The following is a 60878-nucleotide window of genomic DNA, read 5'->3' on the forward strand; positions in this document are numbered from 1 at the left end:
TGCTTAGTGAAAAATTTCAGTGGGCGTTTTGTCTTTAAAACAATACATTTATGAAAGAAAGTCTTGTCCAGGCTTCATTAGCCCGGGCCTCCTGCTGTGGGGGTGAATGGAAATGACATTTAAAACAATTACTTCTGCAGAAACCAGCTGCCAATCAGTCTTACAGGGGAAGGATTCCAATTATTAACCTTCTCTTAATCCCCACGTTTAACCTCATACGCCCCCCTCAGCTTTGTCCACCTCTCCCTCTCTGTGTTTCTCCTCTTCCACTCTCCTCTCCAAGCCGGAGTGCATGACGTCTGAACTCAATTGTTGAATGCTTTCTGCACTGGGGGGCTGCTGTCGGGACTGTTTGCTACATAGAGAAATTATTCAGAGAGATGCAAGGTAGGAAAAGCCGGCTGAGTGATTGCGAGCGCTGCACATTGCAGATCTGGGAAGAGTGAAATTGGAGGGGGAGCTGCTGAGAGGAACAGGTGGAGCACTGGCTTCAGCAACTTTAACAGTTCAGCGTAATTACTTCCAAAAGGTAAGCTCTACATCACTGTCTTATTTTATGGCTGTCGTACCTTTTAGTGGCACTAACCTTAACTGTGTTACTTGTCATGCAACTGGAGATGTGTGAGATAGGGGTGTGCTCAGTAGGTGAATCTCAGGATGCACTGAACAGACACAAGCTGGTGCTGTTGACACTAAAGTCTTTTTCATGAAAACTCCACATCTTCTATGAGTGAGCACCTAAAATCTGCCATTTTCACATGTCCGATGATGTATAGATTTATTTCTATTGCACAGCAGAACTCAAATAATAGACGAATGTAGAATCAATATTGCACACAATACTCTTTATTGCAATCCAGTCAATTCACTTTACTTGACTTACTTACTGAATAATAAGTAACATCAACGTGCTGTCCTGGATGTCCCAGATTTGGCCAAAAGGCTCTTTTTCATCTTCCTTATTTTTTTTATATTTTTTCCAAAAAATGTACTTCATTTGTTTGTTTAGCAACATGCATTATTTTACCCAAACCTTATAACCCGTAAATGAATTGCTGTAGTGAAACAGTCCATATTACAGATATCACAGGTGTGATTAATGGTTTCTTGCTCTTTAAAGATCTGGATCCTTGCTACAGTTACAATCTATACTTACCAAACATGATATTGACATAAATAAGACAAATGTCTGTAGTGAGTTTACAAAGTACTGGGAGGCAATGTTATCAGTAAAGTGGCAAGATATGTGTCATTGGTATGTCTAATGAGGTTTATACCACTAGAAGCTTTGATTTACATAAACAATTATGGATGTGTTTTTTTTATGAGAAACGTTTTGTAGAAATCTTGCAACTCACATTCATAATAGACACTGTATGGCCATTAGTACTGATCGTTCATAAAAAAAAAAGTACGGATTGGGGAGTAACTTGTGTCATTAGTGTCCATGAGCGCTCTTGTGAGTACTGTCACTCTAAAGGATAGATACTTGAGCTCCGGTGTCCTCAGAGGTTAAGCGGGTTTAGATGTAGGGACAGAAGGTCATCTTATGTCACCAGGTGATCTCTGTCCCACTACTCTACCTTTAGTCCTTCACTTAAACCCCTTTCTACTGATTTTAGTGCCCAGACGCTCGAATGCATTTATCACTGGACAGCATGAGCATGGTGGACGACAGCTGCCTCTCACCCAGCAACTTCCACGAGATGGGGAAAGGTGGGGGCGTCGCTGTGGGGGGCCGCGTCCACAGCATCGATGTCATTCTGGGTTTCAGCAAAGACCAGGACCCCCTGCTCAGCCCTGCTGGGGCCCCGCGACCCCACAAAGTGGACGTAGATGGCCTGGCAGAGCCTGGGAGTCAGCAGGAACCCTCATCACACCCGACCTACAGCGGGCAACTTTCCTCTCTGAGAAATGGCAGCACAGAGCAGCAGTACCACGGTGAGTCAAGCTGCTGCTGAAGGTCTCCGTCCTGTCAAAGTTTATACAGTAAAATCTCCTTTAAGAGCATTTAGTTTTACATCACCTTTAGGTTGAGTTCCTTCAGTGCAGACGTTTCTTCAGAGTTCGTTATTGAAGATAAAGTTTATGAATCATCTGATCTTTAGTCTCAAAACATATGAGATGGTCAAGGATATTGATTGAACAGCAGGACCTCTGGTCTTGGAAGGCTGGATAAGTATGAGCTCTGGGTTCAGTGTTTCAGAGATTTTAATTGGATTTGATAGAATTGATTTGGCTGCACTGAAGTTAGGATATTGATGCCTGTGAGCAAACATAATAAATCTAACTTGACCGCTGACTACAACGTTTTCTGGACACAAACACAGATTCAGTCTTTCAGGGTTATAAAAGAGCCAGCATCAACTTCTGAGCGAATGAAAAACTTCAAAGCCTGAATTTGAGTTTATACCGTTAACATTGAAGTGTTCCATAAGATGTAAGGAAGCATATCAAACAGCATATATTACACGCAGAGCATGCACTAAAAAGACAGAAGACTAAAACTTTTAGCTTAACAAACAGTTTCTGACACAATACAGACGCTTAAAAGGAGGTATCACCACAAAACAGTTATTTTATTAAATATGCTCTGATGTTTGAATGTTGACAAATCTGCACTGTAGGCCTATATGTTTAATAACTGCAATAATAAAAAGAAGAAGAAAAAAATGATCCAAACAATGGAACATCATTTTGGGATAATATCCTATGTTTGACAGACTGGCAACTGATGATTAAAAATCTGACCTATTTAAATATGGGTAAGGTACCATTGGATCCAATGTGTTGCATCCATTTAAAACCAGTGACATGCAGATTCAGAATCACTGTGTTACACACTGTTACCATGTGGAGTGCGTTGCATGAACTGTGCGGGCTGAGATTGGGAGATAAATTGCAGGACAAGATGGTGTAGGGGGTTTATGTCCCCAAGCCCAATCCCATCCCCTTGTGGAATTCCCCTAATCTTCTCTTCTTTGCGGATTAGATTGTACAGTAGTTCATTCGGGTGTTATCGTTATCGTTTTGTCTCAGAATCAAATTCATCATGTTTAATCTAAAGCTATTTTCACATGCAGTATCTGGCAGGTGGTTGGTGATTTTGTGTCAGAAACCCGATAAAAAAGACGAAGCGATTCAAATTCAGTCACTGAATCCAGGCAGACATTTGTTTTTCTTGATTAACATACATCCACATCAATGACATCACTCTTTTGTATGTAGCTGTCCTGTGAAGTCAGCCCGTTTCCCCCTGAATGAGTAATTTTTTTTGTTTGGTGTCAGTCAGCCCCCTCCTCTCGGAGCTGAGATGTTCTGCTGGCTGATAAACAGTGGGCAGCCTTCAGACCAGTGGCTGTGATGGGCTGACAGGCCAAGAGCTGGTCACTGAACCAGACCTGACCTCTGCCTTTGTCAGAGCCTGGCCTTTGTCATAGCTGCTTAATGAGAGGTGGATAAATGAACCCCTAAAGATCCTGCTTTGCCTTCGCCTCAGCTCCCGTTTGCCAGTTGAAAGACCACAATGACCCCCGCCTCCACCCCTCCCCTCCTCTATCTCCATACACACATCTCAGTCACAGAGACATACTCATATTTACATTTGGATACTGTCGGTTGTTGTACTGCAACAGTGACGGGAGGACAGTGACGTTTTGGAAAAAATGTCTACATGTATTGAACAATGATACTGAGAAAACCTCAAAAACAAACTGAATTACTATAATCAGGGAAATGAATATTTAAATCGATAAAGTTCATTAACTTATGAAATACTTATTTTTACATTTAAAAAGTGTAAATCAAATTCCGTGAATCTGCTTCTTTGGTTCGCTCTCAGCGCTCTCATAGCATTGTTGTCAGCCACAGCATGCAACAGTTTCAGTGAAAGGGCTCAACTGTACACTACCTGCTCATCACCAAATGGCAGACAGACAGAGTTAGTGATAGCTGGTGAACATAATGGAGCAAAAAGCAGCTTAAGAGCCAAATACTTCCCTCTGAAGTTGGTAGAGACCAAAATCGGAGCAAAAAGAGAGTGAATATTGGACTTACATTTGCCAGGTGGACACGTGAAACATGACTCCAAATGAATGATAATGTTGCTCCATATCTGCTGGTTGTGTGACTATGCAACAGTTTGCTGAAAAGTTCACTGTGTCAACTTAAAAGGTGATAATATATATGGCCCCCCCAGAAAAACTAGCTTTTTTCTGAGCAAATCCAATCCACTGAAGAGGACAGTGAGAAGCTAGTACATGTTTTTGCCTGTAGGAGTTAAATTCATTTGGATTATATTGATGGACAATACAAGATTCCTCTTAGTAAAATCTGAATCATTCCACTAATATTAACAATTATCTCTCTCTGGTCAGATGCCAAAATTGCATTGCGAATACTCATACATCTACCAGGACAGTAATTAAAAGTTAATTCAACCTACTGCTCTGTACACAACCTGAATGATGTATGGCACATGTTTCAGAGTACAGCTTCACAAAAGACTGATCTTATTGCCGGATCATCATCTTTGTACTTTGTTTAATTCAATTACTTGCTGGTTAGACTAATACGGTTAAAGATTTAATTCTCCTCTGTGTCATTTTTTTCTGTATTTCCCTGGAGCTGAAAGTGATATAAAAAAATATAATGGAAGATTAGGAATGAGGGAGCGAAAGAACAATTGAGAGGAAGACTAAGGGAAATTGTTTGCCTTTAAGGATCATCAGGAGAGACAGTTGCACTTAAACCTCTGTATTGTCAGTAAACGGTAGCTTTTCAGTGGCTGGTGCTCACAAATGTTGACAGGACGTGGATATTTTTTAATGTTTTTTTTGTGACCACAAAAGTTTTGAAGATGGTTTACTGTTTGAGAATATCAACACTGGACACAACTTTTCTAAATCCGATTAGGAATGTTTTTGAGCTTCATTGAAGTTCAAGGGATTGCTTGCTTCACTGACCTACAGTAGCCTATTGTTGCAAGTGTCAAACTAATGTCTGCTCTACTGGAAAGTGGGCACTACATTCTTCATTTCCACTCACCACTCTGCTTTTGTTTTTCCTCAAAATTTTTGTTCATTATTTCTAAAACATTGCCTTGATAATCGCAATTTTCAAAACTCCTGATTCATTTTTCTCGCTGTGCTCAACAGATACCGGCTTTTTCACAAACAAGTGTGATGAGGAGCTGAGTGAACTGAGGAAGAGCGTAGAGAGCGATGAAGGCAAGTCTCCAGAGCCATGCAAGGACGAGCAGCCCAAGAAGAAGCACAGGCGCAACCGCACCACCTTCACCACCTACCAGCTGCACGAGCTGGAGCGTGCCTTTGAGAAGTCCCACTACCCGGACGTGTACAGCCGGGAGGAGCTCGCCATGAAGGTGAACCTCCCAGAAGTCCGGGTTCAGGTAGGAGGAACCCAAACATCACAGAGATCTGAAATGTGTACTTCTCTCATTAATAAAGCCAAAGATATTTTTGTTTGTTGACATGAATAAGTATTCAGGTTTGTTTTTGTTGTTCTATTCTACTCCTTTGTACTGTACATCACGGCAGTAGAATAAGCCGACATGCCAAGAGCTGACAGGTACCTAAAGACTTACAGAAAGCCCGCCAAGCTTTTGGCCTGTGGCCATTGGCTTTTAGGTATTCAGGTGAGGAGATTGCACAAGTTATGCAAGCAGTTTGTGTGTATTTCCAAGTGTTGCAACACACAATGACAACATCGCGTGTGAGGACAAGAAGGTGCACTTTTTAAACTGTACGGTGGCTTCTTCAGAGAAAAAAAGGGTAGACCTTGTGGGTATTTAACTACACTTTGTGTTTTTTTGCAGCTAGATTTGAATAACTTTAGTTTGAACAGTATTTCTGTGAGTGTGGAGCTTAAAATACTTTATTATGTTTCCAAATATTTTCAATTGCATTTACAATTAATGATTGGGTCAACACATACTTGAAGGAGCATCATTAAACACACATCCAAAGTGATGGCATATCACATGTAGTTTCATTAAATTTACATTTTTATACCAGTTGAATCTTTGTGGTAAATGTGGTTTATGTCCCGCATATTCAGACACACTTCATGAGAACTTATTGTTGTCCTCCAGGTCTGGTTCCAGAACCGCAGAGCTAAATGGCGTCGGCAGGAAAAAATGGATGCCAGCACCATGAAGCTCCACGACTCGCCAATGCTTTCCTTCAACCGCCCGCCACCGGTTCATACCAGCATGGGCGCGATGACCAACTCCCTCCCCTTGGACCCCTGGCTCTCCTCTCCCCTGTCTAGCGCCACACCGGTCCACAGCATCCCGGGCTTCATGGGTCCAGCTCAGGGCCTCCAGCCCAGCTACCCCAGCCACAGCTTCCTCAACTCCACTCCTCATCCTCATCCGTCCATGGGCCAGGGGATGCAGAGTATGGCTCCTCCTCCCTACCAGTGCACAGCACCGTACCCTGATAAATATCCTCTGGAGGACGTGGACCAGCGCAGCTCCAGTATCGCCGCTCTGAGAATGAAAGCCAAGGAACATCTCCAATCCATGGACAAGACCTGGCATCCCATGTGACTAAAAAACCTGCCAGTCCATGGGAATGACATTGCGAAAGTAAGATGTCGAAATTGTGTCTTGGGGTCCAGGGACAGTCAGTATGTTGAACAATATGACAGTGACTTGTCTGATACCCACAGAGCACAGGAAATGGACTTAGAACTGTGAAAAACGAGGATTCTTTGACTTCCTTTTTTTTTTTTCTCATCTCAAGGACATGAAGCAGACAAGTGAACTCTATAGTCTTGTTAAGTTGCAAATTTTACACCACCAATTTCCATATGTCTGTTCTCCCTCTAATGTAAAAGTGTTCAGCGTCACCTTGGGTGCTTTAAAAGAAAATGTCTTCTTGCACCCGGGAAAGCAAGAAAATGTCTTTCCTGATCAACCTTTTTTTTAATTTTTATAACAAACCATCGTATCTTTACAGCCACAATTCCTGATGGATAAATGCGTACTTCCACCCATATTCCTGAACAGCACGTCTAGTGATGGCAGGCAGCAGCTTTTCAGGGGTCACAAACACTTTGAACACATATGAAAGCAATGGCAAAATATTTCTTTATGCCTCATATTTTAAGAAGACAGCTGTCCGGAAACAGGAAATTAAGATATCTTGAAAATCACCCAAATATGGGTATTATTATTGTTCTCATTACTTTGCGGTTATTCCTGTCAACTGTTACATTCAGCTTCTTTCCTTTTTCCTATTTTTTCACCAAGTTTGTGTTTTTACTAATTAATCCAATTGTAGCATTTTTATGGTTCAGCTAATCAGAGTCTCAGCGTACTTTGTGGATGAAAGACCAGTCTCAGTTTGATGTGAGAGCAGCTTTTAAAAATCAAGGCAGCGTCTCTGACTTTGTCTGTTAAATGCAGGTCTCACTAATCTTTTGGTTTATAAAAAGATATGTTTAAGCTTAACTCCCTATTATAGTTGGTTTGTACTGGATACCCAGTTTAGATACTTGAGTGTATAGCTTAGATAACCTGGTATGACTGGAATAAGATGACAGCCAAGGACCAGTGGGGCCTACTGTCGGGGTTTTCAATATACAGGAAAAAGAGAATCTCCCAATTATGCTGTATAATAGATAATTCTTTGGTGGGAAAGTTTATTAGAGTCAGGGATGTGTTGGCACCTTTGAAGTGGACCACGGCTGAAAATATACCAAAAATAATTCTGCACAGTTTCTGATTTGTGCTAAGATGCTTTAAAGAAGGAAGGAAGTATACAAGAAAGAAATAAAGACTAGAGACCAGTGTAACTCTCTTTTTGCTTGAGTGGCTGTTGGAGAAGAAGACCTGTTGGCAGCTCAGTGTTGGGTGGCTGCGTGTACGTGCAGGGCAGCAGAAAGAGCCCTGTGTGATGCGTCACCCCACATAGTTTAGTCTTTGTTCTTCACAATTGATCCAAGTGTATCCCCTTTGTCTGAAAGAGGCAGGGGGGGGACAGTCTCAGGCTGCACTAAATAGGCCCTTGTAACCACTTTGTCATGAAAGTTTTTTTTCTTTCTCAATCAAAGGAGGAGAAATATGGATTGTAGCTGCTATGGTCATTAGTGACACAATATTGGTCTTTTCCCATCTGTTACAGAGTCAAGCTCTAATTGTCTTGATATGTGTTTCACATGAGCTGGAGAGCTGAATAGATTTGAATGAGACATTTTTGCATCTGCAGGCAGCATCTCAAATAACTGAATATGTACAGAAATACAAGTTATATGGTACATTCTTTTGACTTTGTTGTGGAACAAGAGGGAAAGAAAATCCTTCATCTTAAAGTGCAATTTCAGACTCACTTTTGTTTTTTTTATATGTATTTCTTTTGTTTTTATGTATAAAGGAGACATGTTTCCCCCCTAACTACCTATTATATGTTTGTGATATTTCATTTTGATATGATACAAAAGTATAAAAGTTGTGCTGACAGCAAGTCATACATTCACACTGACTACAGCAGCAGCAACAACAGGATGTGATTTTTTGTGTTTTCATTTAAAAACCCATTGTTGTACTACTAACAGAGGGGAAAAACCCAGGTATTCATTTTTTTTAATGCTGTTGGTTAGTGATGCTTAGACTCCTTATTGGACAATGCCAGGACCTCACATTATAGAGGGAATGAGGATTACCTTGCACATTAGCAGCTTCTTTAGGATGCTACATACAGTAAATGTGGACCAAGAATAAGCCAAAGGTTAGATAATGGACAAAAATGCACTAGAAGTTTGATAGTTTTAGTTTTTTTAATGTGGAAATGTTTAGGTTATTTTCTTGAATGGCTGTTTTGTTTCTTACATGTCCTAGTTATATCTGTCCTAGTGATCTCATTGTTTCCTTTCTTTTTGATTTTGTCTGGAGTCGTTGATGACCATATTCTGGAAAGAATGAAGATCTACTGAAAATAAATATAGTTTGATAGAATATTTATCTCTACTTTCTCACTGCAGTGCTTTCATGTTGACCTGTGCACTCATTCCCACACAGTCACAGTATTATTTTTTTTACCCCGGTAAGTCTAAAGAGCAGTCCAAGATTACTACAGTATAATCGTTATCATCTGACATACATGGGCAGAGACATTTTTCTTTCTTTTCCTCTAACACTTGTGCCCCGTCTCTCTCTGTCATATAAGAGCTCTTTCTCCCTTTTGTACCCCTCCCAATCCTCTCTGCTGTTCCATGGTTCGGTGGCAGGGTGCCAGCCTGTTAGGAAGATGAGACTCCAATCAATCAGCACTTCCCAGGGGGGCCTCTGACCGCAGGGCCCGACTCCCTAATTGCCCCCAGGCAGACCGGCAGGCTCACCCGCTGTAACACATGTTCACAGAGGGACCGGTGCCGCCATGCTAGCTGGCCTCCTCAGCGTGTGAATCACTTTCTTGGACAGATGGAGGCCTGGATAAACCTCAGTACCAGGGCCATATGGATAGGCCAGTGGATGCAACAGAGAAATGTTTTTTTTACATGCCCTGAACTGATTAGATACTGAATTACACACAGTGGTTCATCAATTACTATTAGGCTACACTCAAGTCACAGAGCTGAGCATCCGATTTTCCAAATGCCATTTAACAACACTCCTCGAAGACTTTTATAACCACCTGGATGAAAAATGATTCTGTCTGTTGCACAACAAAAATGATTTATTATTGTTTTTCTAGTATTTTATATTTTCCTACAAAAGAATGTGTATATATTTTCTGTGTGGTAAGGTCAGATGTAATTTCGAGCTATCTGGATTAGAAACAATTTTGCAATTTGGAAAACAGGTTCACAATCTTATTTATTGTGCAGCGGACAGTATATTTCTTCATCCAGATGTTTTGAGGAGTCTTTGAGTATTCTGGAAATACATCCTGAACAGCAGCGAGTTTTGTTGAATTAACTGATATTTCTTTGTCAGGAAACGGGATGGCTCTATGATTCAAATGTAATGGTAACATGTGATAGGCACAAACTGGGGCCAGTTGTAATTAGGGAGCAAAAGTAAAGGCAGTTATAAATCATGTGACTGAACTTGATCTGTAAAGAAAACTCATGTTTGAGCTAAACTTTCAGGGATCACACAAATTGCATTTTACTCTGTAAAGTGTAACAAGTTGACAGGTAAGACTAGAAAGGTTTATAGGCACTTGACTACTTTCACATGTTATTTTTTGTTGATCAGATCATAGCTTATGGTGTTCTCAAAGAGATGAACGAACATTACGCTGAATTGATGAAAATGGAAAGAAAAAATGCTTGAAAGGATAAAAGGAGAGACAGAGAATGTGAAGAAGTCAGAGTGGGAGAGAGGAAAAATTGAAACATTAAGAAAGAGATTAAGGGAGAAAAGTGTGGGAGAGAAAGAGGGCGACAGAAGGAGTAAGAGTGGAGAGGAAGAGGAGAAGGAGGGAGGGATGGCTGCTCATCAGAGTTAATGATGTAGAAAATCCCCCAATTAGAGCGTTTTCCTGTGTTGCAGGATGAGTTCAGAGCGGGGTCCTCTGACAGCCTGAGGATTAGTACCCAGGCCGAGCTGGGCTGGGCCGGGCCTGAACAGACACTAACTTGCTGGACAGCTTGGCACTGCTCAGCTGGGGCCGGGTCGGGGCTGTAGCCACAGTCAGGGGCTCGGGGTAGGCATGCGTTTAGTTGGAGTGAGTGGCTCAAAGTAAAGCATGGGAAAAAGAGCAGCGACAGATCAAAATGGAGAAAAAAAGGTTCTGGTGAAAAGGTATTCTCTACTCTGCAGAATTGCAAATGTATTCAAATGTGAGCCAAGTAAGATTTTATCTGCTGCTTTTGTAAGTTACTCTCTACTTACTAAGAGCTGAACTTCTCAAAAAATATACCTATTTTTCTGAAATTATTGAGGATTTGGAAACATAGAAAAATAGGTGAGAACATCTAAGAAAGACCACCATATAATGTTAACATTTTCTCAGCTCAATGGTTCTTGCTGATGCATCAATTTTGAAACAGCATTACATCCAAAACACAACCTAATCTGATCTGGATTGTATTGAAAATCAATCTGTCTGCATGCTGCTTGATGTCAAGTCTTGTGGTGGTAAGACAGAGGAACACAGCCTTTAATCCTCCTGACCGTACTGGACAATAAATTTGAACATCAATCACACAACGATGACACATAACCAATAAAAGCCTTATGCGGTAATCACCTGCAAGTAAAAATAAACAAATACATAGAGGCAGAGATATTGGACTTGATTCACAGAAAAATGTGGACTTGAGATTTGAGCATGCAGATTCATGCTTGACCTTAGAACTCATGTGGTAAATATTCTGAACGACTTACTTAGCTATCCCCACAGCTTTTGACTGGGTCCATTGGCTAGTCAGTGAAGACTTGAGACCTGACACATGACTTATAGATTTGACCTGACTTGAGAAAATGAATTGACTTGCATAGCTTCACAACCTGAATAATTTATTATTAGGGCTATGCAGTGAAACAACCAGCTATAAAAAAAATAATTTAAAAAACACTACAAACACAGCTTTATTCAAGAGATTTGTAGTTCAACATTCAGTGACTTGAGCAGCTGGAGGTCAACATGAAAAATGTAAAATTTCAAAGTAAATCAAATGTAAGCTAACTAAGATTTTAGTTAGTGTATTTGAAAGTTGTTTCGTTCTCTTTTACTCAAAAAAAACTTGAAATTGTCCTCCAGTTAGCTTGTAAAGACTTGTGAATTGACTTGGACTACAGTAGCACCAACAAGCTAAAAACAACTCCGCAAATAAGTGAGGATATTACAGGTAGCCAGAATATGTTTTTCAGAATTATCAGTAACAATATGACTGCATAAAGGTGATCCATTCTAGCATTTGCACACGTTCATGTCTTCCTCCACAGATATAAAGGTTGATGATTAAATTGCAAATAGGAAGACTAGTAATTTTGAGGAAGCCTTAACTCACCTCACAGTTACTGTGTTCATTAGCAACAGCTGAGTCCATAATTACTAATTGATTAATTGCACAGTCTATTATTTCGCTCCTGCACCCCAGTAGATCTGAAAGGGCCACGGCTGGAGTTAACAGTCTTATTGGAGAGACGCGTTCCTCGCAAGGGACAATAAGGGAAAATAGCGGAATTAATTGGGTTTGATTAAGAGAGCTTTTCAATGGGACACAGCTTTTTCGCATGACATAATTAGAGGTCAGGTAGGGGGGGTGGAAGCGGGGATTTGCCTGTTGGCGCCAGTGTTGTGTGGGTGTGTCTGTGAGAGAGAGACATATAGACAGACAGAGAGAGAGAGGGAGGGGTGCTTCCTTCACACTTGTAGAACTATGTTGTGTGTCTGATGTGGTACATTTCTATAGGCTCACTCACCAGAAAACACACAGTGAAGTTCACAGGGGGCCTTCTGTTGTGTGTGATTATTATCACTACACTTGTCAGCATTAAAGACACAGTGCTCAGTCTTTTGTCATAGCTACATGCTCATTAGCAGTGCACTGCAGAGACAATGTTATTGAATAGGGTGGTGACAGAAGAGGACATTCAGTCGTGTTTTTGGATGAGAGCTAAACATGTAAACAAAGTTAAAGACATAAACACACACATTGACAATTTATAATCCTGTTACAGTGTAATGTGAAATAGCAGGAAGGCACACAAGCCATCAGATCTAAAAATACAACTGACCTGTCATGAACCAAAACCAGGCTTCACGCCTGATTAGATTAACAAATATTTCATCGCAAGTCTGCATCTGCAGGTTTTTTTTCTCAGAACAGTCATGATTTCCCTGTTCTTTGTTTGACAGAGATTATGGACAAATCTGCCCAACTCTCCATCTATTCCTGTTCAGTGGAGTGAATCCCACAGACAGCAGGCATCCACCTCATTGAAGTGTCCTTGAGCAAGGCATTACACTAAGCTACATGAAAGATGTTCAGCAATACACATTATGGTCTGACAAAGTATGATATTGTATTGTAATATTAGCAGTGGTGGAAGAAGTTCTCAGATCCTTCACTTACAGTAAGTAAAAGTAGAAATACGGTGATCTAAAAATACTCCATTACAAATAAATGTCCTGAAGTCAAAATGTTACGTACGTTATGTAAGTATCAAAAGTAAATGTAGTCATGCAGAATGGAATCATTCACAGTGTTATATACCCTGACCCTAACCCTTTTCATTAAGCATTTTAATAAGATAACATAAGATAGAACTTTATTAATCCCGAAGGATATTCTTGTGCCAGAGTTCCATTAAGATTACAACAGAAGAACAGCAAAAAACAATAGAATTAAGATATAAAAGTATATGAACAATAGAATAACAATTATTAAGTGGAAAAGAATAATACTGACACCATTGCAAAATAGAACACAATAGCAATTACAGTAAGGTAAATAAATAAAGTAAAAAACATTAAACTAATGGTTATTTACAAGAGTAAAAATATAAAGTGTATAAGAAGTGATACTAACACCAGTGCCTAATGGAAACTAAAATAGAAAAGTAATATTGAGCATGATATTGAGAGAGATATTGTCAATGATCGTGAAAAAGTAGTAGAAAGTTATATTTCCCATAGATTAATGAAGACAATATTGCACATGAAATTGAAATGTAATATTACACATGTGTCAGATTGTTCAGCTTTCCTTCCTGCAGAAGGGAGAGGAGTTATACAGTTTGATGACCACAGATAGAAAAGACTTCCTGTGATGTTCTGTGGTTCACCTCTGTTGTCTTAGTCTACGGCTGAAGGTGCTCTGATGTGATTTCAGTGTGGTGTGCAGGGGATGAGAGGCATTGTCCAGAATACTTAGTATTTTCCTCAACATCCTCCTCTCTGAAACCTCCACCACAGACTCCAGTTTGACTCCAAGGACAGAACCAGCTTTCCTGATGAGCTTATCAAATCTATTAGCATGAGCTGAGTTCACCCTGCTGCCCCAGCACACTACAACGTAGAACATGACACTTGCCACCACAGAGTGATAAAACATATGCAGCATGCTTCTGCAGATGTTAAAAGATCTGAGTCTCCTCACAAATGACAGACGGCTCTGGCCTTTCTTGTACAAAGCCTCAATGTTTTTTAGTCCAGTCCATCTTATTGTCTATGTGAACGCCCAGGTATTTGTAATTCTCGACAATGTCCACCTCTGTTCCCCTGATGCTGACTGGTTTTGGAGCGGTCCTCTGCCTCCTAAAATTGACCACAAGCTCTTTAGTCTTTGTGATGTTCAGTTGCATGTGGTTCAATTCACACCACTCAACAAAACTTTCCACCACACCCCTGTACTCAGCTTCCTATCCCCAACTGATACAGTAGTTTGTCATTGTTTGTTATTATAGTAGTATAGTACAGTATCATATGATAAGCATATCATGTGCTATTAATGTAAAAACGTAACTATAATTGTCAAGTAAATGCAGTGCAGTAAAAGTTCAATATTTCCATCTGAAATGTAGTGGAAGTAAAAGTAGAAAGCATAGAATGGAATCAAATACAAGTATGTCAAAATTGTCCTTAATTACAGGAGGCTACTTGAGTAAATGTTAATTATATCTCACCACTGCATATTTGTTACTGAAGTTAGAAAATAAGTCATATTATTAATATTATCTTTGATATAATTATCTCTTCAATTAATTGATTATTTTGTGTGTGTTCTTCCTATGTCTTTTGATGTTTGTTTGTATGGAAAACAAGCATGGCCATGCCATGTTTTGTTATCTTTGAAAATGAGGCTTCACAATAAAAACATTAGAGACAACTACATATCAGTTACTACTTTTTTACAACTACACTTGTATTTCCATGTATGGGATCAATGAAGTTCAACTCTCTTGTTTAATTTATTTAATTTATATTGTTTCCATGTGATAATGTTTCCATGTCTTGAATTTGAGATTCACAATGTTTTGATTATAGAATAAGAATAATGTGTTTGTCAGACTGCTGGCGAGGATGGGGGTGTAATACAAGACCAGCCTATGTTAAAATAAGTTAGTTTAGAAAAAAAAGAAAAAGAAATCAGGCTGGTTTAGGTCTTAGAAATTACAGCACAGGTATTGCCTGACAGAATTGTCAACTCGTTAGGCTCGAACTCGTTAAGATGAGCGGTTTCAAAGTTCTAGACCCAGGCGAGCAAAGGCTGGAGAGTTTGGAAATAGAACTAGCACGCCCTCTATGTTTTGTACTTGAACATGACAAGAAACTCACCCACACAATAACCAATTTAAAAAAACACATACATGTGCAAACTCACCGATGCCTAAAGGCATGTATCGCAGCTTGAATATGTTTTTAATATTTATCAGTTTATTTTTGTATGCATGTTTCCGTTAATGCCAAGTTAAAAAACTGCAAATGTTATTAATTATATTCACTTGTATTCATTATATGTAGTGTTCTAGTTTGATCTACATCATTTCCTATATTTTACAGATCTAGTTGATGTAGGCTACTGCAAAATGTATCTATGCACTATTACTGTTAGATAAAGGTTTATACTGTACACGGGGACGTACATTTTAGGATCGATGGTACAATATTGGTTGTGAAATACTTGAAATACTTCACAAAGTGGTGAGCTCTTTAAAAACTCCCTCTAGCTACAAATGAAGCATTTCCGTGTTTTGATTTGAAAGTCCTACGTCACGGGGTTGACAAAACTCCCACAATGCAATGCGATTTTTGTAACCTGAAATAAACCGAACGAAACTCGCTGCAGATCTGAGTGAATAGCTTGAAATACAACGATTCGATTATTCATCTGATATTTCCGTGAATTGTTGGTCCTGTTTGGCGTTCGTGTGGTGCTATTCAGGGACTGGCTTGCTTTTGTATGTATGTTGTCAATTGCAGAAATATGGTGTGATTAGCCACTAGCTAAATTAGCTAATGCTAGTTATCGTTACCTAGTTTCTTTCTCCCTTTTCTGTTTAAACGTGAATATAAAGAAGCCCAATTGATGACATTTAGCTACGAACAAGGCTTTCAAAAATGTAGTTCTTTGCCTTGAACTGCCTGAAAGTTAGTCGAGCTGAAACGGAAGGTTGCTCATCTGATCTTCCATCAAATCTAGCATCAACTGTGAGTTTTAAGATTACACTGAAGAGATGACATAATCAGGATATCTTTCAAAAGTGCTGGGATCTATGTGAAATGTTGTTATTTTCTAACAACATGCCAGACAGAATTGCAATTCAAAACCTGGCTAATTATCTGGTTTTACGGGTTTAAAACAGCAGTTTCAGGATACTAGTGACTTAGCTAACTTGCATAACATTTTGGCTAACTTTCTAACCTTGCATTTGTTGTTAGAAGACGAGCAATACAAAACGCATTCCAATGTAAGTGTTTATATCATTGTTGTGCTTGTTGGACAGGTCTCCAACCTCCCAGCCTGTGGCTGTGGTATCAGGACTTCAGGCTAAGATGGATCCAGAATATGAACATCGCCTCCTCCGACAAATCAACATTCAAAGTGACAACTTGAGCCCTGTTGTGAGTCCTCCTCTGTTCTTTAATAATGTGAATGTTTTACATCAACACTGGTTTTGTGGTATTATCAAGTGATATTATAATTATAATAAGTAATGTGTCGTTTTTGCAGAAACGGACACCGAGTCAGACACCCACCGGCTCCCCGTTATCTTCACCCAGTAAGCTTGGAGACAGATTCATTCCAACCAGAGCCGGGGCAAACTGGAGTATCAACTTCCACCGGATTAATGTATGAACAGTTTGTGGGTACATTTGTGGAGGAGTGTGTCTATGCTTTTAGAGAGAGAGATAGATGGATAGATAGATGACAAAAGTCTAAAGGTGTTAAGGTAAAGTTGATTACTGTATGAATGTTCTGTCTGAGATTGAACAACCACTGTTTGAATGTCAAAATAATGTCAGTATCTTTGTGATTTTAAGGAAAATGAGAAGTCACCAAGTCAGAACAGAAAAACAAAGGATGCCTCCACTGATAACCTTAAAGGTGAATACATTTTGTAAAGCTTATTTTGTTACGTCTGTTACTTGCTCATGTGCACTCAGGATTGTAGTTTTGTGCTTTTGTTCTAAAACACATTTGTGTTCATGCAGCAGACGGGCAGGCGTACTCTGCTCTGCTGAAGAATGAGCTGCTGGGAGCAGGAATCGAAAAGATCCAGGACCCTCAGACAGAGGACAGGCGTCTACAGCCATCAACCCCAGAAGAGAGAAGTCTCTTCACTGTATGAACATTTCATCTCATACTCGTTACGTATTGAGTTACAGGATAAAGCCCATCATACAATCATCAGAACAGACACGCATACAATATGCTCTCTGAGACTTGAGTGGGGGGAAGAACGATATCAAGAGTAGTATCCCACTATTCAGTCAGTGTACAGTTTTATTTTTTACAGTGTTTTATAGAATATGGTGGTTTCTGCTTGTATTCTTTGCAGTATTCGCTCAATGCCAAGAGGCCGTCACCAGACGATGGCACCAACATCTCGCCCTACTCTCTATCACCTGTCAGCAATAAAAGGTAAAAATACTTTTTGTCGTCTGTTGTTTACACTGCAAGCAAAGAAATGGTGCATTTTGACTTCAGGGTTTCACAATGTCCAACTTTTTCTGTCACAGTCAGAAATTGCTACGTTCACCAAGAAAGCCAACTCGCAAGATCTCAAAGATCCCTTTTAAAGTCCTGGATGCTCCAGAGCTGCAGGATGACTTTTACCTCAACCTGGTGGACTGGTCATCTCTCAATGTGCTCAGTGTTGGACTGGGTACATGTGTTTACCTATGGAGTGCCTGTACCAGCCAGGTACTGTAGAGTGTTTAAACAACTGATGTTAGAACATAAATTTGAACTGTTTGCTTACCTGTGTGTGTGTGTGTGTTTATGTGTTTATATACTTGTGGAAATGTTTTTCATTCGTGGCAGTATTCATCACTATGTTACACCACAGTGACTCGCTTGTTGAATTGTCTTTTCCTCAGGTAACAAGATTGTGTGATTTATCAGTGGAGGGAGACTCAGTCACGTCAGTTGGGTGGTCCGAAAGGGTACGTACACACAGCTCACTGCCTTGAGGAAACTATCAAGGTAATGTTATGGTAGAGTTAGTTTTTCTTTAAATGAAAGGATTCTTCATGTTTTTAGGGTAACCTGGTGGCAGTGGGGACTCACAAAGGCTATGTTCAGATCTGGGACGCTGGTGCTGGGAAGAAGCTCTTTGCCCTGGAAGGACACACAGCTAGAGTTGGTAAGAACATGTTTTCTGGAATTAAACTCTGAACATGGCTTACAAAGTGCCTTAGCAGGAATGCGCAAGTCACAATCAAATCAAATTAACTGAAAACCAAAAACTAGAAAATTGAAATAATGCTTGACATTCTTGATATTTGTGTCCTTTGACATTTTAGACAAATATTGAGAGTGTGACAAAGCTGAATTAAAATGTAATCTGTTTGCAGGAGCGTTGGCGTGGAATGCAGACCAGTTGTCTTCGGGAAGCCGTGATCGTATGATTCTTCAAAGAGATGTGCGGACTCCTCCACTCCAGTCAGAGAGACGGCTGCAGGGACACAGACAGGAAGTGTGTGGCTTAAAGTGGAGCACTGACCATCAGCTGCTTGCTTCTGGTGGCAACGACAACAAGGTACAGTTGTTGTTCCTATTAAACATGTCTCCATCTTTGTGCATTTACTCATTGTGCTTACTGACGTGGTTGTTATTCGTCATCTCAGCTGCTGGTTTGGAACCACTCCTCGCTGATCCCAGTGCAAACATACATGGATCACCTGGCTGCAGTGAAAGCCATTGCCTGGTCCCCCCACCAGCACGGCCTGCTGGCCTCTGGGGGCGGCACTGCTGACCGCTGCATCCGATTTTGGAACACCCTGACCTCACAGCCGCTGCAGTGTATGGACACCGGCTCTCAGGTCTGCAACCTGGCCTGGTCCAAACATGCTAATGAGCTAGTAAGTGACTACAGATACACACTGTGCAAAAATGTTTTGCCATACAATTGTCATGAGGGTCCCACTTGCATTGACAATAAGATGATACATGGCCCATTTTAAGAGACAATACATTTAAAAAGTATTTGTACTTAATTTATATCAGTTTGCAGAGATTTGAAATCAGAATCGGATGATTTCAAGAATGATTTATTGTCATTATGCAACACAGGGTTGCACAACAAAATGCAGTTGCAGCCAATTTGTTACACATAAAAAACATGTGCATGTGCATCAGGAGGAATGTAAACGGCAGCAACAAAACAATTCGAAAAGACAACAAATTAAAACAAAAATGTAGCGAAGTTCGTGTGAGCTTCCGCCTGGGTACTGTGTCCTCAATTAACGATTTTTAAAATAAGTTATAAAGCAGAGCATAGGCTTACGCTGTTTCCATTTTTTATCGTGAGATACTTTGTAAAATGTACCTGTTTCCACTTGAAGTAGTGTTGCCTTTTTCTGTTTTGTATCTTTGGCACACAATTAAAAACATACATTGTTGAGACCAGTGCAACTGTCAAATAACAAGACCATCACTGCATAATATAACATTGCCTCTTTTTTTTTTCAGGTGAGCACCCATGGCTACTCCCAGAACCAGATCTTGGTGTGGAAATATCCAGCTCTCACTCAGGTTGCCAAACTCACAGGACACTCGTACAGAGTGCTCTACCTGGTCAGTTTCTGTGCTCTTTATGATGCGAACGTGATCTTGCTGTTGGTCATATTAATTGAAAAGCTGGCCAGAACATCTGATGAATTATTATTATTATAATTTGTTTTTTATAACTAGGCAATGTCCCCGGATGGTGAGGCCATTGTTACGGGAGCTGGAGATGAGACTCTACGCTTCTGGAACGTATTCAGTAAAACACGGTCAACTAAGGTAAGAAAGCACTTTTTGGGAACAGCATTCTGTAATCACAGTATAATTAACCAAGTTTCTTTATCTTTTGTTTCAGGAATCTGTATCAGTTTTAAATCTCTTCACCAGGATACGGTAACTTAAAGCAAATTAAAACTCTAAAACAAGCACCTTGTGACATTTTTTCACAGAGGAAAACGTCAAGGAGACCAACTGAGCACTTTTCTTTTCATGCCAACAATTGTTTGGGCAATTGTTTTTGACTTTTGTGCTCTAATTATGAATGTAGTCATTTTTATACAAAAATGTATAATGGGTTTAGTTCCATTTTTTGTATTAATTACAAGAATTTATTGGCATTACTTCAAATATTTTGTGTTGTGGAATCTGAAATGTGCATAGAGCATTTTTAGTTTTTGTTAAACTCAGGTCTTATTTATTTAAAGCTGCAATGAAAGCTATCGTAGTGAGCTACAATGGGAAAAAAAAAATGCCATTACATATAATGACAAACATACAACATAAACCCCTTAACATATTCACCTAGTATGGCCTTTACAATATGTACACCATGTTTACTGTGATCCTTGGAGTACTAAGGTTGACTGGTATAATGCAGTTTTGCCCCTGTGGACCGAAAGTCTTATGCTGCGCATCTAGACATGTACTACTTAGTTATTTCTTTTTAGTACAGGAAGAAATAAAAGATGATGGAACTGAAGAACTGGTGTATATTTCTTTTTTGCCTTTACAAATGTACCAAATAAAAAAAAAAAATTGGCCTTTATTTAGTTTAGTTGTACTTTTGTTGTTAGATTAGAGTTTGTTATGCTGCATCCTAAAATTACAATTCAAAAAGCATGATTGTTTATATATTTCATCCACATAAAAAAATATGTCTGATTAGATTTGCAAGATTTTACTTCTTAGTGTTGATTTTTGCAACATTTAACCTGCTTGCATTTTTATTTCACAATTAAAACCTATGTCATCCAGATTAATTGGCTGTTTCCTGATTATGTGGTCGACTTGCCATTTTTCATGTGCCGGTATTTATACCAATGGAACTCACACACACACACACACACACACACCTACATATCTTTACGAACACAAGTGATCATACCAGCGATATAACCAGAAAGTATGTTTAAAAAAAAAAAAAGATCAAATAATAAAGAAAGTTAAATCAACTAACTCATTATGTATTTGTGTCATGATTTTTAAATACCTCATTATTTGGATGAATTAATAAAACCGCATCGGTGTAATCATGAAAACTACCGACTACAACCAGCGGGGGCGCTGTCGCTGTCTCAACCGATATGCTGACCGGAAGTACTGTGAACGGGCGGGAAGTTAAAAGTTTGTGTATATTGGATTAAAACATATTGCCATTACTAAGTAACTTCTGCATAACGTTAATAAAGTAAAGCTGCATCTTCCACGCGAGCAGGGTAAGTTAAAGGACCCAAATGAGCTAAATGTGGTCAACTACTCGAGTTAACGACGCTAGCTGACACGAACAGTAGCCTGTTAGTGGTGCTAGCTAGCTAACTGAGCTCGCTACGAGTTGTTTACTTTCTGTTGCCTGTCAGGATGGCGGACAGAAACCTTGTGTTGGAATTAAAACGTTGGGCGACGGAGGAGTTCAATCTGCTCCCGGACAGTCTTCCGAATGACGGCTACTTTAAAACGTGGGTATCGGCTGGTCTTTACTATCAACGTTAATGCTTAACCGTGTTGTTAGAGGTCCTCACAGTTGATGCTTAATGCAGCTTTCAACAAATGAAGCATTTGTTTTATAGGCTTTGTATCGGGACAGGAAAGTCGATATGGAAATATGTCATCCAACACGTTTTTCAACAGAGGTTAGTCTGTTAGTAAGAACATCCTGGCTTCAGATAAATGGCTTCATCTCTAAAATATACTGCAATCTCACCCTCTGACCATGTTATGGTATAGATCATGTATTACAGCTGTCTGACGGTTTCTCTGTTTTTCCAGGAACGCGCGGATCATGCGTGGCAATCTCCAGTGGTATCCTTTCCTGCCCTGATAGTGGATTTTAAACACACTTTACAGTGGCCATGGCAACTTCATGTGTATATTTTGGTCCTGTAGTTGCTCTTATAAATGTCAGTGAGAGGTCACTTTGACAGAAGATAGTCTGTATCTTGCCCAATACTTATTGCTGTTTGTATGTGTATACGGTGTACACTGAACTTCCTCATCCACCATGGATGGACACTGTGTTTCTCCAGCAATTTCCTTGACATTGTGATCTTAAAGGTACAAAGTTCTACAAGACAAAGAGGTAGGCTAAGACTTATTTCCCCCTCCTTGTGGTTCACTTATATTTCCTGATATACCTGCTTGATTAATCTTGGGTGATCACACTGATGATGACAGCCAACGGTAAACTAAAATGTGTCGGGGTTCTCTTATCTGCCGGTGTTTTTGCATGCTCAGTTGAAGCAGGCTGAGGGCCAGAGTGAGGCTGCTAAGCAGAGAGAGCTTCAGAGGAAGATAGAGCAACTGAGAGCAGAGATCAGTCACTTGGACTCTCAGATCGTTGGAACGGAAGAACAGTTGGCTACACAAGGTTAGTTCGTCACATGGAGTAAGGGCTGGGTGTCTGATCAAACCACATTACTCCTACGCAAAAAGCCTGCTCATTGTTGCTGTTTGCTTAGCTTGCATAGTTTTAACAATATTCAAAGTGATCTCCTACACCAGTGTTGTCTACTGTTTACTAACAGAGCAGTCCATCAGTTGTACCTGGGCCCAGGTGGAGGACAGTCAGCGCAGAGAGCTGCTCTTGCAGGCATTCAGGCAGCGCTGCATCTTAGGCCGCAAGGTGCTCTCTGGTGACACGCAAAAGATCAATGGACACTGCCAGGCCATGGAACAAATAGCCAGGTAAGGCAGAAAGTTGAAGTCAAATGAATGAAGTGAGATCATTTACACACCCGTGCTAAGTGAGAACTGTATTGTGTTTTGCAGGAAAGCAGAGATTGAGGTGCTGTTTGATAATAAGTCCCCCAGCAGCAGTGATGGTGACAACTTCGACTCTCAAGTCGCGGCAGAGGCACAGGTCCTGGTAAGAGCTGCCTAATTCTTGTCTCTATTTTACTGGGTAGGGATGAGTTGGGTGCACTTTATCTTGCATATGCAGCATTGGTGTACTTATACTATCCATTAGTACATGTTTCAGTCAGAAAAATAAAGAGTGAATAGCAAGCTGACAAAAATGCTATGGTGGTTGTGTCATACCAGTTGACCAGCAACTATTTACATAAATATGACTGATGTAGACCAAGATGCCTGTTATTTATCAGCTGCTGACTGAAGGAAATCATCCCATTTATTTTATTTTTCCCGTTAGCGTGAAGTAAGAGAGCTGTGTGACGACAGGGTCCACTTCTATCAGTCTTTACAAGAGAGTGAACTGAAAACGGCGCACTCTGCATTCAAACAGTAAGAACAACCGTGGATACATTAGTTAAGAAATCCAGTATTAAAACTAGAATATTTTAGAATATTGTCAACTTTTTCCTTCTTGAATTAATCTCTCATCCCTTTGTTTTCTCTCAGTATGACTCGTGAACAAAGGACTGCTGTGTTTCATTATTGGCTGAGTGCTGTTGAGGTTTCTGTATTTTGATTCAATTTCACAAAATATTTTGGTACTTGTCTTCTGTAGATTTTCCCCCTGAATTAACAACTTGTTGCTTGTCCTGTCATCAGAACATGTTGGGCGGTTATCCTCCAAACCATGTCCTCTCCGCTTTGCAGTATTTAGCATCCAGAGAGCAGAAGGAACTAGAGGAGAAACTAGCCTCTCTGGATGTGACGCAGGATGTGACAGCTCTACGGTAAACCTCTACGTTGTTACAACATTCTCTTTTCCTTTATGACTATAAAACCCCCAAAGTTTTATGAAGCATTTCAATTGCAGGTTCCGCTATGAAAGCAATCACCTACTGGACATGTCAGCAGAAGAGGACAATGAGTTGCCATCGGTTAAGACCCTCCTAGAGGTGCTAAACACAAACACACATTGACACTGTCATGTGATATTCAGGGAGCTCACAGTAGCAAAGAAAACATGTTCATGTGTTTCCTGGCATTTGTGATTACAACATTTTTATTTGTGGATCTGCACGGTTGTTTTTGTTTGCAGGATGCTTGGGAAGAGGTGGAGCAGAGTTTGGTGGAACTGGCCAAGACTCGCTCCAGAGTCCAGCAGCTCCAAAACCAGCTCCAGGCCCGCAAGAAGAAGGCTGAGCAGGAGGTGTCTGGCATTACGGATGAGCTCCACGACGCCTTGGCACTGTAAGTAGACTCACTGTAGAGTTTGATGATGAGCTTCCCACACGTAGTAAAAAGAGTGTATTTTCCCCTACGAGGTTAAAAAATTCAACCCCTCATTGCGGTTTAACCTACATGTAGGGAAATTTGTAGACAGGTGTAACATATGGAGATGCACAAAAGCCTCGAGAGATATACCAACAGGAAGTCAGACATTTTGCATTAAATTAGAGACTGATTGGATCTGGTCACAATGCATTTATTGTGTTGTCTCCTTGTTTCTGTCAGGTCGGCTCTAGATGTGGAACTTCAGTGTGTGATGCAGGCAGCAGCCAGGGATCAAATCAGAGAGCGGTGTATCCAACTTGACCAGCATGCCAGAAGCCGACAGGAGGCGCTTAGGAACCTCCACAGCCAGTGGCAGAGCATCCTTGACTTCAGACAACAAGTGGTGAGAGTGAATTGACAATATGAGACCTCTCATAACCTAAATTGCCAGTGTTACTCCTGGATCAAGCACATGTACGTATTTAGGAAAATGTGGTCTATGTGAGATTTAAAACATCTTTATTTGCCAAACCTTTAGTGAATTGAATGCACAGAGGCGTCAGTGTTTCTTCTACATACATCATTAAACATGTTCTGTTGTTGTCGTCCTGTCTCTCCAGGTTCTCAGACAGGAGCATATCAGAGGTCTGATTAAGGGGAACTCAACAGCCAAGACAGCGCTTATTCGTCTGCACACAGAGGTGTGAATGTGCTCCATCTATGACACTGAAGTAGAACGATTGTTATAAGATTTGCCTAATTATGTGGTGAAAGAAATGTTTAGGCCTCTTTAAGCTAAAACAAAAAAAAAAAAAATCCCTAATCCTCTCATCTATCCCTCTGTCTTGTTGCAGTTACAGGAATTTGTCCGGGGCAAACTGGTGCCACAGTTTGAAGTGGTCACCACTGCAGCCAGCAGTCAAAGAAACTCCATTTCCAAGGAGGCCAGACAGTTGGGAACGATTTCGCTTCTTGCTTTGGACTGTAGATCTGTTGATGGGTAAGTACAAGTAGCCTGACACCTGAAGGGGTAAACCCCAGTCATTCCACATGTCTTCTGTTGTTTCAGAATGCAAAGGATCCCTGCATCGTGGTTGTCCATCCATCGCTTGCAATCCCCGACCTTTAGCAGCTTGTGTCAGAACCTGGCATTCCCACTCTACAGGGTGAGTCCGGGCAGATAATGCAACAGTGTGTTGTAACAACAATGAGAACTCCTTATACGTCTTCTTGCCCAGAGCAACACTATATATGCTTGTGAGAACTTAGCTGTTTAGTCAGTTTGATGGTTGATCGGTTAATCGGTCGGCCAATTAATGCCGTTTTGAGATAATCTTCTCCTTTGCCCCCCTTTCTCTTTGACACAAACCAAATGTTCTCCTTCTTCTTACACAGGCTCCAGAGGAGTTGTGTTCCCAGGCGCGCTCCCAGCAGCTTGAGTTACGTTTTCTCCGTCAGTCACTGCAACTCCACTCGGCTACTTTGAGGAAAATTCAGAAGGAAACAGAGTTGCTGCATGCACCCGATCAAAAAGGTAATCGGGGAAACTCAGCAAGAGTGAAGATGTTATCATGTTTAAAATACACAGTAAGAAGTGCTGTATTTGGCTGTTTGTACACATATTGTACACGATGAGGAATTTAAGTTTTCGGAATGATGATGCATTTGTCTACACTGTGGCTCTTAGCTCTGCTGTCCAGAGTCCTGGAAGAGGATCAGAAGCTTCTGGAGGCTCATGTACAGAGAGTCAGATGCCTCAACCAACATTGCTCCCAAGGCCTTTCTTACGGGGTCCAAGTCAAAACGGCCATCTCTTACTGGTGAGGCCCATTTCCAAAGTAGATAACCTATCGCAAAAACAATGGATGCAACACATTGAGCCTTTTTTTTTGTGTAGTTACCTTTAAAAATGTCTAAAAAGGAGAATTATTTTTCAATCCGAGTCTATTTTTGTAGTACACTGTTTACAAACCAGCTTAATTGCTGAGGTCACATGTGGAGTGCAAGTGAAAGTGAATGTGAAAAGTGAATCACTTGTACTGCCTTATCATTTATAATTTATTATTATCCATTCGTTTTCAAAGAACTCTGTATATGTGCACACTTTAATTGTGTGTACACATACAGTTTTCCAATGCAATGGATGATGTGTTAATTTTGCTTTCCAAAGAAGTGGTGTTGATAATTGTGTTTAATTTCAAAATTGTTATCTGATAAATACGTCATTTGTTATTTTGGATCAATACCTTCAGTCAAGAGTTAAAGGGCTGGTTTGCTGGTTAACTTCGTCTGTTTTGTTCATACATTCAGGTGGGATCGGCCAGCCCAGCATGTGCTGCCTGATGTCAGTAAAGGAGGACTGACTTTTCAACAGTGGCTACAAAGGTGGAAACTTACTGCCAAAGCCTCTTAGGGGGCGACTCATCCTTTAGAGAATCGGAAGGAGATCCTTTACCGCACCTTTCAGTGGCAACATGACGATGCTACTATAGTTGTAAAATGCACACTTCTTTTATTCCCCTCTGTTTTTCATGCTCGTTACTTCACTTGATGTTTTAACCATGTGAAAGTCCGTCACCAATAAATCATTTTAGAATCCAAGTATTTGCTCCTGTCTTTCTTGAAATGCTTTTAAAAACACAATGTAGTAGTAGTATGTAGCTATCGTGCACGGGGCAACATTGTTCCTTTGTAGCAGTGAAGGGGGTGTGGAGCAATCTGATTCTTGAGACCTCAGCTCCTCCCCATCTCTGCGGCTGCGCAGTTCAATTTTTCACTCCCTTTTTTTCAATTTTTCACTCCTACTCTGGCTTCCGGACGCCAAGACAGACCGCTGCCGCCGAATTTAAAGAGACAGGCGATAGTTATTTTAAATACGATAAACGGCAACCATTGTCCCCCTAGCTCAATTTCCGACGCTTCTTGGATCAGCTTGTTTTAAATCGATGATGATGTTTAATCAAAGTCGCAGCGAGTAGCAGCTCGTCTGTCATCACCCTTGTACTCTGCTGGATTGTCCGTCCTTTTTTGCGCTGTGCAGAGACTGTCCAGCTAGGCAAAGTAGGGTTTTGCTTGCTGGCAGGCTGGCTTCCCGACCGAGAGGAAGGTTTGTCGGCTAGCCAACAACTGGAGGTAACAGCGAAGCTTTCCCTCTCAAGTTGTGGTGGTGGCTCTCAAGCCTCCTGTCGCCGGGGATAATGGCGAAGATTCAGGCGCACAGCACCGCGAAGCAAATAAACCAAATCCAAGACAAGCCTTACGTTATAACACAAAAGCAAGTGCAGCAGCAGCACTTCCAGAAGCTGAAGGTAAGAAGACAACGGACACGACAAAAGGGAAAAGTCCCTCAGAGTCAGAACCATTTTGTTCGTCGGATCACTGGATTTGAGGCTTTTCTCTTTCTCCCCTCACGTCGAGAGTAGTGAAAGGAACGGCTGGCTAACGTCGGTTAGCTCGCTGGCCTATTAAAAAGTAACGTTAATTCATTGCTGAACAGCCAAAAAATTGGACATTTGAGATGAAATGTGGAAGCTGTATTTAAATGAGTACACGTCTGAGTTGACAGTCGAGTGACACAGTTAGTGGTAGTTTCGTATTTACGATGTCAATAACAGTCAACTGTGAGCAAACGTTAACTCAAACCTCGGTTGTGGGAAGTTCCTCCTTGTTCGTTTTTTTGTTTTTTTTTCAGCCACCCTGAACAAAGTGGAGGACGTCAGCCAGGCTAGCACTAGAACGGCTATTTCAGTTGATTAGCGGCTTCATTACACGTTTCTTTGTTATCGCAGTAACGTTAGTGGAACATTGTGATGCTGTTTTTGCCAACACGATACTGTTGGCTTAAGTCCAGCTGTGACCAAACGTATTGTGTAGATTTGTATGTGTTAAGTGTTAAGTTATTACCGTCAGTTGAGTGTCTGTTGGCTAACGTTAGCTTCAACAACCCTCTCTTTAGATGTGCACTGTTGGTCACAACGCTTTGTGTGATCACGTTTAGATTTATTTTTTTTAAAAATCGTAACCTACAATAGTTTAGATGTTGTGAATAAAGAAAGCTGAGGTCAAGTGGACAAAAAGCAGCTTGTTGTTTCTTGTATTCGCCTGATTATTTATTTATTTATTTATTTAACGGTTACAGCCTGTACAGCACTTCAGCTTGACGATAAAGAAAGCAAACATTACCTATTTATATAACTTCACGTGAATACGTTTCCACGTATAGTGTTGAGGGAATAGTTCTGTTTGTTAGTGCCACCTCCTTGTGATTTAATATATAATGTACATGTTTACGAGCTGGATTGAGACCCCTGTGAGATCTTCATCAACAGCACAAACAGGGTGTTTGTTAAGAAGCTTCTCCACAGTGATTGTAATTTATGCTGCATTCATGATTTTTTTTTTTCTTCCCTGTGTTTAGGTTGAAGATGCCTTGTCCTATCTGGACCAAGTCAAAATTCGTTTTGCAAATGATCCTGGCATATACAACAAGTTTCTTGACATCATGAAAGAGTTCAAATCACAGAGGTATTTATGCAAGACGTTACTTACTAAACTATTAGTTTTAATTATACGTTTTTAAATGACTATTCCTAAATAAAGTCTCCTGAGACACCAAATTGTGGAGCTTGTGTGCAGACTTTGATCACACTGCAGATATAAGGACAGAGGGATCAACCACACATTTGAAGGCATTTATCAATAACTTAAGGAATTGCAGATAGTATCCCAGACTAATTATCCAGCAGGTTATATTCTCTCTTACATTTAATTGTGAGTTGACAGAAATTGTTTCTTGTTTCTTCTTAAACTAAAAGCTGCAACTCTTTTTGATCAGGAAGTAGTTGTCGTCATGCTGCATATGAGAGGGCAAGCTAATTTTTATTTTTCTCCGTCATCCACACCACTAATATGTCTGTGTCTGCCTGTTCTCTTAAATAGCATCGATACTCCGGGGGTGATAAACCGCGTGTCGCAGCTCTTCCATGGACACCCGGACCTAGTCTTGGGCTTCAATGCCTTTCTACCACCAGGGTATCGGATAGAAGTCCCCAAAAATGGGGTGGCTTTCCTCCAATCTCCGTTCTCCACACAGGTAAGATAATCTACCACTGACGTTGACAAATTTCCAAAACTAACTCTTTATTTATGCAACTTTCAGTAGGTCTGAAAGTACGGTATGATAAACTATACATTTCTGAAGAGGAACAGGGTTGCTTCTTCTGCACTGAATTTCAAATTATTTTTTTTTAATTGCAGTCTAGATCCATGCTGAATCGTACACATGCACTTAGTTTGCCAGTTTATTTATTCTAAAGTTGAATCACCAATCTCAATAAACGATGAACATTATAACTTCATGAAGCTTTATTACAGGACTGTTGTATTAGACTGCATTAGTTTTAGCGAGGTGTATTTAATAAAGTGGCAACTGATGGTATTTAATGTGTATAAAAAATGATGGTAATGGGTGGGTATTTCTCTAAGACAGTTTATATCTATTTTACTTTATTTATATTTAGATGCATTGTCGACAACACAGAGTACATTTCTAATGTTTTGATGCACTGTGGCTCAAAACTCAGCAGATGTGGTTGGCTTCAGTTCAGATTCAGTTTCAATTTAGTTCACATTTGATATGATTTCATATTTTATTTATACATTAATCTAAGTGTTTTCTTTTAGTTTTGGCAGAGACCAGTTTCAGGTGCATCAGTTTCACATGCAGTAAGTCCAGAGGACTTCAAGGTGTGTTTGAAGATGAATACATAGTTGCAGAATTGACGGTTCTCATGCCACTCTGAGGAAGACCAGCATGCCAGACTGGATTTTGATAAACATTTGCTGCCCAATAACATTCCTCAACTGAAAACAAACAAACAAACAAACAAACACAATTTTTTGCCAAAAATATATATTCTGTGAGAGATTTTGTTATTTGAACGGCTTGACCTAAAGAATTAGTTCGGGCAGCCTTAGGACCAGCAGAGGTATGTGTTGTATACACTTGCAGAGTGTTAATTGAGATTTGCATCAAAACCGTTATTGGTGGCGGTGTTGATTTAATTGGTCACTGAATATGGTTTGGATGAAAGTTTTTGTATTTTAATAAGCCGTATTGCCCATATTGATTTTCCAAAAACTGCATGTTATCTGTAAATATTTCCCTCGATATAAGTGTGATACTACTTAAGTAAACAGTAGACAAAACAAATGCATAATGTGGTCAAATAGTGTAAACAATGTAGCTTTAAAGGAAACAGTTCATGTGTCTGAAATCCCTCCATCTTTACTATATAGTGCACCAAATTTACTGTCGGCCATTTTATTTGAGTGTTCCAATTCTAGGTGTCAAATTTATGCACTGTCTCGGGCCCTAAAGAATTCTCACAACGCAATAGGAAATGTAGTGTCAGCTACTTTCTGCTAACAATCCAACGATGCACATTATATGGATGTGAACAGATACCATTCATACAAATGTTTTTGTTACTGAGGGTTTTTCTTAATTTCCATCTTTTGAGACTGGTAGGATTCAAGTGTAATGTACAGTACATTTTCTGAGCATTAACATTGGTTAAGTGCCATCTGGGCTGGTAATTACTTCCAGATATTATTCCCCAAATCTTATTTGAAGTAAAAATCTTCAGTTACCTAAATGAATGCACTTTTAACCATGCAGCTCAACTTTATAATTCTTCATCTGTCCAGGTATCCCCCAGCCAGCAGGGGAAGAGCTCTACCACCCCTGCAGTGACAGCAACCTCAGGTAGTGCCACTGCCGCCAACCTTGAAGCTGGACCTGCCCAGACCAGTGAAGTCAAGGCAGCCTCATCAGAGTCCCTAGCCTCCTCAACCCCAGCAGGACCTCCGGAGCCTTCCAGCAGGCTTTCTCTTCCCCTGACTAGCAGAGAGAGCCAGAACCAGGCGACCACGTCGTCTGTATCCCCACCTGCCTCAGAGACGAGCCCCGTAGAGTTCGACAGTGCCATCAGCTATGTAAACAAGATTAAGAACCGTTTCCTGGATCACCCAGAGATCTACAGAGCCTTCCTAGAGATTCTTCACACATATCAGGTACTGTGGAGATTTAAGTTGCTTTTAACTTGCATATTATGACAGAATATAGGCAATGTAGTTATTTCTTGTCAGTTACCAACTTTTTCTTCCTATTCCACCTCAAATATTTGACTGTTCTTGTAGGATTTTAGCAAAGAAAATGTCTCACAGCACTGTGATTCTAGTGGTAATTTCAGTCTAATTTTCTAAATTACATTTCTCACGTCTGAAAACCATTTTCCCCCATACCACCCCCTAGAAGGAGCAGCTGGAGGTGAAGGAGAGTCGAGGCAACCGTGGCAGCAGTGGGATGACAGAAGATGAGGTGTTTTCTAAAGTTGCCAGTCTTTTCAAAGGGCAAGAAGACTTGCTGGCTGAGTTCGGGCAATTCTTACCTGATGCCAAGAGATCATTGGTCAGTAGAAGCAGCAGACAGAGATGCATAATGCGATGTAAAAAATCAAAAAGGTTGCTACATAATCAGTGGCCTGTCTCGGCACAAAAAACTATATTTCTTCTTTTCAGTGTTTTAATGCACATCTCAACAGAATTGCTAATTACATTTTTTTTTTTACAGAAATGCAATTTTTGCATATTCTTAGTAGTCAATGTATTGCAAAAATAATTGCTTTTTACTCAACATTCTTTGAATTCAGTGAAAAGTCCAAAGTAAAGATGAAAGGACTCGGTATATAAGTTGATCAAAAGAACATTTATTGACAACTATTTTGATAGTTGATTAATCAAGGTAAAGTAATTTTTCAAGCAAAAACGTTTATTTAAAAGTTTTACATTAAAACACATTCAAAGGACTGTTGGCTGCACAAGAAACAAGCTATTTTGATGCGTCAGCCTGGGCTCTGGGTCATTTTGTGATGGGCATTTTACACTATCTTGTGACACCTTTCCTGTGTGCTTCATCTTCTGTAGTTCACAGGCAGCTCACTGACGGGAGGCAAAGAGCAGCTGAAAAGGCTGGAGGAAGAGGACTCACTAACCAAACAAAACAAAAAGAGGCCCAGGCCCATCCTACTGCAGCACATGTCCCCACTGCTCAAGGTAAACTCTCAATTTAGAATAACCTCAGGACACGCACCAATATATGTACATGTGTCCTTGAAAAGGATTCAGCATTTTCTATCGTTCCTAAAGCAACGATTCAGAAGCTTCAACTACAACACATTTAATTAATAATTACACATATAAAGATTATTCATTTCTTTGTTTTTTTTATTTAGAAGAAAATGAAGTATTCCTGTACCAAAGATCAGTCCTTTGCATCAGTTGGCAAACACGGAGTCTTAAGAGAATTCTCTTTCTTTGATAAGGTGAGACACCAGTTTCCATGGCACTGAATCATGTCATGGCAATTTCCTTCTTCCTTGCTTCATGCTATTCTTTTAACCCACTGCCACAGTTTTTGTCTTTTTTATTAATTGGTCAAACCCCCTCTCATCATTCAGGTTCGTCGCCTGTTTAAAAGCCAGGAGGTGTATGAGAACTTCCTGCGCTGCATTGCCTTGTTCAACCAGGAAGTGGTGTCGGGAGCAGAGCTGCTACAGCTAGTCACTCCTTTCCTGGGGTGAGTGGATGAAAAGATGGTTGAGCTGATGTGTGAATTGTTTGTTTGAAATCAGACGAATGGATACAGTAGCTGCAGGGAGTTTACAGTAAACATGTTATGTATGAAATGCTTTCAGGACCATTAAACAATTTTAAATGCATACGCAAATGGTACTTGTATGATCAGTACATATGGAACTTATATTATCTGATCACTTATGAACCAAACTATGCCAGAAGCAATAAAACTAACATGACATAATGCAGGTTTTTTCACACTACACTCATTGGTGGGATTGTTCTGATGGAGCACTTGGTTTTTTATCAGCTGTCCTTTTTTTTTTTTTTTCCTGATTTATCTCTCATTCTTGATTTCATCCATCTCCTTCCAGGAAGTTTCCTGAACTTTACACACAGTTCAAGTCATTTCTGGGGGACAAAGAGCTCTCTCATATGATGTCAGGGCTGTCGGATCGCTACATGGAGGGGGGAGGGGGCAGGGAGGTGGATTATGCCTCCTGCAAGCGCCTTGGGTCCAGCTACAGAGCGCTGCCCAAGACCTACCAGCAGCCTAAATGCAGCGGGCGCACTGCCCTGTGCAAGGAGGTACACCCCCTCTTTTTTTTTTTTTTTTTTTTTTTTTTTTTTTTTTTTTTTTTTTTTTTCAGTGCATTGCTTAATATGTGGAGTTTTCTTGTAACCAAAGCTTCTGTTTGCATTTAATTTCACTCACCGTTGTGTGTATCCTTGAGGTCTGTTGAATGGATTTCCATACTCGAATAACATTCGCAAAGCCGGTTTCACTTCAGAGTTTGAAACAGGCATTGTCTACATGCAGTCTTCTTCTTCCCTTGCTGGTGTATTTCTGTGTTTTCTAGCATAAATGTAATGAATTCCAAAAATGCTTGAATAGAATGTCATTGTGAAATGTTCTCCGATGGAAATGGGTTTTCCCATTGATGATTTTACTCCTTGTGTGTGTGTAGGTGTTGAATGACACCTGGGTGTCATTTCCCTCTTGGTCAGAGGACTCCACCTTCGTCAGCTCGAAGAAGACTCCTTATGAGGAGCAGCTGCATCGCTGCGAGGATGAAAGATTTGAGGTGCGTACATCCTAACTATTCTATTTGTACTTCTTGTGGAGCAAGGGGACATTTGTGTAAACATCACATAGAGCACCTGGCACTATACTGTAGTTGATGACTGCCTTCTTAACTCTGTGTGTCTGTAACTCTCCACATACAGTTGGATGTGGTTCTGGAGACAAACCTGGCCACCATCAGGGTGCTAGAGAGCGTACAGAAGAAGCTCTCCCGTCTTTCCCCGGAGGACCAGGACCGGTTCAGATTAGACGACTGTCTGGGTGGCACCTCTGAGGTCATCCAGCGTCGTGCTGTGTATCGTATCTATGGTGACAAAGCCCCTGAGATCATCGAGGGACTGAAGCGGAGTCCGGCTACCGCTGTGCCTGTGGTGCTCAAGAGGTCAGGACTGTATTTTTTTTATTCTTCACTGATAAAATGTTCTGTGGCAGAAATTTAGTTTATGATTTGGATGTGCATGCACTACTATTACTGTCAACTAGACATATTGATAGAATGCTAATTTTCTTGTCTATCAACATTTTGAATATGGTAAAAGGAGGTTGTTGCTTGCATTACTTTTAATTGACATCAGCAGGGAGGTTTAAGTGTTTAAGATTTAAGTGAAAGTTAGCTTGAAATGTTTATTTGTTGACGGTGTGAGTAAGATCCTTGTATCAACAGGCAGTGTTGATACAAGTGCAATCTTTGTACTTCCTGCCAACAAAGATGAACTCCTGTATATCAGCAACAGCTGTTTTTAAAAAGTGTGTATTCGTTGTTTAGGCACTTTGAAATGTGTTTTACCCGTGGCAGGCTTTCACATAAAGAATACATCCTGAAAGGCTGACATGTTCCCTCCCACAGATGCTTTAACCCTTTCTAATCTATGTGCACATGCATGTTCAGTGACAGACTCTTTTGTTAGGACACATATTTATATACGTAGCTGTGTTTTGTGAAGTCTCTGCATTAAAGGCGTGTCTTCTTCTGCAGGTTGAAAGCCAAGGAAGAGGAGTGGAGAGAGGCCCAGCAGGGTTTCAATAAGATTTGGAGGGAGCAATACGAGAAGGCTTACCTGAAGTCCCTCGATCACCAAGGAGTCAACTTCAAACAGAACGACATGAAGGCCCTGCGGTCAAAGAGTCTTCTCAATGAGATCGAGAGTGTCTACGACGAGGTAAACACTTTCCTCCTGTCTGCCATCCCAACACTAGAGCTGTCATAATATGAAAAGATAGTCGGTGGCAAATGTGTAAAATTCCACGTCAGTGTGGTGTTTGTGCGAGGTTGTAGAGACACCATGTATTTGTTTATTATATTTATGACTTTTCTTGTAAAGATGATCTTTACAGTTCAGTCTTGACCTCGTAAACAGCAGTTGACATAATTTCAACTAAAGACACAATCACAAGAAGATTGTTTTGTCATTTCCTAGTATGTTGTTTTCTTTTCAACCTTTGTGTAGTGCAGATGTTAGAGAAAAACCTTTCCCCTTAAATGTTATACAGGCCGAAATCTCTGTTGGAGATTCATTTCTCTGGATCAATGCAACTCACCATTAAAATCAATTGTCAGTGAGTGTTTTTGAAGTTGCCTGCATTCATCTCTGTGTTGTTCTGTGTCTCAGCGTCAGGAGCAGAGCACAGAAGAGGGCGGCGTTGGGCAGCAGAGTCGTAACGGCGCCGGTGCAGCCTCTACCAGCGAGCCTCACATGGTGTTTACGTACGAGGACAAACAGATCCTGGAGGACGCCGCCTCGCTCATCATCTACCATGTCAAACGTCAGCCCACCATCCACAAAGATGACAAAGACCACATCAAGCGCATCATCCAGCACTTTGTCCCCGACCTGTTCTTCTCCCGCCGCGGCGAGCTCAGTGATACTGAAGACTGGACAGACGACGAGGTTGAGCCTGAGGAGGGGTTAGAAAGAGCAATAGGAGGTGGAGTAGCAGCAGCAGCAGCAGCAGCAGCAGCAGTAGCAGCAGTGGGAGGAGGAGGAGGAAATGGTAATTCTAATAATGCATTAGGAGCACCAGCCGCCACAGGTGGTCAGTCTCAACCCCAACCTGCTCAATCACAGCCCCAGACCCAGCCCCAGACCCAGACCCAGACCCAGACCCTGTCCCAGTCCCAACCCCAGCAGCAGCTCAATGGTGAGTCCAGGCGGAGACGCTGCAGCCCATCTCAACCTGCAGACACAGAGGCCTCCACCACCTCCAGTAGCACGAGCCAGCCTGCAGGGACCGCCTCATCCACCCCTGGATCTACGCCGATGGAGACGGGTTCAGGTGTACCCGGGGAGAAGGTGGACCTGCGCGACCCTGAAGCAGAGCACCAGAAGGAGCTGGACGGTGTCTACAACCTTTTCTTCGTCAACAACAACTGGTATTTCTTCTTGCGGCTGCACCAGACCCTGTGTTCGCGGCTGCTGCGGGTTTACCGGCAGGCAGAGCAGCAGCTGCTGGAGCACCGAGCTGAGCAGAGCAGGGAGAGGCTGCTCATGGCAGAAGGAAGAAGAGAAAAGGCATGTGACCTCGCCATGGAGCTCCGCCTCAAACAGCCCAGTAAGTTAATCTACTCGTTGGTTATGCAAATCCTAAAGTGGTACGATTCAAGTATTTAATATGAGTTGGTTCAACCAGCTGCCACATCGGACACAACATGGACAAATAAACTTAGTTTAGGGGGTTGTGTTTTAGATCCGGGAGCTATGCTCAACAGCTGTAATATATGACCTGAGTTAATTATGTTTAATTAATGGGCACTGAATAAGAGAGTGCATTTAAATCTGTGTCTGATGTCAATTCACCTACATTATTCCGGTATACACGCTGTTGAGTTATAGTAACACTACACGATGAAGAGAAAGGCTTGTTTGAAAATGATTCCAGATGTGTGGAAAGACTGTGTGTGCTATACTTTTCTTTGCCTTGCCAACGTTTGAAGTGGCAATTCAGGCAGTTTGAATTAATGGCACCAACAAGGACTTCTCTTTTAAGTGCTGCTTTTGGTAGGAAACTTAATTTGAACTTAATTTATTGATGTTAGAGGCCGAAGACGGGGTGTTCAAATCCTGCCCACGCTTTTCTGTCACAACAGATCCACCTCCACACCGATGGCTTAATTACGTTGTTATTACACGCTGTTTTAACACATGGGACATCCCTTTCTCCCACAGGTGAGGTGGAGTTAGAGGAGTACTACCCAGCCTTCCTTGATATGGTGCGCAGCCTGCTGGATGGCAACCTGGACTCCACACAGTACGAAGACACGCTGAGAGAGATGTTCACTATCCACGCCTACATCGGCTTCACCATCGACAAAGTCATCCACAACATCATTCGGCAGGTAAGCGGAGTTCACGGCCACGCTGACGCTGGTGACATTTATGTGACTTTATTTACAACGTTTGACGTATTCTTTTCCCCACTTTTTCTTTGACTTTAGCTACAGCACCTAGTGAGCGACGAGGTGTGTCTGCAGGTGGTGGATCTTTACCTGGCCGAGAGGAAGAGGGGGGCAGCAGGGGGAAACCTGTCCTCGCAGTGTGTCCGAGCAGCCTGGGAGACCAGCTTCCAGTGGAAAGCTGAGAGAGTCATGGCTGAGGAGAACTGCTTCAAGGTGAGCACAGAGTCCTGGTGAATGGAGCACTGAATTACATATTTGGCCCTGACATTTTGCTGCTGTTTGAGGCAATGAAACAATTTCTATGATCAAACTCTGCCTCCGCTGCAGAGCTAATATGCGGTTTACACTTTTATAGTTACTTTAGAGGATTGTAAAAAAAAATCTCAGAACACTAGTGTATGCAGAAAAGCAAAGCACATCACTGATAGTTCAGAAAGAGCTGCTTCCTGTTTTACTAAAAGTTGAATACTTTTCCTAATTGATCTGATGTTTAATGCTACAGGCACACTTAGTTATAGTTTGACCTTCTATTTTATGACTAATCTTTAAATGTGGAGTCTGCACTTCTGGAGATAAAAGAGTATTGATATTTGAACAAATACACCCCTGCGTACAGTGTTCCTTCAGGATGTTAGCCTGTAGCAGACGACCGTCCATCTCCCCCACACTTCTATGTATACATACATGGCCTTTCCCCTGTCCTGGCTGGACTAGTGTTTGTTTCCCATTTACAGAGCCGGGGCTGTGTAGGAACACCAGATTCTTTTAGTGCACACACAGAACAGACCCTGGACCGTGAGAAGATATTTGCTGAACCGCAGACTCAACCTTTAACATGGACACGGAAGTGACGCTGCTTATTTACAGCAAGATGAACACGGCCTCTTTAGATTCACTTACATATAAATGGAGCACCTTGCTCTTGCACCAAAGCCCTCTTTAGATATTTGAAAAGCTTTAATCTCTTGGTTTTATTCAGGTGTTGTAAATTGATTTGAGGTGTTTTACAGATGTTTCTTTGTGTCATCAGGTGATGTTTCTCCAAAACAAAGGTCATGTGACGATGACTATTGAGCTGCTGGACACGGAGGAGGCCCAGGCTGATGACCCGTTGGATGTACAGGTAAACACACATTTACAGAACGACTGTTCGGATACCTAAATAAAATAATATAAATGATAATGAATGATGCACATTTTTTATCTTAATGGGTCTTGCTGTACAGTTATTGCTATTATTAATAATTGCTGTCTTTTCCCTCAGTGCCTGTCAAGCTACATGGAGCAGTTTGTAGGAACAGAGTCCAGTCTGTGTCAAGCAGACGGCTACTTCTTCAAACCTGTATTTCTGCCCAGGTAGAACAGTTTATCATATCTGGAGGTTAAGACTTCACCATACCGCTTCTGATTTGATGCTGTGCATATACTGATCTTATATTCCCTCGTCCTGTAGAAGTAATACAGTCAGACCAGCTTGTGATCACTCGCTCCATGCACTTCCAACTGATCTTTGTGGGCCTCATACTGCTTCCCCACTTGTTTTTCTAATGTATTGTTCATAGTGGACAAAGTATTTGAAACACCTTTTTAGTACAGTGCATCCAATATGTCAAATGAAATGATGTAACAAAGACCATCAAGTTAAATCAACACATTTCAGTCTCACCAACAGAAACTACTCGTACTAACCTTCAGGTTAAAATGTGCGGATGTGTGTGATTGTATTAAGATCGTATCGGTTAATTACCTGTAAGTCAATGTACACGCTATCAATGCTGAAAAAAAAAACATATCCTTCAGATGGACTTTGCACAGTAGAGATGGTTTGTTTAATACGTTTAACTTTAATAATTTACTATTGCGTACCGTTTCAATTTTAGATTTCTGAAAAAGTTACATTTCTGTTCAAACATGAATTTAAGTGATATAGTTGTCATCTCGGATTAACATTTGTAAAAAATAACGGGGACTAATTTATATGTAACTCAGCTGTCCTCAAAGATGTCACATGCATTGTAATCTGATCAGCATGTTGAGGTCTAATAAATGTGTCTCTTCTTGTAGGAACCTGCGTCGTTTCCGTCGCTGGCAGGTGAGGCAGGTGGAGGCGATGCGCTGCAGGAGAGAGTGGCACCGACAGCTGGGCGTGGAGAACGCCGGGAGTCTGGACTGCAGATTTAAACTCAATACTCATAAGATGGTGTTTGTCATGAACTCTGAGGATTACATGTACCGCAGAGGAGCGCTGGTCAAGGCCAGGAAGGTAGGCCGGGGTCTGAGTTTAAGATGTGATGTGGGGAATCCTGGTGACGATGTGTGTCGGGGAAAATCAAACCTTGCATTTCCATTTTCTGCTCGTGAAATCCTGTTTGGTGTCTGACAGTTTTTTCCTCTTCCTCCATAGTCGCAGCACAGAGTGGCAGCGAGCCAACATGAACGCTTTGACACGTGGCACCAGGGCTGGCAGGCCAATCACGTTACGGCCGCGGCTGAACGCTCCGTGCAGAACTGGCTAATGGGCGAGGAGGAAGAGGACATGATCCCCTGCAAGACTACCTGCCTGTCGACTGAGCTGAAAGGGCAAGCCGTGAACAGATACCAGGTTCATTACAGCGGTAGCAAAGCCCCGGCCTCCCCGTAGAGGCCTGCATAGAGGTGGACAGACAGTACACGAAACAGGTAAATGCATGGACGTACAAGACATTCATACACTAAACACAGGCATAAACAGCTGCAGTCCTGCTTCTCCACCTTCCTCCACAACATGTCCACTCAATCACGTTCACTGAGGGATGAAGAAACACAGTGCAGACTCTGGACTGTTTATACCCATGGACAGTGAGTGAGTGCACAGTGAGAGGAGCGATGACGTGGAGGAAAAGGACCAACACAGACAGACAGCGAAGTAATCAATGGGATTGAACTCGGCCCCGATTGATGGGACGAGTCGGACACAATGGCACAAACGGAGCTCATCATCCTCATCATCATCATTCTAGCTTCTCTGGTGGCACTAAAAGTTGATGGACACGGAGGTAGTTGAACAGGCGAGAAGTTATGAGATCATGAAATTCTTTTCAGAAATGTGAATGTCTGTTTCTTTCTTTTTTTTTTTTTTTTTTTTTTTAAAGTCAAGTGTAGTTTTTAGCTTCTAAAGCCAGAGAGCCTTCTGTTTGTTGGTTGGTTGGTTGATGCGTGTTTATATGGAGAGATAATGGTAAACGTGTGTATGTATGTGTATCCTGCTCTCTTCATTTTGTCTGTTTCTATGCCCAGTACAGGCTCTACAACTCTCGTAATTGCATTATTACTGTATGTGCATATATATATATACATAACAGGGATCCTGTATTTTTATATATGCATCTACATGAGTTGATTGATGCATCTTAAGATCATGTTGTTCTTTACAGTGTTTGCTGTCAGCCAACTCTTGATGTTTTGCATTTTGGTTTTTTTCTCCCTTTTTTGTGTTGTAGCTAAACGAGTTATCACCAAGGCAACAAGTAGACCTTAAAATGAATTGGTTTAATATGGAGGAAGCCGTCAAATTATGTATCATATTCATGATACTAAATGTTTACTTTGTATTTTTTTTTTGCATACTGACATTGAAAATAAAAGCAAAATATCAGTGTTAAAATAGAATGTATAACATTTATCCTGTATCAGTTATCATAAAATAAACAACCTAGTTGTGACCTTCTTAGATGTTGACTGGCAGGTTGTTTGTTGGCTTGAGAAAAGTTTAACATGCATTTGCAATATGTTTATAGCAAAAAAATAGAAACTAGAGCCATAGAAGACCATTATAAAGACCATAGACGACGGATCTCTGACACACTATCAAAAAAACAAAATTACAGCTGACACGATTAATAGAATACTGATCTACAGAAAGTGAATCGGCAACAATTTTGTTAATCTTATCATTTCCTTTACTTTTAAAATGGAAATGGGAGGAAGTTGCTGTTTCCGGCTAATGAAATGTTAGTTTGGACTGTTGATGAAACAAAAGAGTCAAACGTTGTCACCTTGTGCTCTGGAAGATGGAGATATTTTTCACAATTGTCCAATATTTTATAGACCAATCGAATGTGCTTAATCAAGAAATATATCTTTATTTTAAGCCCTAAACTAGAAATGAGCTCCGTTAAATAGGATTTATTGCAGGGCTGTTGTGCTGGGTTGAATTTAATTCAACAAGTAACAAGTACTTAAGTCTACATTTAAGTGGAGTTGCCCAGTTGTCATGCAGTTGTACATTTAAAAAAAAACAAAAAAAAACGGAGCACTTTTAGGTCGTCTCTGGTTTACAAATTGGGATTTAGATTATATTTAGATTTATTGAGGCAAACTTAATCTGCTGAGAGATGTGATGCCATTAAAAGTTCCAACTGTGTTCACCTTTTTAATTAAGTAAGGGCCTCCGCTCCGTTAACAACTACTGGCACACTGAACATAACGGCATCAGACTCGGTCACTGGAACAAAAGGAAAGCTACTCATCTAATCCGTAATAATGAAAGAAAATCATAGTATAGTATGTCATAGAAATGTAATTTAAAGTCATATTATATTTTTTCATAAAAGCGTCATAAAATTACTTTTTTGATTTTTTTTTTTAACATGATTGCTTTTAAAATGTTTTAAAAACATACTATACTATGACTTGTTTACACTTTTTTATGACATAGTATAGTGACTTTTTAAAATGTTTTTTTGACTTATGACATACTAAACTATGACTTGTTCATGACCTACTATAGTATGATCTTTTCGTGGCATACGATCATTTTTTATTGACTACTACGCGAAGGCAATTTTATGACTTTCTTGAGAAATACTTTACGATGACATTTTTATTGCTCTTTATGTATTTTATTGTAATGACACTTTACTGTTACTTTTTGACTAACTTTATGACAACATAGTTGTAATCTGCGTCTGTATAGTTTTTGAGTTATTTTATGACTTTTTAGATATTGCATTTTTATGACGGACTTTAGACATTTCTTTTTACTTTTTCACGCCTTTTTATGACATTCTCTGGTGTGGCATTTTTAACTTTTTCATCTCAAACTATACAATGACTTTTTTTTACTTGTTTTTAATTACTATACAATGTTTATATGACTTCTCTTTGACGAAATATACTATGACTTTTTTATAACTTTAATATAACATACTATACCGTAACTTTTTCTAACATACTCTCCTGTGACTTTCTGACATTTTCAGGTCTTACTTTACTACGGTCATCATGTCTCCAATCAGGTCAGCAAGATCATTGGACACAAACAACTCCAACTCCAGACTTTATTTTCTCATTCCACAGACAAGAAGGCGATCTCAATCTGCAATGGTCCCAGCCATCCTCTCAACCCAGCATTTCAGTTGCTGCCACCGAGCCTCAGCCAGGATGGCCCGGAAGAACAACTCCAAGAAATCCTTCATTTCATCAGCCGTGAACATTCTCACCAAGAGCCTGTTCAAATGGGTCCCCTTGGAATTCATTCACTCACTCACTCACTCCGTCTCTCTCTCTCTCTCACACACACACACACACACACACACACACCCCTTACGGTAACCCTTCCCCTAAGCCCCCTCCCAAGCATCAAGGCTGCTTCTTAGAACATTGTTACCAACACTGTCACTTATTTTAGTGTATATTTATTGTAATACTGCAGAGTATCATCTTCTGTTGTTCTGTTTTAATGCACTACATACTAGTGGGAGAACAATCCTTTTATAATAATTTCCACTTAGTCAATTTAAGACTTTATGAATAATTGTTGTGCACTGTTGTGTGTGTATGTTGAGTATTGTTGTGTATGGTGTGTGTTGTCTTATGTGCCAGTGCCAAAGACAAATTTAATTTCATGTAAATATAATGGACAATAAAGTCATCTCAACCTGAATAACACTTTATGACAAACTATACTTTGACTTTTTTAATGATGTTTTGTTGACCTTTAATGGCAGACTATACAATGACTTTTCATGTAAAAATAAACTATTACTTAAAAAAAAAAAAAAAAAACACTGACTTTTTAAACGTACTAAAATATAACTTTTAATTACTTTTTTCAACATAAGTTGTGCTACCCAGGTCAGACGCACCTGGGGTACATCCCAATTCTTAGTTGCATCCACGTTTCCCTCACTTGCATCTTCTATTCCTTGCGTCTTAGTCCCTCCCACCGGGGATGCAAGGAAACCATGCGAGAGAGGAATCGAGGAAATATGTTTTAAGAGACATGAGACGTCCTTTCCTCTGAAGCGTCAAGTGAAGCCACGTCTGTCTGATGAGGCGGCCGCTGATCACAGCTGGATCAGCTGTCAGTCGGCTTTAACAGCTGGAGAGACTTATGACAGAGTTGTGTCTGTAATACATGATCACTGTACTCAATAATAGTAACTAATAATACTAATAACTAATAAAGACAGTCATCACTGTAGAGATGTGTTCTCTCTGTAGCCTGTTACCTCTAACTGTCCCGTTTATAAGCGCAGGATCGATTTCTACCGGCGGAATAAGTTTGTCATTTATTCATTATTTGTATGTTTGTAAATTCTGATTGTGACGTCATTAATTAACCCAGAATATGATTAAGGCAGCTCATAAATACTGGAATTCATTTATTAGACTCCATGTTTCAGGTTAAACTTAAATGATAAATCTCATCAAACCCGACACTCAGGAATGATCAGCCTCACGTGACTGAATGAAATGATGATAAATAATGTAAAAAGTGTTTCGTCTCTCCAGTTCCCTCTGACTTTAATTGTATCCATAATACAAGTTATTGAGGGAAATATCAGATCATGAAAAGACAAATCTTTCTAATAAATGAAGAAAGTTGTTTGTGGTCCTTTTGTTGTTCAGACCAACAATGAACATCTATTTAAGCCAGATGGTGAATCAGAAAATTAATCAAATGTAAAACTTGAGTTTAATCTTTGATCTGTCTTCACTCTGGTATGAAACTCCAGTGATATTTAGAAAATTCTGAACAGTCCGATCAGCTGCAGCGTCCAATCACATAACTGATGAACAAAGAGGGGGTGTGTCGGCCGTTAAAACACTTCCTGGAAGGCTGTTCTCGTGCATCCTCGCTCATGGCTCCTCAGAGATCCCTCCTCGATCCTCAGATCAGAAATAAGAGCTTTGGGACGGCCGTCAATATGGCGGAGCAAGGCAAGGCAAGACAAGGCAAGTTTATTTGTATAGCACATTTCAACAACAAGGTAATTCAAAGTGCTTCACATAAAACCATAATAAGTCATTAAAAAGTCATAGGGTACCATAAAAAAGTAATTAAAAGTCGTAATTTAATATTATTAAAGTCATAGTATAGTATATCATCAGAATAATAAGTCTTTAAAATTCAATATCTTAATACACTTGGCGAAAAAACAGCGTAAAACTGTAGACCCTAAGTGTCTGTCAGGTTAGGAATGACAACTTGTAGAAAGGTACTTTAAGGGGCTGAAGGAGTAAATAATCTACACAGAAGAATTCTGACAGACATTAAGAACAATAAAGCAATTGGAAGAGGAAACAGCAACACCCCAACCGCCACAGCAAATAATTGTGAGCTAAAGGAATAAGCTGTACAAATACGTGTTAATGTACATGTACATGTATATACAAAACTGCATTAAAGGCGGAGAAACTCACTCAGCAAAGCTTCTTGTCCACCAAGGAGGCCAGAGACATCCGCGAGACCCAAAACTAGAATCTGTGAGAAACTCAACGATTAGCAGAGACTGGAGCAGCAGAAACTTAGTATATTAGTAAAAGAGGAAAGAAAGAGTCAAGAGGCAGAGCGAGTTTTAAAAATAATCGTGGTTTATAAAACCCAGATATGACAGGATCACCAAAGTGTATACAGAAATACAAACACCATCAGGAAAACCATCATAGAACGGTGTTATACAATCGACATGTACAAACTACTCTGTAAAAGGGATTCAGGGGTGGATGGGTCAGACATTTTCCTTTCTTTATGTCTCTTAAAATCACATTTAGCCACAATGTATTTATTCTATTCTATTTTTTTTTTTTTTGTATCTCATCAAACATCCATCTACCAAACTACAGGTACTATCACGTTCAGCTAGATTAGAGAAAGGGTACGAACAACATCAAGAGACGGAGAGGGTGGGGTCGACACATATCAAGCACTTTAACATCATGGGGGTGTCAGCAAGCAGTGGAAACAAAATCACCCATGAGAAGAATTGGATGGAAGGGCTGAGGATCATCTCATCAAACACAAACTGTACAAAATAACCCTGTTTTTGTTTCTGTCTCTGGGTTACACACACTGAACATCTGTGAACGGACACCAGCCACTAAAACATTTATTTTTCTCAAAGAGAAGCATCTTAAAAAAATGCTTAAAATGAAGATCCAGCATCTGTTTGTGAGCTAATTCAAGAGGAACTCATGCGGATCTGGGATCAGTTTAACAGTATCTTGTCATGGTGTGGGTCTGTCCCTCTGCCCTATATTATGTCAAAGTGCTTCCGTCAGCAGGGCAGTTCACAACAACAGATGGAACGTCCACAATATCTTCATGCACATTCACAAATGTACCAACAGTTTTACAGTTTCAGGACACAGTAATCTGCCCCTGACACCTCCCCCTTAAGCATTGAAAGAAGAGGGAATCACCTACAAGATACAACCAATCACATTCTCCAGTTCTATGGATTTTTTTATACAAACACATTGTCAACAGATTTACACATAAAAAGGAGTGCAGGATCGTGATCAATCAAAAACAAAAGCTCCTAATCACCTAAAAATACTGCTTGTCTTGGAGCAATAATGGCAACGTATGAACTCAATCATTGTCACAGTAGCAACAGTGATTGCAAATATACACATGTCAAATAAATTAAGACCTATGTACAATGTAAAACTAAAGCAGCATGCAGGCAAGACAACAGAGCCTTTTTACAAAACTGTCTGCTGTAGAGTTGTGCTCTCCGACACAAGAGAGAGGTGCAATGTGGGCTGTGTGTACGTGCGTGTGTGTGTGTCATGTTTCATGCCTGTAGACAGTTATGGCATGTATCCAGTGTATTTAAATGAACCGGGAAGCTACCCATCTTCTACATATTTAACATATTTTTAAAAAAACTTTCTAGCTTTCTAGTTCACATTAAGCTCATTGCACATAGAAGCTTTTCGGTCTTTTAGCCGCGACAGGAAAAACAAACGGGAAGAAACAGGACTTTCTGAAACACATTTGTCTTGTGGCTCTCTGGGCTTCGTCTCATGACTGGCTGGCGGTGAGGCAATGTAGCCCGAGGGAGGAACAGCAGAACAGAGTGAGGGGGTCAAACAGGAAGAGAAAGTGAAAGACACAAACCAGCATTAACATTAGCATCCTTTCTCTGAAAACCAGGGCGCCTTTACCAGCAGCAGCACCACACTTTACAATGATAACCAACAGTTAGTGTGAGCTGCTGGCTTGAAAATAAGCCGAGGGAGTAAATAGTAGACGTCAGATGTACAGCACATTCTTCCTGGTTATTAATAACTTTCCGTACCTGTGATCAGCAGTTTACATTTGATCTAACAAATCACAACACTTGAAAACATTTTTTTTAAAGTGCTAAAATGGCACATTAAACCGTAGAGACAAACAAACAAACAACATGTCGCTGAATGTGGTGAAACCTGACTGATTCAGAGCTGGACAGGAGGTGTGAAACATGTCACAGCTGATAGATATCTACTGTTTAAAAGCACTGAAAGAGCTTTTAAACAGTGGTGCCAGATTTGACTGCCACAAAGTAACTCAATGAGATCATCAAGGTGCCCACTTTTTTTGTTTAAAGGTTTTTAGAGGTTTAAACGTCCATGTGCATTATGTTTTATGATAATTTGTGTGAAACCAAATCAAAAGAGGCCGAATCATTTGGTTGTAGTCTAAGTTTTTGCTGGTGAAAACCACCCATATGGTACAAAAGGAACCCAAATTATTTAGAGCCACCCAAAAACATATTTATACGCATAATTAAATATATAAGTTGCTCAATTGGGTACAAAACCGACCAATACTGAGCTTTCGTCAGAGAGCTCAGGATTTCCGGTGACCATATAAAGAGTGTTGCGATACACCAGTGCTTCTCAAACTGTTTCTGTCATGCGCCATTTTGAAAGGTGTGTCCTGATTTTCTAGACTTGTTGGCATCAGAGCTCTTTTGTTTGGTTATTGTAACCTCGTTAGATCGATTGATTTCCCCCCCCCTGGTCCCCCTCCCAGTTTGAGAGCCACTGGCATATACACTTTGACTCTAACTATTTAACTGAATATTTGAAAGGGTACGTCACATCACTTTTGACACACTACTCATATTACTGGGATTTTTAGGTTGAATGGACACATTCACAAAATAAAGCTTTGGTAGTTAATGCAAAGAATAGCAGTGCATGCACATATATTGTATCTAATAGGGCACTTTAAGATGACATGACACGATGATTCACAAGTCGGTGTAGCATTAATTTTAGGTCGGGGGTAAATTGAGGTCTAAATATGAGCTTATAAAAACATGGCACAAGTCTAACTAAGAAAAACATTCCAAACCTTATAAAATACATAAACAATCATCAGCTGGATGCTCAACTAGTCGCAATAGTATAAACAACACATGTAGAAGTACTACAACAGAGTAATAATGCACATCAAAATATATTAAATATATTACAAAGCAACTTCACAAACTAGAAATGTTTGAATCAAAACATCTCTTTTGGTGTAAAAGTTTTTTTTTCTTCATTGTTTTGTGTATTAAATGCACTTTTCCTGCAAATGCCTCAAGGTTGGGATTTGACACTGAAGTTATTACAACTCAACCAAAAATAAAGTCGGAGTATAAAAAGAACTAGAAAATGCATTTCCTGCAGAAAACGCGTTGGAAACAAGTTTGAGACCAGTTGAATTGTTTTGATATTCTGTGATGTCTTTTGATTGGCTTGTCTTCTCCCTGTTGATCCTATTGCAGTTAAAAAGGATTGTAAACAGTCATTGATGCAGCTTCTCTGAAATAAATCCAGGAAAAGTAAAGAAAAAAACCTAAAGAAACACATATCTCAAAGTAAAAGTCTTTTTAAAGAAGAGGAGGATAATCCCAGGGCAGTGTGGTCTTTGTTTCTACTTATGTGCAGAAGATTTCCCTTGAAGCCTGTCTATCCATCTGCCTGTCTGTCTGTCTGTCTGTCACAAGCTCTCTCCTCAACTGTAGCTATTAAACTATGTTTGTGCTTCATCAGCAGGTTTATCTTTATGTGTGTTTCTGCATTAAAGTGTGTATTGATTGTGTTTGTCTATACTTATAAAGACCAAATATACTCACAGGGATGTAAAGATGAGGTCTATTGTCCAAAGTGAGGACCATGTGAGGTCCTCACTGCTTTAAAGGGTTAGACTGAGGGTCACTACTCTTTTATTGTTATAAGGGAGAAGGGTTGAGGGTTGGGTGTTAGTGAGTGAGGTCCTTATAAGTATAGTATGTATGTGTTTGTGTGTGTGACGTTGTGAACTCAGCTGAAGGCCTCATCATCCGTGTCTTCAATTAGCACCTTGGTGTCCTTTTTTGATCTAGGAGAGGATTGAAAATATGATCTTATTATTATGTTTAATTTCATTCTATCATTTCAACAGATATGTTAATGTTGTTTTATGTTTTACACAACTTGGACAACAATGGCAACTGCATCATTTGATGTATTGTATTTTATAAAGTAAATCGTAAATAGTTTAATGTTGTCAGAAAACTAAACCGCTTCAAAACCGTTTTTTAGCATCTGTATCTAGTTATTGTAGTGTGACACAGCGACAGCAAAGATGAGAAATGTAAAAATTTCTTCAAGCTATTTTTTGTCGAGAGTAATTTGTACATTTTTACCTCGTCTGTGTTTATAAATCAAACTTAAAATAAATATGTATGAGTGTACTGTATGAGCCTGATATCAAGCGTTCATGTTGTTTCTTACTGTGAGGAGGACAGCAGGGGGCGTCGGAGAGAGAGGCTGTAGGACCTCTTACAGGTCTTCTTGCCTGAACGGTTCCGGACGCCTTCGTCCTGGTCCATCATCTGCTCGAGCAGCGTCTGGTCATCCGCGTTGAGTGGCGCCACGGAGATATCCCTCACAGCACGAAACTCACCACAGTTATTCAGGTGCTCGTTCTCCAGACGGAAGAAGTTCCACACAAAACGCCTGCAGAGAGAGTAAGATGGTGAGTAGGACGAACCTGACGCTAAGGGTGAAAATGTTTTAGAATTCAGTGTGGGGCCTGATTGGGATGAGTGGTTTGAAAGAGCACCATGTGACACCATGTGAAAAAAAAGTTGTCATGTAATTGAGACCCACCTGAAGACCTCGAGGGGAGCCAGCACGGTGGCAACAATGTCGCCCACAGAGTGGATCTTGGTCGTTGTGGTCAGAGAGATCTGGATCGTCCAGGCAAAACGCAGGATCACATCTTCTATGATGGCACAGTAGTAGTAGGCCTGGACGCAGGTGAGACAGGATTAGGGTAACTGTGTGTGTGTGTGTGTGTGTGTGTGTGTGTGTGTGTGTGTGTGTCATTTACACTATCAGACTCTACCTTGTGTGGGTAAACTATTTCTTCTCTGAGGAAGGTGTTTTCTCCGGCTCCGCGGTCAAAGAGTCCCCAGTCCATGCGCAGATCCCAGATCAGTGTGTACAGGGAGCTGATAGTGGAGAATACGATCAGCAGGTAGAAGAACACGTCGGCGTCCGTGTGTCCTTGCTCTGGAATAAACACACAAACACAAGTGATTGCAAATAACATAATTTAAAGATCTGGTACAAAAGGAACTGTATTTATTTTCTTGAATGAAGGTTTACGAACACCTCACTGAAGCGAGTCAACTTTGCAACAATACTTTGACCACTAGAGGGAGCCCTCCTGTCACGAATGCGCTAGCAAGTAATGAATAGCCTGAGGACTATTAAGTTCAGTTTCATTTTCACTCATACATCCAAACATCTTTCTCCAAATGGAAGATGACCACACATCAAATGACACGCTGTTAGCTTGCTTATCCCAATACAGTTTGTGTTCTAACTTTAATATGCAGAGATATTTACATCAATCTACAGTTTAATTCAATATCCACTTAATTTATTTACTCTGTTATCAAATGTACTGTATAGTGCACTAGAGGTATGTTTTTCTCTTAGTGTCCCAGTGCTGTAAAAGAGAAGAATAAATGTCAGTTACATCTTTCTGTCCCACACAGCGTGTCCTACTGCTAATATCCAAACCAAGACTCAGCACTTTATTGGCTGAGAAAACGTCTGTACTTCTCAAAAGGGTAAGAACTTAGATCAACTTTCACTGCAGTAACAGTAACTGTTAAGTTATTGATTAATAACTATTGTTGAAGAAAATCATCATATAACTTAAGATTGAACTGAACACATTTGGGTTCACAAGTAAACAGTTTATATAACTTGTTATGTTGAACACATTCGGTTTCACAAAAGCATTCTTAGGAAGTGATTAGGGCGCGCCAGACAAATTGTAATCTATCGCTCCAATTTGTATCAAAACATTTCCCGTACGCAAATCGTATGTTCTGCCAAAAGGTTATCTTGACCCAAACAAAGTCATGAGAGCATGACATAGTGGAGAGACCAGATGTGTTTTGTTTGTGGTTCAAGCAACTGGTTTGATTGCGGAGAGTGACTAAAGGGGGGGGGGACTATAAAATTTGGACTATAAAAGTAATCTGTGAAAAGTAATACATTGGATTTGTTTGGGTTTTGCTGAACTTGTTGTATGTTGGCTTGTTCTTATTAAAACACTTCCCGCTGGGTCGCAACTTCAGTTCGCCGTCTCTTCTCGTCATTTTGCCACAACGCTATATGATAAATTACAAGTCTGCTGGTTCCAATAGAGTCATTTCATTTCTGTTCAATCTAGCATCATGTTTGCTACGCTTCATCATAAACAGGTTTAATAATTTGTTGACAAAATACTACAGTGGTAGACTGAACATGTTGACTGTAATGATAATTATTATCACTATTTGTTGACCTGCCCACAGCTGATGAGTATTTAACGAGCTCTAAACTAGTTTACAGTTGTTCGATGTACTGTATAATGTCAGAGTGGGATTAGCCGAGCTCAGCAGTCTGCGTGTGTTTACAGGATGTGATTTGCTTGTTCCTCAGTGGGCGTTGATACATAAATCAGCACCCAGTGGCCTAACACAGTGACTCACACAGACAGAGACAGCAGCCACCAGACAGAGACCGGGCTCGTTCCCATTTGTCAAAGTCACCGCTCCTTCCTGCTATCAGCCAAAGAGACGCCAGGGAGCAGAGCGGGGACATTTCTAACGGAGAGTTACTGCTGTGCTGCTCTGTTAACTGCTGCTCCCATTGTGCTGTTTGCTTCTTCAGCTGAGCGATGGGATGGAAGTAGTCCCTACGGCCACACTGAGATTTCCCAGCCGTAGATTATACTTAGTCCAGGATTTCCCAGCCGTAGATTATACTTAGTCCAGGATTTCCCAGCCGTAGATTATACTTAGTCCAGGACAATAGACTCTTTTCACAGGAGAATATCCACTGATGTGAGTTTCTCAGCTTGTAAAGTGTGCAAGTACTTAACCCTTCAGTTTCTGTTAAGGCTGATGTGTTTTCACCAGGCTGGTGAGCCAGTGGACCATTAAAAGGTCAACCATCGTGAGATGGACATTGATTAGATGCTCAGTAAGGGCTAACTGTGGTCACTAGCTCCTGTCACACACACTCAATTGCAAGTACTCTGTCTCTCTCACACACACACACACACACACACACACACACACACACACACACACACACACACACACACACACACACACACACACACACACACACACACACAGGCCCTCATGAGGTTAAACGCCATTAAAGGCAGAGCACCTCGGCAGGCTCATTTTATGCAACAGGCTCAGTTCCCACTGGTGTAAAAAAGTTCACACCAGAAACAATCAGTCCCTGCATCAAAGAGTAATTTATCATCTGTTGCCATGGCCACCAGATCCATCAACAAGGTAATTAAGAATCCTGCAACTGGACACCACTCAACAACAGACCTCATCTAACCAAGTATATGAAATTCATACACAGATAGTCTGATTCTGTCCACGGGGCGAAAAACACTTGACTTTAGAACCATAACGCCTTAATCTGAATAAATTTGGAGTTCAAATACGGTACAGACACTAAAATAATTTTGGTGACATTTTTAAAAATAAAACTGACCCACAGAATGAGCAGAACAGGTAGCCTTATATTGTAACTGAAGGGACGTAGATTATGCTAATTGTGAAATCTCATAAACACACACCTCATGAACAGGTGGCATTCACCAGGCTGAGACACGGTATGCACGACAAGTTGGTGCAGTTAAGAGATTCAACTCGTATGAACAAACCTCACAGAGAAAAGTGTTTGAGGACAAGAATATAATGTGCTTGCATACGGCTATTTGGCTTTAGCAGGGGTGAATTAGAGTTCAAGCAGGCAGAGAGAGAAATTTTACTCAGAGCTGTGTCATTTATCTCCATTGGTTAACATGTGTGTTTGACTGAGGTGCGTGCGTGCGTGCGTGCGTGCGTGCGTGCGTGCGTGCGTGCGTGCGTGCGTGCATGCATGCGTGCGTGCTGCAATTCCTCTTCAGATAATGAATGAGGGGTCAGAACATGAAATGAAGTTATAAAAGCTGTCAGCTCTGGGCTCATCTCTATTCCAGCAGACATGTGTTCAGCCCTGGGCTGGTAATTACACTCTCCCCTCCTCTCCTCTCCCCTCCTCTCCTCTATCCATTTCCTATCATTATTCATGTTTTGATATCTATACATCTGTGAATCATCATCCCTTTCATGTCGATATTTAGTACCTACCTGTTATTCTCTTGTTTTTTTCTGTTACTTCTTTCCTCTCTCCATCTAACCTTTCATTTGTACCTCCCCCTCTACGCTCTATCAGCTCTAAATTGTCTGATCCTTCCGTGCAGCTTGACTCAATCTATTTTCCCCCTCACCCCCATGGTCAGACTCTCACAGAGACCAGCAGGACTAATGTTCCTCTCTGCTCCTGGTTATTTTAGCTGGGTTCAGGAGTTTTTGATGTTGATGCCACAGACAGAGGGATGTCTTTAAAACATGTGTACATTGACAGGACAAACACCTTCACATTTCTTCTCATTGAGGATCTGTGCATACCTTGTCTATCTCTGTCTATCAGAGGCTGTTTGCTATTTTTGCCCACCATGCAGCATCCTGTTCTCCTCCCTTTGCTTGTCCATGAGATAAATCCCACAGGTTTAAATTAGCATTTGGCCTGTAACTCCCCTGCATCTAAAACAGCAATAAGCCTCAAGCCAATGTACATAATGCCGAGTCTGTATTGATCCAAGTAAAGTATCTGCTTTATTATCAGGCCTCACACGGTTTCTTTTAGAGTTTGGAAATTTTGACTTAACCAGGGAATCCTCCATCATCTCTGAGCATCAGCTGAGATGACAGTTTCATGACAGAGTCCAACCACATCTTCACAACACTGAACCGAACGTTTCTCTGAGGGGAGAAATCTGTTTCGTTCGCTGCAACACATGAAAAATGATTTAACGCCTGAATCCCACATTGACAGAACACAGCCAAAAAACGTTTCTTTCCAAAAACTGAATCACAGTTTGCCACATATACAGGTGAGACTGTACCTTGTAAATGGAAGAACTCGACCCTGAATACCTCTCAGTCCTCTGTAGAGTCCAAAGAGAAGCCAATGATTTATATATTGCATTTAAGGTTAAATTATTTCTCCTTCCCGGAGCTGAATGTGTGAAGTTCCAGTAAGGCGTGAGGTGGTGAGGTCATCCGAGCTGTGATCAGGTTAGCAATGAAGGTGACACATCCACAGACAGACAGTGGGAACTCTGCCAGATAGCGACTGACACTCCAGCCACCTTTTACAGCTGGACCCAGCGGTGTGAACACGACGCCACCCTGATGTCTGTTCTGGCAGATGATGGGCATCAGCTGTCCTGCCTACACTAAGGCTACAGTAGAGGGTTTTGTCATACCTGTACTTTGCACTTTTGCATATTTGGATGCAGGATATTCTGACATTGGTGCCTATATTTGTTCATCAAGGGCTTTAAAATTGACCAGAACAATAATTTCTGCAGCGGATACATCAAATATCTCCACAACCGGCAATTTCCTCAACCATCCATTCAGTATCCATGAGTATCTGTGTTCCCACCCTGCTCCTTTGCTTAACCAGCGATTGGTCTCAGCCTCCATTATCGTGCTGAATGAAAAACGGCTTCATAGAGAATAACACATGAAGAGAGCCCATTAGTCTACAGGCTTCAGACCAGAGGAGGAAGGAGGATATGGTTTAATGGACAGCTCTCCTACTGAGCAGTAGAAAAAAAAAGAAAAAAAAAAAAAAAGGGTTTGTCCGTCTGTATGTCTGTCTGTCTCTGTCTCTTCCTGGTTCATTCAATATCAGATCACTGGCGGTCAGCTTCGGAAGCAAGCGTATTGATTTGAATTCATATCGTAAAAAAATAAAGTCAAGCTGGGAAATCTCATTTAGCGGTTTGAAAGGTTGAAGATGAAGTTTCATAGCTGGCATTTTGCTGGCAAATAAATATATAAACTGGCATCTGAGACAAGTTTAAAATATACGAGTGGCAAAGAAAAGTGCTTTCAAACGAGCTGTGTGGATAAATATCTGTGATGGAAAAGTGAAATACAAAGGGTGCATACTGAAGGGATGCTTTTATTGCTTGGGTGCTGTATCTTTGAACATGAACTCCTTTGTGATACGGCTTCTGAATCTGAATAATTGCAGGCTAATTGTGAAGCTGTCGGAGGGAGAGAGTGATTTGACTTTTAATGTAACCGCCCTCTTTAAATCTTGTTTCTGGTAGATATCAAATGGAGTATTTTTCTTTCTTCTTCTCCATTTTCTTCTTTTGCTATTTCTCCTTTCCTCTGGTCGGTCTCCTCTTTCTCTCTGGCCTCATGCCCACATATTAAATGCCATATTATGAGAGCAGAACCTTGTTTATCCGTGGCTGTGTCGGACAAACCTTTCCCATTTCCATTATAAAGCTCTAGGCACCGACAAGGAACCAAGGCCAACTTCTAGCATTTGCACTCAAGGTCACCTCTGCTTTCTCAGCACACACAACTCAATTCAAAAGCTCAAAAAGCCTGTGTGTTGTTGACATGCTTCTCTTATAGCAATACACAAATACTCTTGCTCTTCTGAGCTGAAATTTACTGCATTGTAATTGACCGAAGATGCATTTTTACATCAGCTCAGATCAAACCTCCTACCTGGGGCACATGACACAACAACATAGATATTTGAGTGTAGATATGATTGAGCGTCCCATGTCCTACCTCTATGTGTGGCATAGAGCGCGGCAAAGGTGACGACAAAGAAGGTGGTAGAATATTTCCCAGCATTCACCAGGTGAGGGAAGGCCCTCTTGGTGTCACGGTAACGCCTCAGGCATTGAATGAAGCGGAACCAGGCGGGCAGACACTGGATGATGGCGCGCAGACCGTAGGAGTAGCTGTGGCATATGTGGTCATCAGGGTCTAGAATAGAATAAAACAGTGCATGTTTATGTTAAAAACCTCTTTTTCTCTGCCTTTTCTCTGACATAATGTCCCCTCCACATTCTTCTTCTCGCAGCGAGGCTCATTATTATGAGAGTCACATGGCGACCTCGGAGAGGCCAAACATTTCCGATCCATTAGCTCCGTGTTAATTGGCTGCGTGGAGGCCGAAGTGTCACCGTTGGTGGAGTGGACGGACAGCAATTAAAACCTTATTCACATTGTATTTCCTGACAGGCCAGATCGGCTGTCTGGCACGCTGTCAACTTAGTCCAAAACATTTAGAACCAAATGGTTTGGGTCTTTATAATGACACGACATAGCAGGTGAGGAATAAACACTTATTGAAAATAAAGTAGTGCATGTATTCAAATATCTATAGCATCAATCTATTGTTTAGTGCATTCAAGGATTTTCTTTGTTTAAGTTTTGCAGTTGACTTTATATAGGTGTTCCAATTATTCAGAGGCCTAATCTACTGTATATCTGCTTCAGTTAGAATATTTTCCTTATAATTTCCCAGAGAGCAACAAACTCCTGAGAACAGGAATGAACTCTACTCCAGTAAATAAGAAACACTTACTCAGGATTATAAATATTGTGTGGTTGAACTATACGTATGGCTACCTATATCTATATAGAAATGAGAAAATTCATAGCCAAAAAACTAAGTGTACCCAGCTCTTTCACACCAATGTTGTATTTTTGTGTGTTTTTTCTATAGCTGGGTATAAACCTTCCCCTCCCTGGCTCCTGCTATGTTCCATCTGCTCACAGACAGAGGCAGAGAGAACATGCATTTTAAAATGTGGCCATTTTGAACACAGATTCATGTCTCACCTTTAATCTTGGGCAGCAGGCCCTTGCTGTTGCTCCACTGCAGCTCAAAGATGTAGTAGCAGATGAGATACTCCAGGTCCATCAGAACAACCACCAGAGAGTTGAGCTGATCAGCCAGCCAGAAGTCTGCAAACTCCACCCGATGAAACGGTGCTGTGAGCACGCGGAACTGGAAACAGACCACAGAGAAAAGATGGCAGGTGATAAAGTTAAGCTGCTATTTTATAACAATATTCATTCTTGTCTCAATGAGCTCAAAGTGCACTGACACATTCATTAGTATAAACTGGAAGAATGTATAAAAGCATCTAAGAAAAACATGCATTTCTCATTTTGTGTATGTGCTTTCAACACTGGGACGGAATTAGTCAATAATTAGTTGGTGTGAAATTGTCGCAGTTCATCAGTAGAGAAGTGCAAAGCAGTGCAAACCTCTATTAATGATCTGCATCACATGAAGGGATCATAACTTATCAGCACACCACAGGACAACCTAATGAGTCTGTGTGCATGTATCTGTTTATTTGTGTGTCACTACTAACTAGTGTACAAAACAAACGCATGATGTGGCTGGCAGGGATTTGTGGCATGCTTCGGCTTCTATGGGCATGTTATTTGGGATATGTTCTTTTGGCAGGAGCTCGTTTATTGACCGCGCTTTGTAAAATGATCCAACGCTGCTCGACTCTTTCCATTTACCCCCCCCCAGGCCACTTCTGACATTCAGGAGTGACTGTATGCCTCTCACTATGTACACTTTCAAACCCCCAAAAACACTCTCCCTCCACTGGAAATGTCAAAGAATATTGATCTTTTTTTTTTTTTTTACACATATCAGCTCATTAGATATTTTTCTTAACCTGTCAATCAAAGTCTGTATTGATCAAGTGGCCATCTCACCCATATCCACTCCGTCTGTGTGGATGTCTCAAGGCTGAGCCCTATGCAGTGATGTGGTTAGGTTTTCATTTCTTGAGCAAACACTAGTAATCCAGGTGCTAGATCTGCAGTTTGCCCTTTAATTACATCTTTGTCCTCTGGTGTTTATTGTCAGAGGAAATTAGCACATCTGGCATGGACACATTTTTATAGCACTGCTAGAAAAACAACAACAGATTGTTTGTTCCAAGAAAACTACAATTTCTCCTGAAACATCCTTAATCACTTATTGTGTATTCTAGGCGGTAACATGTCTGACAACCATGAAAAACAGCTCATATCAGCTCTAATACTGCATAGGTTGTTGTGATTACTGAGGACCAATCAAGACTGAGGCTGATTATGGAGCAGTTCAGTGGAGGAGGGCTGAGGGAGTGCTGCTGAGGACTGTGGGGAGCTGTGAAAGAAAGGAGACTAATATGAGGAGGGGGTATGCTGCTGCTGCTGGGGAGAAGTATGGAGGGAGGAGGAGGAGGGACAGAGGAGTTCAGGGCATCAGCATACTGATAGATCTATGCCTGTAATGATTGCACAGTCACAACCCTCCACCTCCCCTGGGACGAGGCTGCATTCTATTATCCCTCAAACCCTCTGCCCTCTGTTTCGCCACATCCCCCTCTAGACACACACACACACACACACACACACACACACACACACACACACACAATGGATAACGCAGTCAAAAAAAAAGACTCTTCACTTGTACGACAGTATGTAGGAGATTTCGCAAAAATCACAAATACATTTTTTTATTATATGCTGCAAAAATTCATGGCGATATTTTTTGTAACACTATGGATTTGTGTAATTATAGAGGTTTTGTTTAAATAACATTTGGTGAAGTTTTCTGTCAATATTTTGGGGGTTTTATAGTTTTTAAATATGATTTTGGTTAATTAAGGTATGAGTACAATAGCTGGTTAAGGTAACTTTTGGTGTTGTTGGTTTGTCTAAACGTATACATTTTTTGCAATTTTGTGTACATGCATACAAATAACTACACATTTTTCATTAAACCTGGCTCCTGCACTCTGTGCTGCAATTCAAGTTTATTCTGTGTCAATACCATAATCAATCCTCAGCCCATATGAGCCGCTGTCTCACATTGTCTCATCTTGTTCGCATTTGGTTCATTTTTTTTTAATGGTGGTCCTCTACAGAGTTACTTACTGCTGGCTCACAATTGTCAACATTAGTCTTTGTGTATCCATGAACCTGTACTGATTCATCCAGCTCAGATTTTCAGACGCTCCGAGTGAGTATTATTGGTGGCACCGAAGTTCAACGTCATCATTGTAATTCTTTCAAACTAAAATAGCAGAGGAGTAAAAGACAAGCTCCGATAAATAAATGTATAGACTGACCAGCAGCTTGAGAAGCCAGAATCGCGATTTGTAGTAGCAGGTCTTGAAGGGGTTGAAGAGGAAGAGCACCATGAAGCCATAGAGGATAAGCGGATTGATCTGCATGGGGATGTAGGTGTACTCCGAGTAGAGACAGGAGAGGATGCTGAGACACCACAACACACCCAGGAAACCAGCAATCTGCAGCACACAGGGGAGAAACAGAAGCAACTGGCATTAAAAGAAAGCACTTTTGACACATAATCTCATTTAACAAAGCAATCTGAATAATTCTGTGCCACTGATGTTGTGTTTTGTTACTCCATTGTATAAATGAAACCCTGTGGAAATTAGATATGTACCGTTTCTGCTGAATGAAAAAAAAAAATGTATTCCTTGAATTTGGATTACCCTGATGACTCAACAGCCCCATTCATTCCTATTGCATGTTGTAGAAATGCATGATCACTAATTCAATCTGAAAACAAAGTTGTTTCTTCATCACACAGAAAAAGTTTATTTTCTCTAATTCAGTAACATAAATAATTGATTCCATTTGACCTCAAACAGGTGTTGGTGTGAGAGGTTGTTTCGGGGGTTGATCTCGAAGATGAGGACATGGTTGACTCCGGCCTGCCTCCATCCGTAAGTGTTGATGCCCAACAGGAAGAGGAACTGGATCAACAGGAAACCGCCCCGATAGATCCGCACCAGTGGCCACACGTTCTCCAAGCGGATAAAAACAGCACCTGATGAAAACACAGTGGATTTTTTGCTTTTTAAAAGATAAAATATAAAACCCTTTACCGTCTGTTTGATAACGCATCTGAGGGAAAACAACAATAAAAACCTGCCGAACATGCTCCTTATTTATCTCAAACCATCTGCCAAAACTGCCAGTTATTTTACAGTGACACATTGTCGCAGGAAATTAAAAATGTATGAATCTGGATTTTAATGTGACTTACCGGTGAGAACGAAGGCGATGGCGAGAATGATAAAGAAGCCGCAGTAGAGTCCCACACGAAAGGTTGTCCAAGCCAAAGCAGGCTGAATCAGGCAGACGGGAATATAGAAAAAAAATTGAATAAATAATGTTAATAGTACTAATATGAGACACCTAACTACCGTGATATACATATTAACAAGCTCACAGATGCTAAATAGTGATATTTTGTATGTAAATACAACTTTTGAAATGAATGTCTCTCCATAAAAAACTCTGACTACTTTAATGTGCTTTAATATATTTATTATACACATGCCTGCAGGGGAAATGTAGTGATCAATAGTCACATAGCACAATTCAAGTCAGACATGACGGTAATTAATGCATTAATAACAGTTGATATAACATAGGGGGGTAAAGTGCCACTAGCCTCGATTATTTCTGAAAGATATCCTGTTCAACAATGGAAAGGCACTTATAAAATCAATACTAAAGGCTCTCATGGTTTCTCTCTCTTTGTAACTTCCCAGCTTCCTTCCTCTCAATTTCTTCCATAACAAACCGCTCACCTTTTGTTTTTAACCTTTAGTCACCACCAGCAAAAGATCTTACAGTAAGATGAATGCAAAGATTATTCTCGCCGAGATATTCTCAGGCATGGACACCACATTTGTATTCAGGTAATTTAATACTAGAGTAAGGGAAGTGGGGGGGGGGGGGGGGG

The 60878-nt window shown here is 40.7% G+C and overlaps 5 protein-coding genes across 10 annotated transcripts in view; 4 read left to right on the plus strand and 1 right to left on the minus strand.

The window, feature by feature from the left end:
* The first annotated feature begins 473 nt into the window (after positions 1 to 473).
* On the plus strand, positions 474 to 7152 carry rx1 (retinal homeobox gene 1). The gene is made up of 4 exons (XM_031864331.1): positions 474 to 529; positions 1623 to 1941; positions 5157 to 5410; positions 6113 to 7152. The coding sequence occupies exons 2-4, from the start codon at positions 1638 to 1640 to the stop codon at positions 6569 to 6571; spliced, it is 1017 nt and encodes a 338-aa protein (XP_031720191.1). The 5' UTR covers positions 474 to 529; positions 1623 to 1637; the 3' UTR covers positions 6572 to 7152.
* An 8570-nt stretch (positions 7153 to 15722) lies between these two features.
* LOC116392494 (fizzy-related protein homolog) lies at positions 15723 to 20632 on the plus strand. 5 transcript variants are annotated; one of them, XM_031864002.1, is made up of 14 exons: positions 15723 to 15884; positions 16427 to 16544; positions 16654 to 16773; positions 16965 to 17028; positions 17136 to 17266; positions 17483 to 17565; positions 17664 to 17847; positions 18024 to 18089; positions 18187 to 18289; positions 18501 to 18685; positions 18774 to 19007; positions 19618 to 19722; positions 19840 to 19932; positions 20009 to 20632. In XM_031864002.1, coding segments are annotated over exons 1-14 (1530 nt in total). In that variant the 5' UTR covers positions 15723 to 15882; the 3' UTR covers positions 20051 to 20632. The 5 variants fall into 5 exon arrangements, with proteins under 5 accessions (XP_031719862.1, XP_031719863.1, XP_031719866.1 ...); XM_031864003.1 differs by having other exon boundaries at positions 17139 to 17266; XM_031864006.1 differs by having other exon boundaries at positions 15723 to 15880.
* A 44-nt stretch (positions 20633 to 20676) lies between these two features.
* Positions 20677 to 26874, plus strand: haus5 (HAUS augmin-like complex, subunit 5). 2 transcript variants are annotated; one of them, XM_031864001.1, is made up of 20 exons: positions 20677 to 21368; positions 21510 to 21608; positions 21720 to 21782; positions 21919 to 21951; positions 22204 to 22228; positions 22384 to 22516; positions 22674 to 22833; positions 22918 to 23014; positions 23300 to 23391; positions 23509 to 23563; positions 23662 to 23789; positions 23873 to 23954; positions 24098 to 24249; positions 24514 to 24676; positions 24894 to 24974; positions 25128 to 25273; positions 25343 to 25439; positions 25669 to 25807; positions 25961 to 26093; positions 26584 to 26874. In XM_031864001.1, exons 2-20 carry the CDS (start codon positions 21511 to 21513, stop codon positions 26684 to 26686), a joined length of 1980 nt encoding a protein of 659 aa, XP_031719861.1. In that variant the 5' UTR covers positions 20677 to 21368; position 21510; the 3' UTR covers positions 26687 to 26874. The 2 variants fall into 2 exon arrangements, with proteins under 2 accessions (XP_031719861.1, XP_031719860.1); XM_031864000.1 differs by having other exon boundaries at positions 20677 to 21608.
* Positions 26875 to 27470: 596 nt separating this feature from the next.
* Positions 27471 to 41952, plus strand: sin3b (SIN3 transcription regulator family member B). The gene is made up of 19 exons (XM_031863999.1): positions 27471 to 27581; positions 28691 to 28797; positions 29212 to 29365; positions 30982 to 31347; positions 31589 to 31744; positions 32260 to 32388; positions 32568 to 32657; positions 32793 to 32911; positions 33285 to 33498; positions 33879 to 33995; positions 34138 to 34376; positions 34971 to 35154; positions 35605 to 36544; positions 37159 to 37328; positions 37428 to 37601; positions 38419 to 38511; positions 38653 to 38744; positions 39453 to 39651; positions 39793 to 41952. The coding sequence occupies exons 1-19, from the start codon at positions 27471 to 27473 to the stop codon at positions 40027 to 40029; spliced, it is 3891 nt and encodes a 1296-aa protein (XP_031719859.1). The 3' UTR covers positions 40030 to 41952.
* Positions 41953 to 45224: 3272 nt separating this feature from the next.
* xpr1a (xenotropic and polytropic retrovirus receptor 1a) overlaps positions 45225 to 60878 on the minus strand; it is a 62864-nt gene continuing 47210 nt past the window's right edge. The window contains exons 7-15 of the mRNA XM_031864316.1: positions 60174 to 60255; positions 59767 to 59954; positions 59227 to 59406; positions 56921 to 57089; positions 55859 to 56059; positions 50026 to 50192; positions 49788 to 49927; positions 49410 to 49634; positions 45225 to 49014 (exon numbers count right to left, since the gene is read on the minus strand). Coding sequence (XP_031720176.1) covers positions 48957 to 49014; positions 49410 to 49634; positions 49788 to 49927; positions 50026 to 50192; positions 55859 to 56059; positions 56921 to 57089; positions 59227 to 59406; positions 59767 to 59954; positions 60174 to 60255 — 1410 coding nt within the window. The 3' untranslated portion in view covers positions 45225 to 48956. The remainder of the gene's footprint in view (positions 49015 to 49409; positions 49635 to 49787; positions 49928 to 50025; positions 50193 to 55858; positions 56060 to 56920; positions 57090 to 59226; positions 59407 to 59766; positions 59955 to 60173; positions 60256 to 60878) is intronic.

This window comes from Anarrhichthys ocellatus, unplaced genomic scaffold (genome assembly GCF_004355925.1).
Source record: "Anarrhichthys ocellatus isolate YVR2014 unplaced genomic scaffold, GSC_Weel_1.0 scaffold30, whole genome shotgun sequence".
Lineage (NCBI taxonomy): Eukaryota > Metazoa > Chordata > Actinopteri > Perciformes > Anarhichadidae > Anarrhichthys > Anarrhichthys ocellatus.

Excerpts from the sequence above, each read along its gene's own strand:
- rx1 (XM_031864331.1), top strand. The coding sequence starts at position 1,638 with ATGCATTTATCACTGGACAGCATGAGCATGGTGGACGACAGCTGCCTC. Across the intron at positions 1,942-5,156 it reads CACAGAGCAGCAGTACCACG|ATACCGGCTTTTTCACAAAC; the intron begins GTGAGTCAAGCT and ends TGTGCTCAACAG. Across the intron at positions 5,411-6,112 it reads TCCCAGAAGTCCGGGTTCAG|GTCTGGTTCCAGAACCGCAG; the intron begins GTAGGAGGAACC and ends GTTGTCCTCCAG.
- LOC116392494 (XM_031864002.1), top strand. Across the intron at positions 17,848-18,023 it reads GGAGTGCCTGTACCAGCCAG|GTAACAAGATTGTGTGATTT; the intron begins GTACTGTAGAGT and ends TCTTTTCCTCAG. Across the intron at positions 19,008-19,617 it reads CCAAACATGCTAATGAGCTA|GTGAGCACCCATGGCTACTC; the intron begins GTAAGTGACTAC and ends TTTTTTTTTCAG.
- haus5 (XM_031864000.1), top strand. The coding sequence starts at position 21,511 with ATGGCGGACAGAAACCTTGTGTTGGAATTAAAACGTTGGGCGACGGAG. Across the intron at positions 23,015-23,299 it reads CGGCAGAGGCACAGGTCCTG|CGTGAAGTAAGAGAGCTGTG; the intron begins GTAAGAGCTGCC and ends TTTTCCCGTTAG. Across the intron at positions 25,808-25,960 it reads GCATGCACCCGATCAAAAAG|CTCTGCTGTCCAGAGTCCTG; the intron begins GTAATCGGGGAA and ends TGTGGCTCTTAG.
- sin3b (XM_031863999.1), top strand. The coding sequence starts at position 27,471 with ATGGCGAAGATTCAGGCGCACAGCACCGCGAAGCAAATAAACCAAATC. Across the intron at positions 33,499-33,878 it reads GCACTGCCCTGTGCAAGGAG|GTGTTGAATGACACCTGGGT; the intron begins GTACACCCCCTC and ends GTGTGTGTGTAG. Across the intron at positions 35,155-35,604 it reads TCGAGAGTGTCTACGACGAG|CGTCAGGAGCAGAGCACAGA; the intron begins GTAAACACTTTC and ends TCTGTGTCTCAG.